Below are 72,089 nucleotides of genomic sequence, written 5' to 3'. Positions count from 1 at the left end.
CTCCCTCCAGATTGCACTTTGAAAGTCTGAGGCAACTCAGTTTGCTGCCAATTCATATTTTAGCTCCAGGGCAACTCTGCTTGCCCCAAGTGGTATTATATTTTCCATGGTCTCGTTACTCATTGTATTTCCCTTTCAGAAGTGCCATTGTATTATTTATGTTGCAAACAACTCTAGTCTCTCACACTAGACTTGCGTTACATTTAAGTGTAAAATTGTTTCAACATTCTCACATTCCACGACCTCTCTATCAATTTTCCTCCAATTGTTTATAACTTGTAGGTGTCAACCCCTCCTTTATCCACTACAGTGTATGGTCCTTACCAAGTTGGACCCAACTTTTCGTTGTTCTCTCTCCTGGTATTAGGAGTCACTCTGGGGAGCATGGAATCTCCAACTTGGAATTACCGCGACTTCACTCTTTTGCTATACTGTCTTTGCACGCAATCTAATACACGCAATGTCTCTTTTCTCTTCTACCAAGTTCAAATCCCTTGATAGTATGCCCCAATTCAAAACCTCCTCCATGACCTTAGTAAGGGTTACAGGGGTGGGTCATTTTCAGCTCTAAATTCTGAAATCAATGAAACTTTAGCCATATCTAGAACATGATAAGTAGAGTCTAAGGATGTGAATAGAAGATGAAAAGAAAGAAGTTTGATATGGAAATGAAGACTCTAGAATGCAAATCACCTTATATGATCAAATTTAATTCAAGGCAAAATCGTGAATAAATTATGCCTGGAGTGCAAAAATGGGGTGTCTACAGCTGCCCCTCTTTGGCGGAGGTTACTTGTAACGGAACGACAAAGCCATGAAGACACACCATTTTTGCCAAGCAGCAATCAAAAGATCTCATGTAATTTTGGAAATTTTTTTTTGAAAAATATGTTTGAAAGAGGGCATTTACCTAGATATTTGAAATCCTCAATTTTTTTTGAAAAGTTGTTTGTGAGTGCATAAAAATGATTGAATGTTGGTGAATGCATCGAACGAACTTATACCACTCAACATGATGACTGGATTATCTGTGGAAGCATTGGACGGACTTACACCACAAGACAAAATATCAATATTAGCGGAAGCATCGGACGGACTTACACCGTGTAATATGATGTTGGTTGATTTGAAAATTATTTTTTTTTTAAATGATGAACAACTTTTTTTTTTGAAATGAAGGGACAATTTTTTTGAAATATGATATTTTCAAGTTCATTTTGGAAAACTGGTGAAATCAAATGGATAGATTAATTCATTCATGATTTTGACTTAGATTAAAGATTCTCATATAATGGTGATAACCAAACAATGATGAAAGACTCATTGGGGAGAGCAAGAAGATCCACTGGGGATAGAATATTCTAAAGATGAAGGAAGAAGACAGAGAAGAACACTGCTGCGGAAGATAAGTGACGTGCTAGAGATGAAAGGTGGATGTTGGGGATGCTGATGTTCAAGTTCAAGTAATCAATCAATTAATTACGTTCCAGTATACTTGGATTAGAAAAGACTGTCACTGTGAGTTTAGGCTGATCCATCCATGAGGTTGTCAAGATAACTGACATTGTTCTCGCGAACAATTTTTATGTTGCACAATTTGGTTACCGGAATGATATAAATGATCAAATGGTTGCTAATAGAGCAGTGAAGAAAACAAAAACTTGATGAATATTTTTTCATACTAGAGGGTAAGAACCACATTGTAGGGGGGATTTCTTGTCACCAACTAAATGACACGTGGGAGGGAAATAACCCAGGACTATAGATGTCCAGAATGAGACGAGAGCCATCGGATCAGTTCTATGAATAAGTGATATCATGTTTATCACGAGTGTTTAGTAAACATGTGCAAAACACGTGACTAACCGCCTCTAAGAATAACAGTTCTCCAAGTCGTTAGGAACTGATATGGACAGTTCCTAAATAGAAGGAAAGTGAAGTGGGCGATCTTTGTTGACAAGGAAGGAATCATAATGGCATATCTTAAGAGTTATCTTTTAGATATAATCTTCCTATATATGATGGGATATTATGATCAACAAGAAAACCTACCTCTATAAAGATATGGTCTAGATTCAGACTTCCATAAGGAGAGGATTCCTAATAGGAAGGCAGAGTCCAAAAATTGAAGGGAACTCTCAAGCGGTGAGATTAACCCTAACCCTAGGACTCTCAAAGCTCTTCCTATATAAACCATAGGGATTCGCTCTTAGGAACTATGCAAAATAGGGTTTGATTCTTCTAAATAAATAAGGAGATATGTAGGTAGCCACCAAGCAATTTAACCCTGAACTCTAAATCATCTCATCCCTTCTCTGTCGAGAAAGAGGTTCTTAATCACAAGGCACAGAGGAAGATCATGGGATACTCAGAAAATCTCCTTCATCTTTTGCCGTCGTCTATGGGGACGATAACATGTAAATATTCATTTCGAATGACTGTTTTAGTTTAAAAACTCTTACTGTTGTAATGGTAGGAGCAAACAAAACAAAGGGTGGTGCTAGCACCCACAACATCGTTGTCAGAGAAGAAGGGCATGAGATGCCTGAGAGCGGGGAGAATGTCGGTCACCATGATGTGAGTTATTCCCTTCAAGGACAAGTAACTAGCACTGATGGGCTAGTTGCTCCCGATGTAGGCCCTGGAAATGTTGCTCAAGGAGAGCGCCAAAATAATGAGAATGTTATTCTTGCCAACCCAGAGTCAGTTTAGGCAAGTCAGGCGGTACAAGCTCTAGAACATCAAAGAAGCAACCTTGAGCGAGAGGTACAGCTGCTGAGGCATTTTTATCAATCTGACACAGGGAAGGAGCCGCTCATCGATCTCAATGGAAACGGCCTTCCAGAGGGCGGTCGAGCTAGGAACCTAAGGCATAAGGATCCAGTTCGGTGCAAACCATTAGAATCAAAGTACAGTAATTCGGATGAGAACTCGGATACGGCAGGAGAATCAGAATTAACTGACCAGGATCATGATGTCAACCTCCGACACCGAAAGAGAATCTAGAATAAGAGACTTACTACCAAAGAAAATGCATGGGAGACTGAGAAAAATGACTTGATCCGTCAGAAGCATACGGTGACCAGTAAAGGAAGAAAAATGCAAGACTCCCTTGTTCAATCCGCTATAATTGGGGAAGGCTGATCTCTTTTCACATCACAAGAAATGAGAAAGCCTTATCCTCGCAGTTATAGACAATCGAAGTTCAGTATCTTCAATGGCAAGTTAGATCCGGTGGATCATGTATTCAAATATTGTATCACGATGGGACAATATGAAAGGTATGACCACGTCATGTGTCAAGAGTTAAAAGCTTCCCTGTCTGGGTCCACTTTCCAGTGGTATCACAGGTTACCTGAGCGGTAGATTAGGTCCTCAGAGGAACTGTTTAGGACCTTCATAGACAGGTACTCATGCAACAAGCACCAACCAAAATGGATCGATGCACTGTTCAACATTAAGAAAAAGGACGGAGAGGCATTGAGGTCCTACATGCAACGGTTTATGGAAATTTCAATCTAGATAGAGTCTTGTGATGAACAGATTGCTATAATAGCTTTCAAACAAGGGTTGGATGAAAATAATCCTTTATTCGGGTCCCTCTCCAAGAAACCACCTCAGGATTTGGAGAAACTCCTAGACAGGGTTGAAACTTATACAGGGTGGGAGGAGGATGTCCTGAACAGACGTCAGGAAGCAAAGAAGATTAATTGGACAGCCCTTGTGGTACCACGAAAGGGGAACGGGAACTCTTCACCTCAGAAGCCAAATAAAGACCGTCATCGTGGTCGCCAAAGGGACGAATGCCCAGAGGGCAGTACCAAAATGTAGCCAGCAAAAAACCACAAAAGAAGCCACGGATGGAAGGAGCTGGAGAAGCTCTTCCCTTGATGGATAGAAACTTCACCCCTCTAAACAAAATGCTACTTGAGGTCCTGGACTCGGTGAAGAATCAAAGCTATCTCAAATGGCCAGCTCCACTCAAGCAAAGATCCCTCGGTACCAGAGACCAAAGGACCTACTGCAAGTTCCACAAGAGTAAGGGTCATAGTACTAGAGGCTATAGGACCTTGAAGAATGAACTACATGACCTGATTGAAAGAGGGTATTTGAAGCAGTTTGTAGCCTACAAGCAGGCGAACGCAGTACAACCTGAAAAGATCAGCACATCAGTTCAGGATTCCCCAGGTATTGGGCCACTCAATGGTGGGGTCCAGATAAACATGATTTCAGGAAAGGCAAGCAAGTGAAGTGGGCAGGCCACAGAGAAGGGTATGCAATAGCAAATGTGCATTGCTAAGCAAATGAGAATCATGAACAGCAAATTGACTACGGATTGTGCTTAAGTCAACACGTTACCTCACAAATATCCACTCATCCTTTTCATTGAAGTTGACTGTCACCGTATCCAGAGTCCACATGAGGACGTACTTGTTCTTACACTTCTTTTTGGAGATTACGATTTGCATCGCATATTGGTTAATCCAGGAAGTTTAGCAGATGTGTTATACTATGACGCATTAAAAAAACTACAGATTCCTAACTCTGAGATGGTTGCCACCAACTCCAACTTGTATGGATTCAGTGGAGATAATGCTCTAACAGTTGGGGAGGTCTAGCTACCTGTAGCTACTAGTCCGGTAACCCCCATCATAAATTTTTTTGTGGTAAAAACTAACACACCCTATCATATGATCTTAGACAGGACCTGGTTGCACAAACTCCGTGTTGTTCCCAACACCTATCACCAATGTCTAAAATTCCCACATAATGGGAAAATCGAGACAATCAGAGGAGATCAGGTGGCTGCCAAAACATTCTATGCTCTAGCTACAAAATAGTCCCCACTCCCTTCTGAACCAATAGAGGTGGGGAAACCCGCCAAATAACAATTATAATTGGATCCCCTCTCCCGGACCTAGTCCCAAGAGAGAGGGAGGATCCCCCCTCACTGGAGCCATTGGAGGAAGTGGAAATTGTGGGAAGGAGCCCGCCCAAAACCACTTTCATCTACACCTTAATGAGTTATGAAGAGCACCAGGCTCTAATACACTTCTTCCGAGAACACAAAGACGTGTTTGCTTGGTCATTCGAAGAAATGCTAGGAATTGACCCCCATGTGGGATGCCATCGGCTCAATGTCTGCAGTGATCCAGTAGTTTTCAAACAGAAACCGAGAAAAATAGGTGCTGACAAATCCAAAGCAGTAAAAGCCGAAGTTGAAAAGCTAGGCAGCTAATTTTGTCAGGGAAATCAATTTCCCCACCTGGATTTAGAATATTGTCCTAGTACATAAGAATAATGGGTCAAGGAGAATCTGTATCGACTTCACAGATCTAAACCACGCGTGCCCAAAAGATAGTTACCCTCTGCCACGGATTGACAAATTGGTGGATACGACGGCTGGGCATGAATCGTTATCTTTCACAGATGGGTTGTCTGGCTACAACCAGATCCCATTGCATGAGGAAGACCACAAGCATGCTAGTTTCACAACCGAGGATGGCCTGTACTGTTATCAGGTCATGCCGTTTGGACTGAAAAATGCGGGAGCCACGTACCAACGTTTGGTAAACAAGATGTTTGAGGGATTGATAGCGGATATTGTGGAGGTATATGTAGACGATCTCTTGATCAAAAGCCTAAGACGTGGAGATCATCTCTCCCACCTGAAACGTGCATTTGACATTTTACGAGAGTATCACATAAAACTTAACCCGGCAAAATGTGCCTTCGCTATCTCATCAGGGAAGTTTTTAGGGTATCTAGTTACTAAGCGAGGAATTGAGGCAACCTTAGATCAGATTCGAGCTCATAGAAATGCCTTCACCTAAAAACATGAAAGAAGTTCAAAAAGTTACAAGCAAGTTAGTAGCTCTGAACAGGTTCATCTCCAAGAGTTTAGAGAAATGCAAACCTTTGTTTCAATCACTGCAAAAAAAAATACCTCATTTGCATGGACGAAAGAATGCCAAAAAGTATTTGATCAACTCAAAACGTACCTGGGAGCATCACCAATCCTTCCAAACCAGTTCAGGGAGAAATGTTTTGTCTTTATCTCTTTTCACCTGACTACGGTATCAGTTCTGTACTGATATGTGTGGATGAAACAAAGGTTGAAAAACTGACCTTGCCTCTTTTTATGTATGTAGATGAGATGGTATATGGATGATATAAATAGATGATGTAGATGGATGATGGTCGTTGAACAAAATATAAGCGTATCAAAACCTAATTATCCCTCAATAAGTAAAGGATGAGTAGGGTATTGTTCCACTTTTAAGTGTATGTTATATGAAGGACAGGACTGGAAAGGGGGTTTAAAGGATTAAAAACTATGATTGTAGAGATTTTAGATTCTAATAATAAACTAAACTAAATTAACTAAACTATTGGGAATTTATAAGAAGGGAATTCAAGAGATTAGAATCCACCAATACTTTTAATCTATGACCTTCTGCTTCATAGTTGTTCTTACAAGTAGAATACAATTAGGCAATCGAGCGAGTGCCGATGCCCTCTTGGACGAAACATCATTAACAATTAATTCTACTTAAGGTTGTTCCTATGTTTATGCTATTAATATCTTCTTTCCTTTTATGTAAGCTCGGGCAGCCATTCAATGTATTACCGAGAGCAACATCTGGAGTACTTCCTAATAGGGCGGCCATTCATTGAATCCGCACTTAAAAGGCAAACACAAAAAATATTTCCCCTAGGCAGCCACTCCCTGAGCTACCCCTTCTAAGGCAACACAAAGAATACTTCCCTAACTCTAAAAAACTATACTACTAGAAGAAAAGTAAAGAACACTAGCATGATATTAATATTGCAAAATATAAACCCTATTCTATACTCCATCCCCTGGTGTGGGCAATGGAACTTATAACTAAAAACATAAAGAACTAACCTGATTGAAGAACACCATGAACTAGAAGAATCATTAAACCTTAAGCATCGGCTTCATCTCCTCCCTTGAAGAAGAAGATTAGCCTTCCATAAAGAAGGAAGAACACAAAGAACGAGAAGAAAAAGTGTCAAAGAACATAAGACTAGAAAGACTAATTTATTAAGACACAGCTAGTTAAAACCGAATCTTTTATTATTAATCTCTCTCTACCTCAAGTTCTAGAGACAAGAGTATAAGTGAATTGGCAAATTACATGAGGCACTTAGGTCCTCTATTTATAGGGGTTACAATGAGTTCTAGAAGCATTCCAAACCGCCATTTGTTTCCTAATACAAATAGACTTCTTTCAGAGTCCAACTTCATCTCCAAAACTGAGAAGGAATTGGTTACAGTGTCATTTCATGCATCTAGACGCACGATCCATGCGTCTCAGAAGTGAGAAATGTGTCTAGACCCGCGATCCATGCATCTCAGACGCGAGCAATGCGTCTGGACGTGCGATCCATGCGTCCCAGAAGCGGAAGTCTATTTTGTCTCTTCTGCTCTATCCTTTTATCCTCTTTTGTGGGCTTTGGTCCAAACAACGAATCCTTTGGCCTTGGGCTTCCAAATAGGCTTCCAAATAGGTCCAAGTCGCATCTTTAATAACTTCAATTCTTGGGAGATTTCCCAATAACATTATTAGAGTATGATATTATCTACATCCCACGAATCTTAGAGAAGGGTCAGGCACTAGCAGAATTCTTGGGAGATTTCCCAATGACCTAGTGATAACCTGTAAAAACTCAACTAGATTACTCTAACTTTATTCTTACGGTATCAATTATTTATTTCCTACCTTTACATGTATATTCATGCAATATATTGAGTACGGAGTCATTCCACTCCTAAACTACCAAAACATAATAGAATTCAATTAATCAAACACAATGAAACAATAGTAAGAGTAATATTTATAGAGGTGAATTTATATTATGAAACTAAATATATGAATTTAACTTATTCTAATTTAACTAAGCAATTGAATATGACTTGAATAAAATATGGATAAGAAATTAGGAGGATTTGATTCCACTTTGATTTATTCCTAATATGCTAGTGTATATTATTGCAATCCTAACCAATTAAGATTAAGTATTTAATCCCTAATTATTCATGGTAATCTCTGCCAACTAATAATTAGCATGTGAGAAAGTTCAACCCATTCTCATGGCGAATCAACTAACCTACTAGAGTTAAACTCCTGACCAAGTAAAAATTCTAACTAACATATCAAGTCTTCATCAAGCTTCATCAAACTCCTATAATAGAAGTTTAGCTAGAAGTCATTGGACTATCATTAATAGTAGAATAAGAAGAAGACATAATGAAGAACAATAACTTGACTTTTATTAATCTAATAGAGGCTACAAACTAAACTAATTAACTAAAACTAAACTAAACTACAGAGAGAGAGAGAGAGAGAGAGAGAGAGAGAGAGAGAACCTTAAATTATATTAAACTAAAGTGGGAGTAGCCAAATTTTGTTTTAGCCTTAACCCCCTTTATATAGGAGAGGGTTAGGTTACAATTTCGTGCATGGGCTTTTGAGCCATGTTTTGGGCCATGAAATTAAGCCCAAAACCTAATTACATATGTCCAGAAAAGGTTTATCTGCATGTAATTATTTCAACACCCTTTTTGACAACCTTAACTACTCTGATTGGGTCAAAACTTAGACCATTAGAAATCTCTTTCCGAGCCGGTCATTTTGACATATAATAGGCTCAATTTCGAGGTATGAGTCCAAAGATACAGCCTACGGAAGTTCTATTTACTTTTCTGCTCTATTTTTGCCCGCGTTAACTTTGACTTTTTTAGCTTTGACCGGACTTTAAAAAGTCCTTGAATCTTGGCCTTTAATCATAGAAATTCTTAGCAACCAACCTTTGTTCCTTTGTCTAGCAAAAGTGACATATTTCTTCACATATTCGACTCCAATGCCTGAAATATATAAACTGCATGTAAACAATACTAACTCATATTTATTATATACATAATTAGTCTAAATGTAATGATATTAAGGGGTTAAAACTACAGTTTTGGGCTTTTATCAAACCACCCCCAAACAGTATTTTGCTTGTCCTCAAGCAAATATGAAAAATTAATATAAGTGACCAAAAATAGTGTTCTAACTAATCTCGTTTCGTTGAGTGCGATTGCATTGACCATATGCAACAAGGCCTTAAACCACTAGGAATTCCCTAGTGGACGAGTTATAACTTCGTGAAAGTTTTCCAGAGAAGGTACTCACAAACTTCATTTATACTACAACAACTAAGAAATAAAATTATTGTCTCCTACTTTATTCTCAGATATCTATACATCTCACTAGCAATGAATACAGAATAATCAAGTTGAAATCTAAGTTAATACGTGCATAATAATTAATCATCTATGGATAAACATATATATATAATGAACTATGCTAAGAAATGAAATAACAGGTTCGTTTATGAAACTTTGGAATAGCTCCCTTAAGTAGATCCTCACATATATGTCAAGACAAAAACCACTTTAATTTTTCCACGGAAGTTTTGCTCACTCCAGTGTGCAATGGGCACACTTTACCTTACAATCTCAATGACACACAAGGAAGCCAAAGTCGATCAAACACATCTGCCACTTACTATCACACTAATCTATTCCTAATTGAGCTAGAGGTCTTTATTAGGTGTTGTGGGGATTAGGTGATGGTTTAAGAAATAAGGAAATAGATATTCAAAAGGACAAGTCTGAGATAATAGAGTCTTCAAAATATGTAACTAGAGAAAAACTTGTTTTACTTTGCTTCAACACTTTGTTTCCACCCTTACCCATTTTTTTCTTTTTTATTTTTGGCTTTTGACTCATTCGATTCTATTTTTGGACTTCAAACTTTTTATTTATTTTTTCTTTTCTTTGGATGAAAAGTTTCTTTTCTTATTTGAAGCTACTAACAAATTCTTGGTTTCATAGGTCTTTCTCTTTCCTATTCTTCATTTCATCTCTATTCTCATACTCATTCAAAAATGGGTAGGCTGATTTTTATTTTTATTTTGTTTTGTAAAAAGGTAAAGGATGTGTGGTTTATGAAAAGCTAAAGAAAGGCTCAGAGGGGCGACTAGTGGAAATAATTTCATATAGGTTTGAATTTCTTGCTATATTGATCCAAAGAGGGCCTAAATTCTCGCTTAGGGTATTGTATAGTGATCAAGTAAGTGGACGAGTGATTTCTCTATTCGTAATTTACTTTTCCCTTGTGTCATTTCTCAAATATTTCACTCATATAAGGCTTTAGGCTATATTCTCACAGGATTTGTAGAATAAGTACTCTAGCCTAAATTTCAGAAACTTACTGTCAAACAATCATAGTTACTCATGCATTATATTTATAGAAAGATGCAATGATTATTACCTACATATTAACCTAAATTTCTAAAAACTATTCTAATATAAGAGCTAATGTGAAATATCTAGACTATTATCATCATAGAGAAAGAAACAATATAAATATTCCTAAGTTTATAGTATAAACTTTTTATTTATATTTTTGAATTTTAGATTTTTTTTTATAAAACAAGTGCATATTATACATGTATTATCCTAATAGGTGCTTTAATTTACGCGTGTTTCTATGCCACCCCCAAACAAGAACATGCTTTGTCCTCAAAATATTAAAAAAAGAAGGGTAGGAAATACAATGGAAACGCGTGAAATTAAAACATACTAATATAGACATACACAACTCTATATGAGTTCCACCAGTTATGGGGATAACAAGAAGTAAATTGCTTGGGACATAAGCAAACACGAACAAAAATAAAAACTTACTTCATATCCTGCATTTACTTGTCATCCTCCTCCTCAATAAAGAATTGAGGTTCCTTGGTATCCTTCCACGCCATGATAATTTGCCAGGACTCACGCCATTTATCATCTACAATTCCTAACCGGTGAAGCGCCACTTGGTCGGATGGGGTGTAAGGGGCAACCCAATTAGGTTGTAGCCTCCACCCCTGCCAAGTTATTGCACGGAATGAGCGAATAATGTAGTTGGTGGATCGCACAATGTCAGACCCAATCCGTGAAACAGGCACAAAAATCTGGAAAGAAACATTGCATTATTCGACAAACTAAGTGGATGCGGAGGTGAAGGGAGCAGGCGTGCTCAACTTTGCCTATGGGAGGGCGCGGGTGCGCTCTTGCCTTTCGAGAGGACCAGTGTTTTTAGGGAACGCGCACTCTGAGTATAGGCAAAATAGAGGGTGTGCGCACTACGTGTATGATAAGTGCTATGAAGTCAAAATAAAAAGTAAAGTGAGAGATGCAAAGTGAGAGGTGTGATGTGAAGTTGAGAGTGAACCCTGTACTTATAAAGGACTAGTTTCTAAGTTCCACAAGTTTCCCAACTAGTTAAGGCAACATGATGGAAAAAGACATTTCTAAATCTAAAATAGAACTAGACAGGAGGCATGCTCCAAAACCAAACTAATAGCTTTTTGGCTGGAATTAAAATAACAATCATCTAATTATGACTCCTTCAGGTTGCACCAAACAACACTTACTAATTCTAGCGACACCAATTTAGCAATATTCTCACATAAATCAATCATTATCAAACAGGCAATAATATTTCGACAAAAATATGTATATATAACTAGAGGCATTGCTAAATAAATAATTCCACCCGAAAACAAGTTGGAAAGGTGGGATTCACGATACAAAACATAGCATATGCCGGAAACTAAAACAACTATAAATTAAAAAAAAAAAAAGAAAACAAGTCTTAACACAACAATAATACAAAATAAACTAGCCACGTTACGAGAATGGAATAAGAATAGGAAGTTGATTGATCAAGAATGGAAAGATCAAACACCCCACCCCCAAACAAATTTTTGAAAAGATGGTTAGAAAATTTATTTAAACACGTGGGTCTTTTAAAGTCAGATTCCCGATACTTGATGTGGGGTCGTTTTAAGTCAGATTCCCTTAGACTTAATGTGGGGTCGTTTTAAGTTAGATTCCCCTAGACTGTGCACACCCCCAAACAAGCAAGAAACTGGGGTGGCACAAAATAGATGATGTGTGGTCAACTATAAACTAATAGTCGAAAGAGTTGGAGATCTAGCCATAAAAACATGATACTAAATGCACCCCCAAACAGAATAAAGTTGTATGATTGGAAATAATCATGTAGTATAGTAAAAGAAAACTTATACAACCCATCAAATAACATATGTAAACCATCATGTTGTAGCTATTTTAAAGAGGTAGAATGACCCAAAAGATGAATTAGTGATATTTTAGGTGAGAAAGGAATGAAGTATGGATCCTGATATCTTTCATGAGGCTCAGATGAGAAAAAATAAGACAAACTAGGTTTCTCACTATACTCGGTCAAAGCTTGGCTCTAAACTACAGGAATGGTGTACTCATGGGATTGTGGGCTAGCCAAACACTCTTCACTATGAGGGTTGAAAAAGTTATAGAGGGTCGCCAAGTGCAAATTCGAGGTTCCTCTTAAATGGTGGGTGAATGGATGGCTTAGTTATGGTAGATGATTGGATTTTAGGAGGTGGTAACTTAGGTGGATGGCGGTCAGTTGGTGGATCCTCACACACTCTTAAGAAATCATAGAAATCTTCATCTAGCTTAGCTGAATCCATAAAGTTGTGGTTCGTGGCTTTATCTTTAAGAAATTCATCTATTTCTTCCATTGTTATTTCCTCAGCTGCCAAACTAAATTTAGATTCACATTGCGCTAAAGAAGTTACATCGTTTAACTTCTACACATTACTTACTTCATACCTTAGATTAGAATTGTTAATCTCTATTTCCTTACCCTCTTCCTCTAAAACACTATAAGTATCCTCCATGACTTCATTTGAATGTGTCGAGGAATCATCCAGCCGAGTGCGGTTAGCAAACATAAAGGTCTAGACATGCTCAACAGGAAGGTCCATATTAAGAGAATGCTAATAGTTATCAAATTCTTCCTCCATCACATCTTTATAAATATCTTCTAATGTGTCATCATTATATTCATCTTCAGATGGATCAGTGGGAGGTTCCTCAGAGGCATCTGTCAAATTTGAGTGGTCATCCAAAACAAGTCCTAAAGAGTCGTCTTCAAGAATTTTCTCATCCAGGTGGGGTGTAGAATCAACATAATGGTTAATGGGAGGGTCATGGGTAGGTAATGGTTCATGAAATCCAGGGTAGGTCTTAACTAGGTCGAATGGTGTGGTTATGGGAATAGGTTGTTCTACTTGTGTGTCGATCTCTGGTAAGGTTGAAAGTTCTTTGTTAGGTGAGCATAACATCTTTAGGTTCTGGTCTAGATCCTAAAGTATTATTGTGTGTTTGGCCAGTATTTCATCGAATGTTGTTAGCGGAGGGGAAGCTTAGTGGTGTGGGTCTGGATGGTATGGTGTTTGATAGTGATAATTATTGGCATTTGAGTGACTCTGGTTGATCTCGTACTGTGATGGGTTAGGTTGAGGCTGAATAAATGTGAGACATGAATGGGTAGTGTGGTCTGGATCTGAACAATTTGTGCACGAAAAAGTGTTTGGTTCGTGGTACACACTCATTCCGGAACTAGAATTAGACGACACTAGTTGACTCCCTGTATGGTTTCAATGATTAGAAAACTCTTGATTGTATGGGTTATTATAAAAATTTGAAAATTGAGTCTCATAATTATTATTATATCCTATAGTATGCTCAAACTCTTGATATGATGGGCAATGAGAAGCCCAATGGTAAGGACTACCACAGCATGAACATGTGAAGGGTTAGCATAATAATCACATGACTGCTCTTGATATGATAGGCAATGAGAAGCTCAATGGTAAGGACTACCACAACATGAATATGGTGAAAGGTTTGCATAAGAATCACATGATTGTTCGTTTACATATTCATATGCCATAATGGTTTTAAAAAAAATATTCTAGGACAATTAATATGCAAACGAAACTCTAACTATAATTTTCTAGGTAGGCATGTGGTATTGCGTTTACAAAAAACAAGCATGATTATACTAGAATTAAAACTCCTCTGACAGAAGAAACGAGGAGTGGAAGAAATAGTACCTGAATGCATCCTAGCTACGCGTATGAATAACGTCTTGTATACGCAATCCCAGTGTATTTTAGAAGATGGAAACACTAAATATATATAAAAATATGAACAAAACGAGAGTGGGTGACTCACCTAGGAAAATTGCGCTTCCTTCGGAAATGGCGCGGGCACGCTCTTGCCTGACTCGATGTCCAGTGTTTTAAGTGTGGGCGCGCTTCAAAAATAGGTTACTTAGAGCATGGGGGCGTTCCAAAAAATTTGAAATTTATACAATAGTTTTTTAAGACATACAATGAGTTGTCTGTAAAATTTCAGATTAATTGGAGTTATGAAAGTTCTTCTACTGCCCTGCAAAGTTTGTAAAATAGTTTTCAGACATAACACAAACAACCAAATGGTTAACCAAGAAAAACAGAGCCAAAAATCACCAAATGTTTACTGGAGACTTCTGACAGATAATGTGGTTTCCTGTAAAAAATTCAGAGCAATTGAAGTTTTACAAACCCTCCTTATTGGCTGTTGTTCCAGAAATTAAGTATTGCAAAACTGCATAAACACACTGAAAACAATCAACTACTCATATGGTCAAAACAAATAAAAAATTCTTCAAACTTTTACTATAAACTTCTGACTTATGATAGATACTACTGTCAAAATCTTAGAATTTTAGGAACTGCCTAAGTAACCTTACTCGTCAGTTTTTCCCGTAACTTACTGTTTAAAAGCTTTGCTGCTGTGTTCTTCACTGTGAATCCGTAGACACAAGGGAGGGAGGGTGCGCTCTTAACAAGGCAAAATGGAGGGCGTGCGCCCCCGTGCCTAAAAAGTGAACAATACTGAAAATGCAAGAAATAAGAAAGAAAAATTAAAAGGGTAGGTGGGTTGAGAATGGGGGATTGCCCCTTGGATTCAACCAATTGATATCCTGTCTTGAATGAGTTTAAGATGGCAGCGACGACATTTGATAACCCGTAAAAACTCAACTAGATTACTCTAAGTTTATTCTTATGATAACAATTATTTATTTCATACTTTTACATGTATATTTATGCAATATATAGAGTATGGAGTGGTTCTACTCCTAAACTACCAAGATATAATAGAATCTAATTAATCAAACACAAAGAAATAATGGTGAGAGTAATATTTATAGAGGTGAATTTATACTATAAAACTAAATATATGAATTTAACTTATACTAATTTAACTAATCAATTAAATATGGCTTGAATAAAATATGGATAAGAAATTAGGGGGATTTGATTCCACTTTGATTTATTCCTAATATGCTAGTGTATTAATGCATACCTAACCAATTAAGATTAAGTATTTGATCCCTAATTATTCATGGCAATCTCTGCCAACTAATAATTAGCATGTGGGAAAGTTCAACCCATTCTCATTGCGAATCAACTAACCTACTAGAGTGAAACTCTTAAACAAGCAATAATTCTAACTAACATATCAAGTCAATTCGGACTCTCTAGGAGCCATAAACATTTTGAAAGGGAGTGAGCGCTGCCCATGGTATTGTTCTAATATGGCTGCCTATATTAGAAGTATTACTCGCACATTTGTTAAATGCTCTTTTAGTCATATCTTTCGAGAAGGAAATCGGGCAGCCGACTACCTTTTAAAAATGTATAGATTGCCAGAAGAAGGTGTTGTTTTATTTTCTCTTCCACTAGATGAAAAGTTACACCATATCATAGAGGAAGATAGAATAGACACTATGTACCCCCGTTTTTCTTCTAATACAGGTTGAGGTCAACCATAACCTCTAGATTATTAAAAAAAAAAAAAAAAAAATCTTCATCAAGCTTCATCAAACTCCTCTAATAGAGGTTTAGCTAGAAGTCATTAGACTATCATTAATAGAAGAATAAGAAGAAGACATAATGAAGAACAATAACTTGACTTTTATTAATCTAATGGAGGCTACAAACTAAACTAATGTATGATCCCCTTTTATATACCCTAATGTTACATCTCTCCAGTCCTTGGTTTCATGATGAAGATTAGAAATCATCGCCATTTGAATTGATCAGCTAAACCCTTTTGGGTTGCCTACGTACCCTCGAGCCCTTCTCAGAGGATCAAGTTGTGTCGTAGTTCTCCTTTCCCTCTCTTTTTTCCTCTCTCCCACTCTCTCTCTCCTCTCCTCTTTATCATTCCTTTTCTCTTTCTAACTTCCTCTATTTTCTAATTCATTCATCTCCCTTTCATCCTGTGTCCACTACCTCTCCATGTGTCGCTTCGGTCTTGCGGCAGTTAAGGTTCCACGGACCTGATATACTGTAGTATGTTCTTTCTTTACTATTTTGCATTCGGTCCACTTGCCACATATAACCTCTCATGTCACGAATATGACCACTATAGATGCCCCCTCTCGGGTCCGTCGATAAAGACTGTAGGCCCGAGAAGACCTTGACCTCTCATGTATTCGTACTTGAATTCCCTAACCTGCACAGTACCATAGGACTTGGTCAAAACTTTTGGTTCAAGTGCAGATTTGAACCCCATTCCCTCATATGGCGGATTGACTAACCAACCACTAGTGCTAGCAGCTTGTTACTGTGGGGACTGAACCCACTACCATTCTGCACAGGCTCATCCCACTACCATTCTGCGATGGGTCTCTTCCCCTTCGCACTTACTTATGGAACTCGATATCACATCCACAAAGGGCCTCATCCCCTTCTCCCCGACTCTTTGTGGTCACCTGTGAAGCTTGAGGGGCAACTTAGTTTACCCCCACTTTGATTCGGACGTATAGTCCGCGAAAGGCTCATCCCTCCCGCTGTCTTTGGTCAGCTGTGAAGCTTGATGGGGCAGCTCAATTTGCCCCCATGTTTAATTCGGACGTATAGTCTGCGAAGGGCTCATCCCTCCCGCTGTCTTTGGTCAGCTGTGAAGCTTGATGAGGCAGCTCAATTTCCCCATGTTTGATTCGGACGTATAGTCTACGAAGGGCTCATCCCCCCGCTGTCTTTGGTGGTCACCGTGAAATGATGGGGCAGCCCAGTTTGCCCCATGTTTAATTCGGACGATAGTCTGAAGGGGCTCATCCCCCGCTGTCTTTGGTCAGTTGTGAAGCTTGATGGGGCAGCTCAATTTCCCCCATGTTTGATTCGGACGTATAGTCTACGAAAGGCTCATCATCCGGCTTTGGTCAGGCCTATGAAGCTTGATAGGGCATCTCAGTTTACCCCCATGTTTGATTCGGACTTATAGTCTACGAAGGGCTCATCCCCCGCTGGCATGGACATGTTGAGGGCATCTCAGTTTGCCCCAAAGTTGAATATGGAGATGTTGGGGGCATCTCAGATTGCCCCAAGGTTGAATATGGAGATGTTGGGGGCAGCTCAGTTTGCCCCCAAGTTGAATTCGGACCTCATCGTCCACGAAGGGCTCATCCCTTCCACTGCCTTAGAGATCTTTCTCTTTCTCTGTAACCTGAAACTTTCATATTTGAGTTTCGCACACATAACACGTGAGTTTTAACAAAGAACATTAATTCAGCATAAGTATTTGCATACAAATATATTGGCGATCATATGCTCCAAACAGTGTCCGTCTTACTCTAAGGTGTTCAACCACGTTTCTCATTCATGGTTCACGACCTCTCAGAGCGAATAGGTTCACGGAAAACCACGCGGTCTGGGGATAATCCCAATCTGTCCCCATATACATCTCTGCCAAGGCAGGGGGCAAGGCTTGCTTGCCCCTAGGTTTGATTTGGACACGAGGGTCCGCGGATGGCTCATCCCACCCGCTCTCAATGGATAGCGCGAAGTGTATCTGGAGACAGCTCTGCCTGCCCCCCAGTCTTAGAACTTAGACAAAGAAAACAAATATGCTTATCCCATCTTGGACAACACAAGGCATTCAACATATGATGAATTTCGCATCCTAGCAGTTAAAAGGTAACATTAACATATACCAAACTACTCATGTTCTCTTCTTGGAAAAATACTAACAGTGACGACTCATAGCATAAAACAATTTGTGGGTCCAAAGATATTAACCAGTAAACTACTAGCTCTTAAACATCCTAGGAAGCTACTAGCTCATGTTCATGGTATATTACAGCAAGAAATACGTACCTTCTCCACGCATATTTCGTCAAACATTTCTTATCCACATATTTTTGTTTTGAAGCTAAGTTGGCAAAGCAGAGTATCAATGCCAATATTGCTCGAATTCATGCAATTGGTTGAAGAGATTGTAGTGCCCAAGTAATAATGGAAAAATATGTGGATAGACCTATTTGTATAATGCGTACAAAACATAGTTAATAATTAGATAACAAATGAACTTAGCTGTATGTAGTTTTCATATCCCGGCTAGCGATGGTAGAATGTTGCCTCTTGTAGCTTTACGTTGCCTCTTGTAGCTTTTGGATTATGGTCTGAAACCTTACCCCAAAAGCGGAAGTACTAATATACTAAACTTACCATTGTCAAACTAAAGAATCTGTTCTAGCTCACAAAAAGAAATGCCTAGGATGGAAATATAACACTAATGACAACACTATAAGTGTGAGTGAGACACGTCTTTCCATTTTACCATCAGTAGGTTCAACAGCAGTAAGGACATGAGTGGGGACAAAATGTTCATTGTAATGCAAACAAGGTTCATGGAAAAACATTCACTGATGTACTCACCACCTTGGACCATAAAGTTCATATCACTGAAGGTGTTATCGAAGTTCTGCTCAAGGAAAATATAGCCTTTGAACTCTTTCGCAAATTTTACACAATCATCGCTTTCTTAATCCACCAATTAACGTACCATGAACACCTATGGCTCTATCATCTTTTACGCTATTAACAACATCCCATGACTTCCTCTTAAACTTAGAAGGCCCCTCTAGCCAGTCCTAACTTGAAATAAAATTTCCACGACTTGAGTTTGTGATTCCAATGTAAAATATTAGTTACAAAGTTTGTACTAAGCTAAAACAATATCTCACAATATCGTCTGTAATGGTTTCGAGTTGCAAAGAAACGGAAACAACAATGAAAGAATTGAACAATCAGAATGTTACCTCGCAAAGGGTTGTATTTCTCTACTTCTTTACTGAAAACATGAAGAACATAACACAAGAAACCTTAAGATATGATCAGCATTAGCCAAATTGCTCCTAGCACCAGATTGACTCCACAATTCTAGTAAAATGGCCATTAGCCCCTATGCTCGCAGAACCAGATTGAGCTTTTCATAGCAAATCACATCTGAAAATGTAGTTCTCGGTTATCACTTCTCTCCCTCGTCAACTGTCTCGACCCTTTCCAATACCTGCAAAGCTTCACTTGAACTAAACAAATCATTATGGTTAAGTAAATAAAGATACAAAAGGACTCCACCAATTACGACAACTATTTCCCCATACCAAAGAGGTGTAGAGTAAAGTTAATAAAAATCCATAAAAAAGCAAAATAGAAACAACATAGTTGGAAAATCTCGGATCTAATGTTATCCATTCGTGTTTCTTGGAACAAAATATGTCGACTATAAAGATTTTCATCTCTTTGCCAAAGTTTTACAAGTAAGAGATGGCCTGGGCTTTGAGAGATTTCCATTAATGGGCGATTTTGAATTGTAGAAAGCATTTTCATTTGATGTTCATTGTCGCAATCTACGACTGGAATTTAAATAACGTGGGATTCTTTCAGTTGTTCCATTGTGAGAAACTAGGAGATTCAAATGAGTAAAGAATAGAAATTGTAAAAGGAATGAAGTGAGCAAGAGAAAGAGAGAGCAATTAACGAGTGGAGTCAATTATTCTTCGTTCCCCATAGACGGTGCCATTATATGATCCCCTTTTATATACACTAATCTTACATCTCTCCACTCCTCAGTTTCATGCTGAAGATGAGAAATCATCGCCATTTGAAATGATCACCTGAACCCTTTTGAGTTGCCTACGTACCCTCGAGCCCTTCTCAGAGGATCAAGTTATGTCGTAGTTCTCCTTTCCCTCTCTATTTTCCTCTCTCCCACTCTCTCTCTCCTCTCCTCTTTATCACTCCTTTTCTCTTTCTAACTTCCTCTCTTTTCTGGTTCGTTCATCTCCCTTTCATCCTATGCCCACTACCTCTCCATGTGTCGCTTCGGTCTTGTGGCAGTTAGGGTTCCGTGGACCTGATATACTGCAGTATATTATTTCTTTACTATTTCGCATCCGGTCCACTTGCCACATATAACCTCTCATGCCACGAATATGACCACTACAATTAATTAACTAAAACTAAACTAAACTACAAAGAGAGAGAGAGAGAAAACCCTAAATTATATTAAACTAAAGTGGGAGTAGCCAAATTTTGTTTTAGCCTAAACCCTCTTTATATAGGAGATGGTTAGATTACAATTTCGTGCATGGGCTTCGGAGCCATGTTTTGGGCCATGAAATCAAGCCCAAAACCTAATTATATATGTCCAAAAAGGGTATCTCTGCATGTAATTATTTCAACACCCTTTTCGACCACCTTTACTACTCTAGATGGGTAAATACATAGACCATTAGAAAGCTCTTTCTGAGCCGGTCATTTTGACATATAATAGGCCAAATTTCAAGGTCTGAGTCCAAAGATACGGCCTCTGGAAGTTATGTTGACTTTTCTGATCTATTTCTACCCGCGTTGACTTTGACTTTTCAGCTTTGACCGAGCTTTAAAAAGGCTTTTTCTCCTTGAATCTTGGCCTTTAATTATAAAACTTCTTACCAGCCAACCTTTGCTCCTTTATCTCGTAAAAGTGACATGTTACTTCACATATTCGACTCCAATGCCTGAAATACATAAATGCACGTAAACATTACTAACTCATATTTATTATACACATATTTGGTCTAAATGTAATGATATTAAGGGGTTAAAACTACAATTTTGGGCTTGTATCACCTACACTGGGTATGACTTAACAATCCCCAGTTCAGATGATAATATCCTAGCTGAATCCCCAGTTCAGATGATAACATCCTAGCTGAATCCCCAAATACCCATCCAGACCCTTGGGAGCCATGCTCCGGATGGCTACTATTTGTGGATGGATCTTCAAATGACAGAGGCACAATAGTTGGAGATATATTAGTTACTCCTAACAACATACGACTAGAGAAATCCATCCAGTTTGGTTGGAATGCCTCTAACAATGAAGTAGAGTATGAGGCAACACTTGCTGGCATCACACCTTACCATTTTTCATGACTCACAACTGGTAGTGTTTCAAGTTGATGGAGGTTACAAGGCTAGGGATGAAAGAATGGCTAAATACCTAGAACTGGTTAAGGGTCTTCAGAACAAGTTTGAGAATATTCAGTTTTATCAGCTGCCTCATTCAGAAAATCGACATGCAGATGCTTTGGCATATGTTACCTTAATGTTGGGCAACAACGAGTCTCGCTCTATACCTATAGAGTTCCAGAACAAACCTAGCATCCAAGCACCCAAGCACCCACTATTATAACAGTTTGTGTTATTCTAGCCACCACACTAAACTAGATGGATCCATACAAGTCTTACCTCAAGGACGGGGCAGTCCCAAAGGATAAGAACTCAGCAAGGCATTTGCTTGCAAAGGTACCAAGATTCACCCTCATTGGAGATGATCTTTGCAAGAATTCCTTCCTGGGACCTCATCTCCGATGTCGCTCCCCAAACTTTGCTGAATAGGTCATGCGAGAAGTTCACCAAGGAATTTGTGGAAACCACGATTGGGGCAGAACACTTGCTCTCAAGATCCTAAGGCAAGGGTACTTTTGGCCTTACATGGAAAAAGATGCACAAGTTTTTGCCCGCAAATGTGAAAAGTGTTAGTGGCATGCTTTACTTATCCACGCTCCAGTGACAGAGCTGCACCCATTAGCTTGCCCATGGCCATTTGTACAGTGAGGAACTGATATTATGGGACCCTTGCCACTCGCTCCCGGTAATGTCAAATTCTTACTAGTCGCGATGGACTACTTCACCAAGTGGATAGAAGCAGTTCTCCTCATCTTCATTCAAGAACAAGACGTCAGAAAGTTCATTTGGAACAACATTGTCTGTAGGTTTGGCATACCCAAAGTCATCATCTCAGATAATGGGCAATAGTTCGCTGGTGGACTGGTCGCTGAACTCTGTGAAGATTTACATATCACCCATCTTTTCTCACTCCAAGGTATCCACAAGGTAATTGTTAGGCTGAGGCCTCCAATAGGGTTATTTTGGATAACATGAAGTGCAAATTAGATAACGCAAAGGGTTTATGGGTCGAGGAACTACCTAAGGTCCTATGGGCATACCGAACTACACCCAGATGATCGACTGGTGAGTCCCCATTTTCACTGACCTACGAAACTGAAGCTGTCATACCTCCCGAACTGATAGCTCCCATTCAGAAGTCGGACGTTGTGTGCACCCTGGACAAAAAGGAATTGTTATGTAGAGAAATTGATCTTCTGGATGAAAAGTGAGAAGGCGCCCCATTGCACTTGGCTGCCAACCAGCAGAGTCAGAAAATATCATACGACAAGAGGGTCCAAATTTGAGTTTTCATATCTAGCGATTTGGTTATGCGTGAGATCCCAGAGCATAATGGCAAGCTTGGGCCCAACTAGGAAGGACTATACATCATCGACAAGGTAGGCCGAATTGGTTTTTACTATTTACTTACTATTGAAGGAGACGTTCTTGTCAAACCAATGGAACGCAAAGCACAGTCGCAAGTACTATCAGTAAATTATTATTTCATGCTTCTTTATTCAGTCTTTATTCTCTAGTTATCTATAAAGTTCCTCACCTTGTAATTGAATTTATTCCTTGTGTCATCTCTTTATTTATTATCCAAAATAGACTAAGCCTTTAGGGAATTATCTTCTCACTATCTGTTCAAGAATATTGTATGCTAATTTACTTTGGAACCAATGATACTAAGTTTGGGGAAGCTAAACTGTATGCCAGTTCCTTTCTCATCCCCATGCAGCCTGAACTGTACGCCAGTTCTTTCAGACTGAGATTATCCTCAATGGGTTAAGCTTTTAGGGAATCTAACCACACTAACTGTTTAGTAAAATGTATGCCAGTTTGACTTGGAACTAGAGATAGTGTTCTTAGGAGCCCGAAATGTATGCCAGTTCCTTGCGCACTCCTATCATCACAAATGGGGGTTGCTGGGAAGATCTAGGTTGGATCCAGATCTTAGCACGCAATCATTGGACTGGAATTATATCGGCATGATTGCGCTGAGGAAACTCCCCCACTGTTGTTCTGGTGATAACCTATTTATTTTTTAAATAGACAGGATCTATCATTATTAAACATAGTGTTGTCCTCAAGGCGGCCAGTTACCTTCGCATACACACATGGCTCCTCTGTGACGCTATTTCTCTATAACGATCAAACTTTCAGTTACGGTTAAACTTGGACGGCTCCCCTGGTATCCTGATCAGATTCTGGTTATGCCTCATTTTAAACTGTTTAGCCTATTAGGGTAACATATTATTGTTCCAAATGAACTTTAGGGGCATCAGGGGTAGAATATGCATAGTAGTTCATGTCATTATATGCTATATAACGTAGAATGTTTTAAATGCATGCATAAACTAGAAGAGTTTAATGTAGAGATCAGTAAGTAAATAGTATATGAGCAACATAACTCAATATTACAGACCCATAGAAAAATTATTTCAAAATAAATGTTTTCTAAATTATACACTGAATAGCTAAGTATTTACTTAGCCTGTTTAGCAGGGGTAGAATTGAACTTCGGTTCAGCAACAATACTTACTGCTGCACCAGCATCAAGAACTCCCAGACCACTTTCAGGAACTGACTGTGTGGTTGGACTGGATGGGATGGTTGAAGGCTGAATAGAACATTCACCTGGAATGAGCACAGGCAAAAAAAAAAGTGAACGGAAGGTATGTCATCATCGGTGTCTTCATCAGAAGATAAGGAGGCATTAGGCATAAGTTTATTCTGAATCACTGAGATAGTGGTATTTAGGTCAAGAAATAATATGAAAAGGTTGGTCACCCGCCCTTAATCATCCACCTGAGAAACATACCCAGTAGGTTCAATTGCCTCCTCAAACTTAACTTGTCTAGCTACAATGAAGGAGCATTCAAAAACATCAATTCAAGTATTCTCAGAGCAAAATGAATAGCATTCTCAGTTGACCTCTTCTTTACCTTTGGAACACCTTGGAATAAAACTCAGAGGTCTCTGCCAAGAGATCACCATCCTTCCTTTCATAATGTAGACGCTTCTCCTTGAGAGCCATCTCATAGTCTGTCAGGACTTCATTTGCATGAGTAATGGCTTAGCCAAGGGTTCTCATCTTAGTATTCCTACGGTGAAGCTCCCCCTAGACTTGGTCATGCTTTGCTTTCAGAGTGGTGAATTGGGAACGCAGTTCCAAGAATTTCACTTTCCAAGAAGCAGCCTCGGCAGCTGCCTTTTGGGCTTTGTCTAGAGAGTTTTGGAGGTTGGCAATCATCTCTCTCATGATCCTGAAACCAGCGTCTGACTTATTCTCTCTGGCCAAAAGTTGGCCTACCTGGGTTTACAGTTTCTCAGCAGCCTATCTTGCCCAGTTCAACTCGGCTATGGCCATGTCATCGACATCTCTACTAGCTGAGGCCACAAAGATTGGTTCTTTCATAGTGAAGAAGTTATTCACTAACTGAAAAAGAATATAGAATATGTAAGTAACACAATGAGAGAAATAGAAGATTGTACAGAGAAAAAATTCTTACCTTGGCAAGATAAATGGCATATCTGTGAACTGACAGATCCAGACTACCAGCCATATTGGCTTTAGCTTTATCAATAGGAAGTTGTGCAGCTTCCAGAACTCCTAGCACGATATCAATATCATTAACTGAGTGTTTGTTGGTAATGGGAAGCTCATCAGTTTGGCCCCAAAGACTCATCTCCACGATCATCTCCCTTTCAGGAGAATCTGGAGATTGCAGCGAGCAGGGAATGTTATTACTCACCCTCTTCCTATCTCCAAATCGAGGAGGGGGGAGAGCAATAGTTATAGCAGTTGTCTCAGCGACGGCTTTCCCCTTCGGTCATCAGGGAAGGAAGGATCAATAGTTAAAGGTACATAGTCACCAGCCTGTTCAGAACCTATGCGAAGGTCTGAGAACTGGTAGGGGTGCAACTACTTTCTCAAAAGACTTACTAGAATGGGGAATAGTCACGGGAACCTTGAAAAGTGTTTCTTCATCTACAGATAGAGGGTAAAATTTCATTCTCTTACCTGGTAGGGCAACATCAGAAGGAAGAGCAGGATCATCTCTCTTCAACTTTGAATGATTGGATGCACGTACTTCCCTCTTAAAATTGCTGATAACCCGTATAAACTCAACTAGATTTCTCTAACCTATTCTTACGTTATCAATTATTTATTTCCTACTATCACATGTATATTCATGCAATAAATAGAGTACGGAATCGTTCCACTCTTAACTCTATAGACATAAACGAATTCAACTAATCAAACACAAGGAAACAATGGTAAGAGCAATATTTATAGATGTGAATTTATACTATGAAAATAAATATATGAATTTAACTTATACTAATTTAATTAAAGCAGTTGAATATGACTTAAATAAAAAATGGAGAAGAATAGAGAAGGAATTAGGGAGATTTGAAATCCACCTTGATTAATCCCTAATATGCTAGTACAGAGTTGTTGCAACCCTAATATTTATATTTTCACATAAAGATTAGGTATTTTTATTCTTAATTATTCATGGCATCTCTACCAACTAATAATTAGCATGTGAGGCAATTGAAACCTATTCTCATGGTGAAATTACTACCTTCTAGAGTGGAATATCTTACTACAACTATTCTATACTAACATATCAAGTCTTTATCAAAGCATTAATGAAACTCCTCTAGTGGAGGTTTAGATATGAATCATGAGACTATCATAAACATAATAATAAGTAGAAGAAGACATAATGAAAAACTACTCTATTAAAGATAACTTGACTTTAAATAATAGCGGCTAGGCTAAAAACGGTTTAAAACTAAAGAAGAAAACTAATTTATTATCTAATGGGAAAGATAAAGAGAGAGAACCCTAATTTATAACTAAACTAAAGAGGGGAGTAGCCAAGTTTTGCTTAGCCTTAACCCTCTTTATATAGGAGAGGGTTAGGTTACAATTTTGTACATGGGCTTTGGAGTTGTGTTTTAGGCAACTAAATCAAGCCCAAAACCTAATTATTTAAGTCCAAAAAGGGCTTCTCTGCGTTAATTTACTACAACACCATTTTCGTTCACTTTTATTGCTTTGATTGGGTAAAGGCTTAGACCATTAGAAATCTCTACTCGAGTCGGTTGTTTTGACATATAATAGGCCCAATTATGAGGTCTGAGTCCAAAGATAGGGCCAACAGAAGTTCTGTTGACTTTTCTGCTCTTTTTCTACCCGCGTTGACTTTGACTTTCAGCTTTGACTAGGCTTTAAAAAGGCTTTTTCTCCTTGAAACTTGGGCTTTAATTATATAACTTCTTAGCAACCAATCTTTGCTCCTTTCTCTTGCAAAAGTGAAATATTTCTTCACATATTTGACTCTATGACCTGGAATACACAAAAGTACATAAATAATATTAACTCTTATTTATTATAAACATAATTGGTCTAAATGTAATATTATTAAGCGGGTTAAAACAACAGTTTTGGGCTCTTATCAAACCACCCCCAAACAACATTTTGCTTTTTTATTACAACCACCCCCAAACTTCATCTATATTACAACGACTAAGAAATAAAAATTACGGTTTCCTTTTTTATTCTTAGATATCTATACATCTCACTAGCAATGAATACAGAATAATCAATTGGAAACCTAAGCTAATAGATGAATAAAAATCAATCATATACGGATAAACATATATATAATGAACTATGCTATGAAATGCAATAACAGGTCTGTTTATGAATCTTTGGAATAGCGTCCTTAAGTAGGTCCTTACATATATGTCAAGACAAAAGCACTCTGATTTGGAGTTTCAATGATCTTTTTTCTCTAATGGGGACACTCTTTAGGGCGACCAGTAGCAATGTTACTTAGGTTGTTAGAGTGATCCAGTGCACCTCTTTATTTCCTAGTTTAGTAAAATTTGATAGGATTAGGTTTCCTACCTGGAACAGCCGCATTTTTCTTTCCTTTCCTGGTTAATCCTCCATTGATCAAAGTGCGAGTTCAAGGAAGCAAACAAACACTATGCGCCTATACAAACTAGAGAATCCCACACCACCAGGTGAGATAATCTTGCACCAACAAACATAGGAAACTCCAACATCTGAAGCAGAGAAAGATGGGAATCCAAGTAACAGAGTTACATTTGCAGATAAGGTGCGTGGAGAACAGCCCCACCAACTTAACACTGCGGACATACCTATCCCTGAAATGAAAGGTAACATTCCCTCTATAAGATTTCCAAAAAAACCATGGAAAGGGGATTGCTTCATTGTAAATTTTGCTTGATAGGAAGAATTGATTTGAAGAAGATAAAGCTTGAAGAGGTGAAAAGAATAGCTCAAGCTCAATGGAAACCGAAAGGAGATTGGAAAATAGTCCCTTTAGGGAAAGGGTTCTTCATGATCCACCTTACATGTGAAGAAGACTTGCGAAATATTTGTGGTGGTGGGCCTTGGAAATTTGGAGATTAGGTCCTCCGACTTTCAAAATGGACACCTGACTTTGATACATTGGTGCAAAAATCTTCAAAAGCGGTGGCCTGGGTTAAAATCCTAAAACTAGGACAACAATAATGGGATTATGAAATTTTAGTGTCTATAGCAAGGGGGCTTGGAAATCCAGTCGGTGTGGACAAGCATACTTTGAGCAGAGAATATGGCTATTTTGCATAGGTTCTAGTGGAAATTGACCTTGTAAGCTCTATCCCGGAAAAAATATGTGTGGAGGAGGATGCAGGCAAATCTTTTCTCTAGGAAGTAGTAGTGGGAAAATTTCCAAAAGTTTGCCCACACTGCAAAATTGTAGGGCATCTTATGGCTGAATGTAAGGTGAGGGGAAAAACTCGAGAAGGAGAAAATACTGACATGAACACTGTGGCTAAACCGACAGAACACACCGGTAAGGCAGTAGAAGACACAATGCCTCTGACAAGACAGCAAAAAAAAGAGAAGAAATAAGAAGACCAACAAAAATGGCCCTCAAGAAACAATTGGAGTAAGTGGAGCCAAGGACACTCAGGGGACTCCTATTGAGGATCAAGAACAGGGAGACATTTTCCACAATTTAACATCTTAACTGGAAGAATCTACCAACCTCACAGACATTATAGAGGCACAAGAACTAATTGTTGCTCCTACAACCTCTATCCAGTATCCTGGGATTCACAGAACAAGAGGGATGACAAGGATTTCTAGGGAGGCAGAAAATACGGTCAATCAAGTGATTGTATATGATCAATCAAAGGAACAAGCTGATGGTATCTCCAATGAAGGAGAGCACGCTGAATGTGAGATCAGGTGGACTAAGGTGAGCCAGAATTTACAGATTATGGTTGTGGCAGTGAATGAGCCCATTGCTTCTTTACAGTCACCAAAGAATACTTTTAGAGTTCTTAATGAAGCTAACTCATTGCTGGAATCCACCAATTGGGCAGATATGGCTGAGGAGGAAGAAGAAATGGGAAAAAATGGGCATGAGGAAGAATGGCAGATTCAAAAAAAGAAGACAAACAAGTTCAAGTGGATGGAGTAGAAGCTCTCACCCCATCCACAAAGGCCAGAATGGCTTCTAAATTGCATCAATGAATATAGGCTTTTGGAATATAAAGGGAGTGAAGAAAGAAAAAGCAATCACTTACCTGAAGAAGATCATAGTTAGTCATAAATTGGACATCTTATGTCTGGCAGAACCATTAACTCTACCACCTATTAGGACCCCAGAGTTTCTTTGTAAGTTGGGCTTCGAAGAGGATATTGTTCATAATAATATTCCCAATAGAACAGGGAATTTATAGGTTTTTTGGAGGAATGGAATAACCATGAATATAGTGAACTTGTCTCATCAACAAATCACTATTAAAACTGGGGGACTGCATATTTCGTCGAATCATGCCAGATCACCATATGTCCAGATAAGAGTACTATGGGAGGAATTGTCACTGCTGGGTTTAACTACTGAAGCTTGGGTTATGGGAGGAGACTTCAATGCAGTGACTTCCACTGCAGAAAGAAAATGGGGCAGGCTTCCTTATCGGACGGCAGGAAATGAATTTGTGAACTTCATAAATGCGAATGCACTTCTGGACTCTACGAATCTTGGCTTCAATTTTTCATGGTCAAATAGAAGACATGGGAATAGTAGAATGTTACAGAAACTAGATAGAATTTTAGTAAATAAAAAATGGTTGGATGCAGCAACAGGGTGGAGGAGTAGGATTTTACAAAGAAGATTTTATGATCACTCCCCCATAATAGGATGGTTCACCTCCATTCCTAAGCCACACAACATCCCTTTCAGATTCAAGACGCACTGGATCAAGCATGAGAGCCTCAAAGTATTAGTGAAAAAGAGTTGGGATGAACCTCTAGAGGATATACCAATTAGAAAAACCATGAAAAAGCTCAAAAGGTTGAAGGAAACTTTGAAAATTTGGAGTTGGGAGACTTTTGGGGATTTAAGAAATAAGAAATAGTGGGTAGCAGAGGAATTGGAACTGATTCAGAAAGAACAGGAAGAGGATCCTTTTAATAATAACTTTCAAGAAAGAGAGCTGAACAAAGAGCAGGAATTGAACAATCTTCTAGATATCGAAGCATCACAATGGAGGCAAAAATCCAGGGCTAGTGACGCCTTCGAGGGAGACAAAAATACAACATATTTTCATGCCCTTTATAAGCTGAGATTGAACAAAGCTTTGATTCTTGAGATTCAGAAAAGCGACGAATTGTTCTTAACCAACAAGAATACATTAAGTAACACATTGTCTCTACTTTCGAAGCTAAGTACATGCCACAAGAAGTCGTCCCTAATGCTGAACTAGTGGAGTTAATCCCCAAGCTTGTGACAGATGTGGACAATGACCAAATCTCATCTATTCCTTCCTTCGAGGAGGTCAAAGAGGCAGTGTTTAACATGGATCCCAGCTGGTCACCAGGTCCGGATGGGTTCCAAGGAATATTTTTCCATACATATTGGGATATTGTGGGATGGAAGGTCAATAGAGCTATTATCTCCTTCTTCAAGGATAATAAACTTATGTAGGGTTTGAACTCTAACTTTCTAGTGCTCCTACCAAAGGTAACACAAGCTAAAATGGTAAATCACTATAGACCTGTTTGTCCTAGTAATTTCTTGTTCAAAATTATAACAAAAATCTTATCTCTTAGGATTAAACTAATGGAAAACAAGTTGATTAGCAGTGAACAACTAGGTTTCATCAAAGGCAGAAACAACTTTACAGGCATCTGTCTAGCATCAAAAATGATGAATGAACTTGATCACAAAAGAAAGGGTGGCAACATAGGGCTTAAGTTGGATATTGCACAAGCTTTTGATACTCTTAGCTGGGAGTTCCTTATACAGGTGATGCAGAGATTTGGTTTCTCCAAAACATGGTGTGATTGGATTGAGACAATTATTCGCAATGCAAAAATCTCGGTTATGATAAATGGGAAATTGTGTGGTTTCTTTCGACAGGAAGGGGGTTGAGACAAAGGGATACCTTGTCGCCATTTCTTTTTGATTTAGCAGAAGATGTGTTAAGCAGAGGAATAAACCACCTGTTCCAAGTAGGTAGTGTGAAGCACATGGTGACTCTCGGTGATACTCCTTGCCCTACGCATCTGTTATTTGCAGACGACCTCTTTCTTTTTGCAAATGGCGACATCAGAGGTCTTTGAAAACTGAAGTTAGGCCTTAACTTCTATCAAAAGGCAGTAGGACAATTTTTTAACACATAAAAAAGTAAGATTTTTCTTAGCAGCATGACTCCTATGAAGAAAAGGAGAGTAGATGAGTTATTTGATATTAAAGAAGGAGAACTACCTGAGCAATATTTTGGGGTACCACTTTTCAATGGAAGAGTGAACAGTAGATCCACGCAATCACTAATGGATAGAATCAAAAGGAAAGCTTCCGGGTGGGCAGGTAGAATGTAGTTCTTTTAGGGGAGAGTAATCATGGCCCAAGCGATCTTATCAAGCATGCCAATCCATAATATGGTGGTGTACAAATGGTCCAAGAAAAGTATCAAAGAAGGAGAGGCTGCTATCCGCAACTTCATTTGGTCAAAAGATCCCACCAAGATAAAATTTGTTACTCTTAAGTGGGAGAATGTATGTAAGCCAAAAGACGAAGGGTGTCTAGGCATTCACAAGTTGGAAGAGATAAACAAAGCACTCTTTCTGAAGCTTGCATGGGTTTTTCTGAGTAGGAATGATGACTGGAGTAGATTTATGAACAGGAAATTATGAAAAAGAGATGGCAGTGTTCTTACATATCACAAGCCCTCATTTGTTTGGCCTGGAATTAGAGGTGCGCTTCATGATACAAAGTCGTACATAGGATGGATAGATCATAGGTCAAGGACACAAAGTAGACCTCTGGAGAGACAACTGGGATGGAAAATCAGTCATGGAACTATTACCACAAGTAAACTGGTATGGGTACAAGGCGACGATAACTGACGTGATTGAAGATAACAAATGGAATTTTCCTGCTTCTGTCTCTGAAATGTTTGGTCATCTAGGAATTAATTTAACTGACATCCCGCAACCTAGTGGGGAAGAAGATTTTAGAATTTGGAAGCCAGAGTCTGATGGGCTTTTCTCAGTCCAGTCAGCTTATGAAACAATCAGGAGAAAGAAGAATAAAATATTATGGAGTAGGAAGATCTGGAAAGCCCACATACACCCCAGAACTGCCTGCATAGCTTGGAAGCTTATACAAAAAGTTGTGCCAACTGATGATCGTGTGAAAAAGGTTGGGGTACAGTTGGCTTCTCGATGCCATTTGTGCCATCAAGAGGAAGAATCCATACAACATCTTCTATGGGATTGCACCAAAGTTCGAGAGGTTTGGACTTGGGCAGCACAAATGTTTGAAGTAACCCTCTCAGAGTTTAGCTTCATGGCACTGCTGAAGGCGACAGAAAATAGCAGCCCCATCATTCAAGAGCTGTGGAATGTAGCTACAGTACACATCATGGTTCAAGTATGGAAGACTAGAAACAGAGAGAACTTCGAGGACAACCCCATTCACATGGGCATCATGAAGTTAGAGATTCTAAGGGGCGTGAAAGTCTCGAGTTTGTTCTCACATGAAAGGAAGCAAAATGACATGAAAGAGTTTTGAATTCTAAAAAGGCTCGATATACAAGCAAAGAGTGCTTCAGCCCAAAAAATACATGAGGTACATTAGGTGGCTCCTCAGGGGAATGTCATAAAGTGCAACACGGATGGTTTAGCCTAAGGAACTCCATGTAGAGGAGGCTGTGATTATTTGCAAAAACAAATAATTAGCAGTAGTGGGAGTTCTTGCAGCAGGACTAGGCCAAGTTACCAGTTTTGAGGCAAAATGCATTGCATTGTATTGGCAGTCGAGAAAGCTGGGGAAATGAATTGGAATAACATTTGGATTGAAGCTGCTATTAAGGCCATCAATAGCAATGCTATACCATGGGTGTTTAGAGCAAGATGGAAGCGAGCGATTACACTTCTACAGCACTGGAAAGTAACCCATACTTGGAGAGAATGTAATTTTAGTGCAGAGGCAGTGGCTAGAAAGGGATCCACACTATTGTATGGAACTTTGATTTAGAGCACTAGTTGAACATATTACGTAACTATGATAGAAATCCCTTAAATGAGCAAAAGTGTATCATGTTCTATCTCTGACATTCTTTTTAATAAAATTTCCTTACTTGTGTGCAAAAAAATAAAAAAAAAATCACTCACTCCAGTGTGCAGTGGGCACACTTTACCTTACAATCTCAATGATGTACAAGAAAGCTGAAGTCGATCAAACATATCTGCCACTTACTATCACACTAACCTATTCCTAATTGAGCTAGAGGTCTTTATTAGGTATTGCAGTGATTAGGTGATGGTTTAAGAAAGAAGGAAATAGATATTCAAAAGGACAAATCTTAGATAATAGAGTCTTCAAAATATGTAACTAGAGAAAAACTTGTTTTACTTTGCTTCTACACTTTGTTTCCATCCTTAGCCATTTTTTCTTTTTCTTTTGGCTTTTGGCTTTTGACTCCTTTGATTCTATTTTTGGAGTTCTAATTTTTTTTTTATTTATTTTTTTCTTTGGATGAAAACTTTCTTTTCTTTTCTTATTTGAAGCAACTAACAAAATCTTGGTTTTCCACAGGTATTTCTGTTTTCTTTTCTTCATTTCATCTCTATTTTCAGACTCATTCAAAAATGGGTAGGTTGATTTTATTTTTATTTTGTTTTTATAAAAGGGTAAAGGATTTGTAGTTCATGAAAAGGTTAAAGAAAAGCTCAGAGGAGTGACTAGCGCAAAATAATTTCATATAGGTTTGAATTTCTGGCTATACTGATCCAAAAAGGGCCTAAATTCTTGTTTAGGATATGGTATTGTAATCAAGCAAGTGGACATGTGATTTCTCTATTTGGAATTTACTTCTCCCTTGTGTCATTACTCAGATATTTCACTCATAAGGTTTTTAGGCTATATTCTCACATGATTTGTAGAATAAGTACTTTAGCCTAGATTTCATAAACTTACTGCCAATACAAACATAGATGCTCATGCAATATATTTATGGAAAGATGCAATGATTATTACCTACATATTAACCTAAGTTTCTAAATAATATTCTAATTTAAGAGCTAAAGTGAAACTTCTATACTACTATCATCACTAAAAAAAAAATACCAATATTCCTAAGTGCAAAATATAAATACTTTTTATTTATATTTTTTTTACTAAAAAGTAAAGTTCATATTATACATATATATCCTACTCGGTGCCTAAATTTTGCAAATGTTTCTATCCCACCCCCAAACAATCGAACACTTTGTCCTCAAAGTGTAAAGAGATAAGGAAATAATTTACCATAGAAACATGGTAAAAATTGGCAATAACTGTAATAGAAATATTATAAAGATAATATGATAAAATGAAGCACAATTAAACTGTTTCATACTAACTAACACAAATTCTACTGGAGTAAACATGACAGGCAAAGGGTGGTGAAAATATTTGAAATGAAATACCAAAATACGCCACCCCCAAACAAAATATGAAAATTCTTTTTAAGTTTGAAAAATTTTGTGGCCTATAATCCATTAAGGTGGTATTTTACAAAAAATTATATGGGTTTTTTAAAGTTAGATTCCCTTAGACTTAATGTGGGGTCATTTTAAGTCAGATTCCCTTAGACTGTGCACACCAACCAAACAAGCAAGAAACTGGGGTGGCACAAAATGGATGATGCGTGGTCAACTATAAACTAATAGTCGAAAGAGTTGGGGGTCTCGCCATAAAAACATGATATTAAATGTACCCCCAAACAGAATGAAGTTGTATAATTGGAAGCAATCTTGTAGAAGAATGAATGAAAACTTATGCAACCCATCAAATAACATATGCAAACCATTATGTTGTAGTTGTTTTAAAGGGTTAGAATAACCCAAAAGATGAATTAGTGAAACTTTAGGTGAGAAAGGAATGAAGTATGGATCCTAATGTTTTTCATGAGGCTCAGATGAGGAAAAATAAGACAAACTAGGTTTCTCACTACACTCGAACAAAGTTTGGCTCTCAACTACAGGAATGGTATACTCATGGGATTGTGTGCTATGCAAACACTCTTCACCGTGAGGGTTGAAAAAATTATAGAGGGTCTCTGAGGCAATTGGCTCAAGTGTAAATCCGAGGTTCCTCTAAAATGGTGGGTGAATGGATGGCTTCGTTGTGGTACATGGTTGGATTTTATGAGGTAGTAACTCAGGTGGATGGTGGTCGGTTGGTTGATCCTCACACGCTCTTAAGAAATCATAGAATTCTTCATCTAGCTTAGCTGAATCCATAAAGTTGTGGTTCATGGCTTTATCTTTAAGAAATTCATCTATTTTTTCCATTGTTATTTCCTCAGCTGCCAAACTAAATTGAGATTCATATCGCTCTAAAGATGTTACTTACTCTTTTTCTTGCACATTAACTTGTTCATGCCTTAGACTAGAATTGTTAATCTCTATTTCCTTACCCTCTTCTTCTAAAACATTATAAGTATCCTCAATGGCATCATTCGAATATGTCGAGGAATCATCCAGCCAAGTGTGATTAGCAAACACAAAGGCCTGGACATGCACAACAGGAGGGTCCATATTAAGAGAATGCCAATAGTTATCGAATTCTTCCTCCGTCACATCTTTATAAATATCTTCTAATGTGTCATCATTATATTCATTTTCAAATGGATTAGTGGGAGGTTCCTCGGAGGCATCTTTCAAATTTGAGTGGTCATCCAAAATAAGTCCTAAAGAGTCATCTTCAAGAATTTCCTCATCCAGGTGGGGTGTGGAGTCAATATTATGGTTAATGGGAGGGTCATGGGAAGGGAATGGCTCAGGAAATTCAGGGTAAGTCTTAACTAGGTCGAATGGTATGGTTATGGGAATAGATTATTCTACTTGTGTGTCGATCTCTGGTAAAGTTGAAAGTTCTTTGTTAGGTGAGGGGATCATGTAAATCATCTGGGCTATATTCTAAAGCATAGTTAGGTTATGAAGCATAGTTTGGGAAATTCAATCTGGGAAGGGTGGCGAACTAGATGGGTGGGTAATTTTTGGTATGGGGGAAATGTCTGGTGTATGTGAGCTTAGCATCTTTAGGTTCTAAAGTATTATTTCATTTTGGGCCATTATTTCATCTAATGTTGTTAATGGAGGGGAAACTTGGTTTTGTTGTTCTGGTTGGTATGGTGTTTGATAGTCATAGTTATTGACAAATGGATATGATATGAGTCCTTTTTGGGATATGGCGTTTGAGTGAATCTGGTTGATCTCGTACTGTGATGGGTTAGGTTGAGGCTGAATAAATATGGGACATGAATGGGCAGTGTGGTATAGATCTGAACAAATTGTGCACGGAAAAGTATTTGGTTCGTTGTACACACTTATTACGGAACTAGAAGTAAAATACACTAGTTGACTCCATGTATAGTTTGGACGACTAGAAATACCTTGATTGTATTGGTTACTATGAAAATTTGAAAATTGAGGCTTATAATTATTATTACATCCTATAGTAGGTCCAAACTCTTGGTTTGATGGACAATGAGAAGCCCAATGGTAAGGACAACCACAACATGAACATGGTGAAGGGTTTGCATAATAACCACATGATTGTTGGTCTATATATTGATATGCCATATTGGTTTTAAAAATATATTCTAGGACAATTAATATGCAAGTAAAACTCTAACTATAAATTTATAGATAGGCATGCGCGTTGACGTTTACGATATATAGCGCTAGATGGTTTTTTCTTACTAGACCTTAATCTCATGTAAGGTTAAGTCCAATATAAAAGAAATATGAACAACAGTGAAACAACCCTGATATACTAGAATTGAAACTCTTCTGACAGAAGAGGCAAGGAGTGGAAGAAGGAGTACTTGAATGCCTCCTTACTATGCGTATGAATATCATCTTTGATATGCAATCTCAGTGTATTGAAGAAGTTCGGAATACTGAATAAAAAATAACTTGAACAAAAAGTGAGCATGTAACTAACCTGTGAATTGGCCTTTCTTCAGACCGGGCATGGGCGCGCTCAAATATAAAGTACACAAAGGGCGCGGGCGTGCTTGGAGTATTGTGTGGTTTTTTTTTTTTTTTTTTTTGGAGCTCTAACAGGAGGGAGGGTGCACTCAGAATATAGGTATATTAGGGTGCAAACGTGCATCAAAAATTTTAAAATTTGTACAATAGTTGTTTAAGTCTTCCATTAAGTCGCTTGTAAAATTTCAGAATAATCGGAGTTATGAAAGTCCTTTTACTGCTTTGCAAAGTTTGTGAAATAGTTTTCGGATACAATACAAACAACCGAATAGTTTACCAATCAAAACAGAGCCAAAAATCTCCAAAATTTTATTGGAGACTCCTGACAGATCGTACGTATTCCTATAAAAACTTTAGAGCAATTGGAGTTATATAAACACTTCTTATTGGCTGTTGTTCTAGAAATTAAGTGTTCCAAAACTGAAAAAACACACTGGAAAAAATACACTAGTTAGGTGGTCAAAACAGATAAAAAACTCTTCAAATATTTACTACAAACTTCTGACATATAATAGATACTCTTGTAAAAGGTTTAGAATTTTTGGAACTGCCTAAGTAACCCTACTCGTCTATTTTTCCAGAACCTATGGTGTGTAAGCTGAAATACAACAATGTAAATATGGTAATTGTTCATTCGGGAAAACCACTAGGAAAAATCTGAAAACATACCAATAAATCAATAACACCTTAAATATTATGCCTAAAAACTTTCAGAATTTTCCAAAATTTAAAAATACCTTTACCACAGTATTCTTCACTGTGAGTCCGTAGTCTTAAAGGAGCTCGGGCGCGCTTTGTGCAAGGCAAAAGGGAGGGCAGGCACGCTCTTAGTTTAAAACAGTGAATTTCAAACTTGAAAAATAATGAAAATATGAGAAACAAGAATGAAAAATTAAAAGGGTGGGTGGGTAGAGATTGGGGGATTGCCCCTTGGATTCAACCAATTTAATTCTTGTCCTGAATGAGTTTAAGATGGTAGCGGCGCCATTTGATCAACCGTAAAAACTTAACTAGATTTCTCTAACCAATTCTTACATTATCAATTATTTATTTCCTACTCTCCCATGTATATTCATGTAATATATAGAGTACGGAATCGTTCAACTCTTAACTCTCTAAACTTAAATGAATTCAACTAATCAAACACAAGGAAACAATGGGGAGAGCAATATTTATAAATGTGAATTTATACTATGAAACTAAATATATGAATTTAACTTATACTAATTTAATTAAAACAATTGAATATGACTTGAATAAAATATGGAGAAGAATAAAGTTGGAATTAGGGAGATTTGAAATCCACCTTGATTAATCCCAAATATGCTAGTACGGAGTTGTTACAACCCTAATCTTTATATTTTCACATAAAGATTAGGTCTTTTTATCCTTAATTATTCATGGCATCTCTACCAATTAATAATTAGCATGGGAGGCAATTGAAACCCATTCTCATGGTGAATTAACTACCTTCTAGAGTGGAATATCTACTACAACTATTCTATACTAACACATCAAGTCTTCATCAAAGTTTTAATCAAACCCATCTAATGGAGGTTTTGCTATGAATCATGAGACTATCATAAACATAATAATAAGTAGAACAAGACATAATGAAGAACTACTTTATTAAAGATAACTTGACTTGAATTAATGGTTGCTAGGCTAATAAAACAATAACTAGGGTTTAAAACTAAAGAAGAAAACTAATTTATAATATAATGGAAAAGATAAAGAGAGAGAACCCTTATTTACAACTAAACTAAAGAGGGGAGTAGCTAAGTTTTGTTTAGCCTTAACCCTCTTTATATAGGAGAGGGTTAGGTTGCAATTTCATGCATGGGCTTTGGAGCTGTGTTTTGGGCCACTAAATCAATCCCAAAAACTAATTACTTAAGTCCAAAAAGGGTTTCTCTAAGTAAATTTATTGCAATACCCTTTTCGCCCACTTTTACTACTCTAATTGGGTCAAGGCTTACACCAGTAGAAATCTCTTTCCAAACTGGTCATTTTGACTTATAATAGTCCCAATTCTGAGGTTTGAGTCCAAAGATACGGCCTGCGGCAGTTCTGTTGACTTTTCTTCTCTTTTTCTACCCGCGTTGACTTTGACTTTTCAGCTTTGACTAGGCTTTAAAAGGCTTTTTCGCCTTGAAACTTGAACTTTAATCATATAACTTCTTAGCAACCAACCTTTACTCCTTTCTCTTGCAAAAGTGACATATATGTTCACATATTTGACTCCAAGACCTGAAATACACAAAAGTACGTAAACAATATTAATTCTTATTTATTATAAACATAATTGGTCTAAATGTAATATTATTAAGGGATTAAAACTACAATTTTGGGCTCTTATCAATTGCTAGCAGCCAGAAGTTCATGAGGTAGTTCAGGGCCTCTCCTGCCAGTGGTCACACACTCACCGATGACATCAGGCTCCTGAACTGAACCCGATGTCGTAACATCACTAGAGGTTGCCATAAAACTCTTCTCTTTGCAGCTTCCTCTCCTTCTAGTACTCAAAGAGGAATCATCCTAAACTGGAGGAGGACAAAGACCAGCATACTTATTCACAGGAAGAGGAAGTATTGTACGCCCAAAATTCACAGTATTTATCCCAAAAGGGGAAAAACCGGGGGCAAGTGCCAGCAGTTCTTCAGGAGACATGTTGAAATATTCAAAGAGATAGGTGGAGTCAGGAACTATCACCCAGGGCATCCTCTGATCCTTGGGCATCTTCTTGATGAAGTCTACTATAGCAGCATCAGTTGCAGTTAATTGGTTCCAAGGGGAAGAGTCATCTAAGGAATAATAGCAAAGAAACTCAGTCGAAAAACTTTTATGATGATTGTAAAATTCATGAGAAAATAGACTTACTGGTCGAAGCATTAATGTGTTTTCTGGGAACATGAATCCCCACTGGTTCACCATCAACATCTGGAGGACAAATGTCCCTCGCATCACTCAACACTTAAAGGTGGTGATATGCCCAAACCTCATCACTCTGCTTCCCCTCGAAAAAGATGATAGGAGAATTCTTGTCTCTGGTCATAAGGTAGTAGTAAGATTGGTCTCGAATACGGTGGACCTCATAAAAATACCCAAACACCCAACGATTCAGAAAGAATCCATGTTTCTTTGCCAGTATGGCAGAGTACATGAAGGTTCTGTAGAATAGGGGTGCTACTTCACCAAGAGCAAGATTGAAGTGGATCAGACATTCTCTTAACAGTGGGTGGAGGGGATGGGTGAGTGATAAGAGCCCAAAACGGTAGTTTTAACTCCTTAACAATCATACTTTTAGACCAATTATGTGAGTAATAAGTAAGAGTTAATACTGATTACGTGTTTTTATGCATTTCAGGCTTCAAAGTCAATTATGTGCAGAAATGTGCCACTTTGATGAGATAAAGGAGCAAGGGTTGGTTGCTAAGAAGTTCTGTGATAAAGGCCAAGATTCAAGGAGACAAAGCCTTTGTAAAGCCTGGTCAAAAGATGAAAAGTCAAAGTCCACGCGCGGCAAAAAGATTACACAAAGTCAACAGAACTTCCGAAGACCATATCTTTAGACTCAGGACCCTCGAATTGGGCCTACCTTATATCAAAACGACCGGCTCGGAAAGAGCTTTCCAATGGTTCAAGCCTTGACCCAATCAGAGGAGCAGAAGTGGACGAAACATCTGTCGAAGCCAACTGCAGCTGAAGAGCCCATTTTGGACTAAAGAAATTGGGTTTTGGGCCCGATTTTCCGGCCCAAAACATGGCTCCAAGCCCATGCACGATTTTTGGATCTAGAAGTATAAAAAAAAAGCTTAGCTCTTTGTTAATGGTAGATAGTTAGGTTAGAAAATAAATTAGGTTAGGATAAGAAAAGTAGCCATTAAACCTTAGTTCTAGATCTAGTTTTAGATTAATTAATTAGTTTTTATTCTTTCTTTAAATTCAGTATTAAATTATTGTTATTGATTTCATTAGATAAATAAATTAGTGTTCTTGATAATCTTGTTCATTTCCTTTACTTAAATTAGTTTAATTCTTAGATTCAATAGTTGTCTTTATTAGATTGAAATAATTCTTGCATGAGTAATTGCTATTAAGGTTTAAATTTAGCAAGTTTCAATCTTTATATTATGTTTAGTTTAGATTCAATGGAAAATGTTAGTTTGATGACTCAAGGCTAAAACCTCCATTAGAGGGGTTGATGAAGCCTTGATGAAAACTTAGTGGTTAGTATAGAATTGGTTGTAGATTCTATTCCACTCTAGAAGGTCGTGTTTTTACCATGAGAATGGGTGGGCGACCTCACATGCTAGTTAGTATTAGGTAGAAATGCTACTTAACACTAGGGATTAGAACTTCGAAATTCTCGTAAAAGAACGTGAGAATTGAGATACAACATCTTTACGCTAGGTTGTTAAGTTGGATTCGAGGTGGAATCAATCCCCTAATTCCTTATCATAGAGTTCAGGTTAGTATTTCTCAGTAGTTGAATTATTGTATCTTGTTATTATAAATTGAATCCGTAGTATAATCATAGAATAGATATTTCATATAACACATTACTCTCACCATTGTTCTTTGTGTTTGTTCAATTGAATTTGTTTAAGTCTTGAGAGTTAAGAGTGGAACGATTCCGTACTCTATATATTACATGAATATACATGTGAGAGTAGGAAATAAATTATTGATACCGTAAGAATAAGGTTAGAGTAATCTAATTGAGTCTTTACCATTATCAAATGGCGCCGCTGCCATCTTAATCTCGTTCATGACAAAAATTCAATTGCTTGAATCCAAGGGCAATCCCCCATTCTCTACCCACCCACCCTTTTAATTTTTCATTCTTGTTTCTTGAATTTTCGGACCATTCAATTTGTTCCAGGCATAGAGGGGCTGGATTCACAGAGAAAAACACTGCGGTGAAGGTATTTCTAAATTTTCGAAAATTCTGAAAATTTTCATACATATTACTTAATGTGTTGTTGATTTACTGGAATATTTTTAGAATTTTCAAAGTTGGTTTACCTTGTGAAAAAAATACGATCTTTACAGTGCTGCATTTCAGTTTTCACACCGTATGTTCTTGAAAAACAGACGAATAAGGTTACTTAGGGAGTTCTAAAAATTCTATAATTTTTACATGAGTATCTATCCTAAGTCAGAAGTTTGTAGTAAAAATTTGATGAGTTTTTGATTTGTTTTGACCTCCTAAATAGTAGAGTGTTTCCAGTGTGTTTCTGCAGTGTTGCAAACACTTAATATCTGGAACACCATCCAATAAGGAGAGGTTGTAGAACTCCAATTGCTCTAAACTTTTTACAGGAACAACTAGAATCTCTCAGGAGTCTCCAGTAAAAATTTGGAAATTTTTGGATTTGTTTTGATGGGTTAACCATTCGGTTGTTTGTATTGTGTCCGAAAACCGTTACGCAAACTTTGAAGGGCTGTAGAGGGACTTTCACAGCTCCGATTGATCTGAAATTTTACAGGCTACTTGATAGACGTCTTAGAAAATTACTGTAAAAATTTCAGATTTTTTGGAGTACGATAAAAGGCCTAAAACTTGAAAACCCTGGAGCGCGACCCGCGCCAAACCGAAGCGCGACCCGCGCCCAAAACACCGGGACATTCGACAAAATAGAGGGCACTCGCGCCCAACTCGCGCCCACTCGCGCCCTCAAGGGAAAATTCAGTGTGAACAGCCCAATTTTCACAGAAAAATGCAAATTTTTATTCCTTAAAGTTATTTAGTGTTTCTAACTTGTTAAATACATCAAATCGCCAGATACAAGACGCTTATTCAAACGCGTGCAAGGAGGCATTCAGTAAATCCTTCTTCCACTCCTCGCCTCTTTCTTACGAGGGAGTTTTAATTCTAGTATAATCAGGCTTGTTTTTCATAGAAATAAATACAACACGCCTATCTAGAATTTCACACACTACACTTGCATCAATGGCTAAAGAACAAGAGACTCCACTCTCGATTTTTATAAAGCCCTAAACGATGGCCCTAAGTCGCAAGCATCGTTCTTTACAGACCTAGTGGGGGATTTTCGAATCCCCTAATATATTTAACTTGTTACCGGTTTTCATGGTTTAGACCACGAGAAGCCTTACCAAAGATATGGGATAGACCAAGTTCTCACTACATTCCATCATCCTAGCGTAAGTCCGGATCAAGTTAAACTTAGGGTGTTTCCTTTCACCCAGCCGACAAGGGAGGCGTTTGGTTAACTGCCCAAACGCCAAACTCTGTGGACTCATGGGCTCAACTTGTTCAATTGTTCATGGAACAATTTTACCCACCATCAAGACGGATGAAATGCTTCACAAGATTCATTTCTTCACCCGGAATCCTCATGAATCCTTTTCGTGAGGCCGGAATCGTTCACCGATCTTCTCATTGAATGCCCAAGATCATAATCTTAAAAGACACACTTGTTCGTGCTTTCTTCAAGGGGCTTTCACATTATCATAAGGAGGTTCTAGATATCATGTCCGGGGTAGTTTTCTTAGTAAAGGAGCCTTGGAGGCTTATACATTCTTAGAAGATCAATCTAAGAGGAACAACAATTGGGGAGGTAACGATTCCTCCCGGGCCTCCTCTTCTTCTCGAGGTTAAACATGATCCCGAGCTTAAAACTCTTATCGATGCCCTCACTAAAAAGGTAGATGCCATCTCTATTCAACAACAACCCACTCCAGTCCATGAACATTAACTCTACTCGTTGTAATGTCTCATTGTAGTCTTGAGCATTCCTACTTCTATTGTCCTCTTGTCTATGCACAACCACCACCACAACCACCACACTTCAACCAGCTTAACTCAACATCAAGGACAAGGGAACTTAGAGGACCAGAATAGAGGTTTAGTACCCATAACCCGGAACTATCAACATCAAGACATGAACGCCAACAAGCTTTAATTCCAATACAACCATCTACGACAAAGTAGTAGTGACCTTGTTGGAGAAACAAAATCAAATTATGCAACAAAACTCCAACTTGATGAAAGATCGGCATGATCAAAACTCTAATATGATGAAACAAACGATGCAAATGATGCTGCTTTTGTGCCAAAAGGTTATTGACATGTCTTCTAACCAAAATAATAACCAAAACCGGCGTGTTTCCAAGTCAAGCAAAGGCCTAATCCTAAGTCAACAAACACCGCTTTTGAAATAAAAGCGATATTTACGGTAATGGTAATATAAACCAAGGGGACCTATCTATACTACCCTTCGCTCAGTATGGTAGTTGATAACCAAGTGACTATGCCTAAAGATTACCCATGAAACTAAAAATGATACCATACCAAATACTATAATAGAAACTCCAAGACCCTACAACCGTAGAAGTACCGCTTAAACCACAACCAAAAGGGAAAACATTACAAGACCCAATAATAGAAAGTGAAGACCCTACACCTATAGAGGTTCCAATATGGACACCTAGTTGGAAAATGGCTAGAGATAAAGCAAAGACTAATAAAACTTTTATCCCTTCTGCTAAAAATAGCGATAAAGCACCATATCCCCAAAGACTAGTTGTGTTTAAAAAGGACGAGAATTTTGATGAGATTAGGAAAGTGTTTAAAAATTTGACTATAAACCTACCTTTTCTAGAAGCTATAAAAAGTCTACCTGGACACACTAAGTTTCTAAAAGAGTTGTGCACCAAGAAGAGGAAAACCAACATACCCCAAGCAAGCATTCTTAACTCAACAATATCCTCTTTATCCTCGACATAACGGAATTGTTAAGTACAAGGACTCTGGTCGCCCTATCAGATTAATGCACCTTAGGTGATACCTTCATAACAACTGCTTTATTAGGACTGGGGCGAAAGTTAACTTACTCCCTTTTTATTTATATAAACAATTAGGTCTAACAAAACTTCAACCAACCAAAATGACTTTGCAAATTTAACGATCGCTCTATTAAGTATCCCAAGGGTGTAGTTGAAAATATTCTCGCTAAAGTTCAGGATTTTACTATCCAAATTTACTTTGTTATTCTTGACACGAAGTTGCTCATGATTCCATTCCCATCATCTTAGGGCGCCCTTTCTTGGCAACCGCCAATGCCCAAATCAATTGTCGGATGGCTCAATGACTCTTTCTTTTGGAAATCTTTCCTAGAAGTTAACATGTTTAGACAAAAACAGGGACAACTAGGTTTGCCTATAGGAGAAAGTGAAGTCCATTGAGAGTTTTGTACCTCACATTAGTGCGGTGACACTTTAGTCCCCACACTAGTAGATACCCCCTCTTATGGAAGAAGACAAGGATCACAATTTCTACTCCCTGTGACGTAGATAACATCAAGGAGGATTTCCTTCGACTCTTTTGCAACCCTTCTTTGCCTTCCAGAAGTTCTCTCCTATTGACATCCATTCATCTCTTGACGCCATGACGGAAGAAGAATTTTTCGCCTCTATCCCAGTGATTCTTCTTACCCACCTATTGAGGAATGTCTTGCATATCTCAAGGCCTCCTCATGATATAGACCTAAGAACACTAGTTGAACACCATTCACCCACCTCACATCCTCATGTCACTCATTCACCTTCCATCACGAATGTTCTTCGCCTCTACCTTTCAAAGAACCATTGAGTTTGTACTTGACCTTGGTGTTTCTCCTATGCTTCATAACTATCTAAAACCAACTAGTGAATAAGTAACACCCAAGGACAAGCCACCGACACTTTTTTTCATTTTTTCCATTTTTCCCTTCTCAAAATTATCCACATCCTACGATCTTCCACAACCATCAATTTTCTCATGTTCATTTACTTGGCATTCCCTTCGTAGGAGGACAAAGAAGAAACCCGTATGCTCGATTAGGTTTTAGATCTATAAGGCTTTTACTCTCATTCCACTAAGCTACATCATAGGAAATCTTGGTGCTTAATTCGCTTTGATGGTGCATTCCATGTTAATTATTTGTGGAAAGACCCACAAACTTTTTAGATTATTGATATATGGAAACCGTGATGTAAATACATATATATCACTTTTAAGTCAAGGAATCGACTTTTAAAAGACCATTTTTAAAAAACAAATTTTACAAACCTGTTTTCAAAAATTTGTTTGGTGGTGCGGTGTTTGGTTTTTCCATTCTTGATCACTCAAATTCCTATTCTTACCCCCACCTACCTCCCCTTTTGTAAAAAAAAAAACAAAAAAAAAAAAGCGTTTCCACTCCAAGTTTTACCTTCTTTTGCTCTAAACTCCGGTTTCAGCCATCGAGGCCATCAGAGCCAAGCCTTTCACATTTTTGAAAATTTTATTCAGAGCGCGACCAATTACCATAATCGAAAGCGACCATACTCATCCATCGACCTAGAACTGCTTTTATGAGCCGACTGGCCTCGCCAAACACCGGAATTCTAAATACCGCAGAACTCAAGTTGAGAGCCCCGACGGTAGTTTCCGGATCATTCACAGCTATTCCAGAGCGTAATTTTGAGATGACATCTCCTACATTGATACGGAACAATCTTCAAGATTTGTTTCAAAGCACTACTTATGGTGCTTGGTTTTGCGAGGTGATCACACACGTTCCGGGATCGCTTATGGTTCTTGCAAGCATTTGTTCTTGGACTTGCCATGCCCGCTGAAATACAAGACCCATGATGCTATTGGGTAGATAATATGCATGTCTACACTTATGACTTTTGCATGAGGCTTATGGGTCCGCATTTTCCGTGTAGAAGACCAAGGACATATAACGTAGCCCTTGGTAGCTTTTCCCTTTAATGTGATACGGTAATGTTCTTTATCATGCTAAACATATTAGGGGAGGGCATTTTTCTTCTCGCGAATGATGCCACTTGCGATGTTTTCCTTGCTTTTAAAACGCTGCTATATGACCTTCCTAAGACCTTAATGTCTAGTTTAGCACGAGCCCATAGCATGAGGCATAAGTATCTTCTTATGCCCATATTAGTTTCCGTATTATGCTATGTTTCTTTCCTGTTTTTTGTGCCCGCTTCACGGATTGGGTTGGGTCGACATTTGTGAGACCCACCAATTATATTATCGATCTTTCCGTGTAATGACTTGGCAAGGATGGAGGATACAACCTCATCAGGTTGCACCTTACACCCCATCCCACCAAGTGGCTTTAATGTTAGTTAGCATCCGTAGATGATAAATGGCGCAAGCTTGGCAAATTATAATGGCATGGCAGGACGCTGGAACCTCACTTCTTTATAGAAAGAGGAGGATGACGAAAAAACCGGAGTGGAGGGTAAGTTTTTAGTTTCAGCTTAGTGTCCGCTTATGTCCCAAGCAATTTAATTCTGTTAACCCCATAATGGGTGGAACTCTTATAGAGTTGCGTCGGTTTTTTTCTATATTAGTATGTTATAACCTTGTTTTGCGATGTTCCAAATTCACGCGTGTTTCCATGGTATTTTTCCTACCCTCTCTATTTAAATACTTTGAGGACAAAGCATGTTTCTTGTTTGGGGGCATAGAAACACGGTAATTAAGGCATCCGTTAGGATATAGATATGTATAATATGCATTTGTTTTCAAGTTAAAAATTTCAAAAATATAAATAAATAAGTTTATGCTATACACTTAGGAATATTGGTATTGTTTTCTTTCTCTATGCTCTTAACAATCTAGAAGTCTCACGAGCTTTTTGCATCGAGAATAATTGTTAGAAACTTAGGTTAATATGTAGGTAATAATCTTTGCATCTATCTATAAATATATTACATGAGTATCTATGATTGTTAGTAGTAAGTTTCAAATCTAGGCTAGAGTACTTATTCTACAAATCCTGTGAGAATATAGCCTAAAAGCCTTATATGAGCCAAACATTTGAGAAATGACACAAGAGAAGTAAAATCGGATAGAGAAATCACACGTCCACTTGCTTGATCACTATGCCATATCCTAAACCGAAATTTAGGCCCTCTTTGGATCGATATAGCCAAAAATTCAAACCTATGAATTATTTTCTGCTAGTAGTCCCTTTTCGAGCCTTTCTTTAGCCTTCCATAAACCACAATTCCTTTACCCCCCTACAAAAACAAAACAAAATAAAAAATTCAACTTACCCAATCTAGAATAAGTCCGAATAGAATAGAAAGTGAAGAAAGAAGAAGAGAAAACCTGGTAAACAAAAATTAGTTAGTTGCTTCAGAAAAAAAAAAGAAGTTTCCATTAAAAATAAATAAATAAATAAATAAAATAAAAAAAATATATAGAAATAAATAAAAACTCCAAAAAATAGAATAAAAGGAGTCAAAAGCCAAAGAAAAGAAAAAGAAAAAATATGGCTAAGGATGGAAACAAAGTATAGAAGCAAAAGAAAATAACAAGGTTTTCTAAGTTACATAATATGAAGACTCTATTATCTCGACTTGTCCTTTGAATATCCATTTCCTTCCTTCTTAAACCATCTCCTAATCCCCCAAACACCTAATAAAGACCTCTAGCTCAATTAGGAATAGGTTAGTGTGATAGTAAGTGGCAGATGTGTTTGATCGACCGGCTTCCTTGTGTGTCATTGAGATTGTAAGGTAAAGTGTGCCCACCGCATTAATCGAGTAATGAACTTGAGCGAAAAATCGAGTGATTTTTGTCTTGACTTTTATGTGAGGACCTACTTAAGGACGCTTATTCCGAAGTTTTCATAAACGGACCTGCTAAGCATTTCATAGCATTACTCATTGTATATATGTTATTCAGATGATTGATTATTATGCATATATTAGCTTAGGTTTCGGCATGACTATTCTCAGATTCATTGCCGCCGAGATGTATAGATAATTGAGACATAAATAAGGAAACAATAGTTTTATTTCTTAGTCGCTGTAGTATAGATGAAGTTTGTGAGTACCTTCATCGAAAAACTCTCACGCGAGGCTATAACTCATTCCACTTAGGGAATTCCTAGTGGTTTAAGGCCTTATCAGATATGGTAAATGCAATCGCACTTCAAAGCGAACGAGTAGTTAGAACTCCATTTTGGTCACTTATTCTAATTTCTCATATTTGCTTGAGGACAAGTAAAATGCTGTTTGGGGTGGTTTGATAAGAGCCCAAAACTGTAGTTTTAACTCCTTAACAATCATACTTTTAGACCAATTATGTGAGTAATAAGTAAGAGTTAATACCGACATTCGTTTTTATGCATTTCGTGCTTCAAAGTCAATTATGTGCAGAAATGTGCCACTTTGATGAGATAAAGGAGCAAGGTTTGGTTGCTAAGAAGTTCTGTGATAAAGGCCAAGATTCAAGGAGACAAAGCCTTTGTAAAGCCTGGTCAAAAGATGAAAAGTCAAAGTCCACGCAGGCAGAAACAGTGCACAAAGTCAACAGAACTTCCGAAGACCATATCTTTAGACTCAGACCTCGGAATTGGGCCTACCTTATGTCAAAACGACCGGCTCGGAAAGAGCTTTCCAATGGTCCAAGCCTTGACCCAATCAGAGGAGCAGAAGTGGACGAAACATCTGTCGAAGCCAACTGCAGCTGAAGAGCCCATTTTGGACTAAAGAAATTGGGTTTTGGGGTCCGATTTTCCGCCCAAAACATGGCTCCAAGCCCATGCACGATTTTTGGATCTAGAAGTATAAAAACAAAAGCTTGACTCTTTGTTAATGGCAGTTAGGTTAGGAAGCTAATGTTAATGGAGTTTAGGGTTAGAAAAAGATAGATCTAGATTAGTTTTTAGATCTAGATCTAGTTTTGAATCTCCATTTTTATTAGTTTTCATTTCCCTTGTTTTAATTTAAAGTATTAAAATATTGTTATTGCTTCATTAGATAAATCAAGTAGTTTATTATTGATCAAATTCGATTTTGTCATTTATCTATTAAGGTAGATCTAATTTCATTTCTTGGTTGTTAGTCATTTCAGAAGTTATTGATGTTAGATTTTAATTATTGTTTGTTAAATTTCATAAAGTTAGAATCTTTAGATTTAGTTGTCTTAAATTTATAATTAGTTTTAGTTTAAACACCAAACACATCACTCTCACTGTTCCTTGTGTTTGAATAATTGAATTCTATTTAAGTCTTGAAGGTTTAAGAGTGGAACGAAATCCTTACTCGTTGTATTGCATGATTATGTTTTGAGAGTAAGAAGAATTGATTTAAACGTAAGAACGGTAGGATTACGTATTAGTGTTCTTGTAGCATTAATATTTAGGATTTTACTGTTTTTTCGGGTTATCAGTGAGTCCGGCACTAAGTTGACCGATTATGATGAGCACTACTTCTTTGTAGGCCAACTCATCAAACAATCTCCCCCACTCAAGAACAATATCAGCAGGGATGTGAAATTTCTCTCGGATCAGTTCCGGGGAAGAGAGATCCCCAAAGTTTATAAGTGACCAGTTGGGATTCATGATCAGAAAAAGAAAAAAGTTCGAGTTTTGGTTAAACTTTAACAGGAGATCAAGGGGTTTAGTATACAGGGAAAACATAGAGGAAGAGATAATGTAGGTTCTCTAACCAAATCCTTTATATATAGATAAAATGGATGGTTACGATTAACCCAAGCATTACGTCTTTCCGAGATAGAACTGCAATCATTACCTTTTTTGGAAAATGGCGTGCCTGTTTGAGCCGTCTTTTCAAAAGCCTTAATTAATTGAGCCCATAAGTAGTTCTAACAATTATTTAAGAAAAAGATTCTTGCACCAAAAGCAGTGTCGCTTCAAGTGCCCACATGCTAGATGGCACGAGAGGGGGCATCTATAGGGGGGATTTCCCATCACTAACTAAATGACACGTGGGAGGGAAATGACCTAGTACTATAGATGTCAAGAAAGAGAGGAGAGCCATTGGATCAGTTCTATGAATAAGTGATCTCGTGTTTATCACGAATGTTTAGTAAACAAGTGCCGGCACGTGACTAACCGCCTCTACGCATAACAGTTATCCAAGTCGTTAGGAACTGATATGGACAATTCTTGAACAGAAGGAAACTGAAGAGGGTGATCTTTGATGATAATGAAGGAATTGTAATAACATATCTTAAGAGTTATCTGTTAGATATAATCTTCCCATATACGATAGGATATTATGATCAACAAGGAAACCTACCTCTAAGAAGATATGGTCTAGATTCCGACTTCCATAAGGATAGGATTCATAATAGGAAGGTAGAGTCTAAAAATGGAAGAAAACTCGCAAGCGGTGAGATTAACCTTAACCCTAGGACTCTAAAAGCTCTTCCTATATAGACCATAGGGATTCGCTCTTAGGAAATACGCAGAATAGGGTTTGATTCTTCTAAATAAACAAGGAGATACGTAGGCAGCCACCAGGCGGTTCCACCCTAAACTCTAAATCATCTCATCCCTTCTCTGTCAAGAAAGAGGTTCCTAATCATATGGCACATAGGAAGGTCAGTGGATACTCAGAAAAATCCCCTACACCCATGATACTAGTATTCATCATTTTTTTTTTTTGAAAATTTGTTTTTTGAATTTTTTTTTTGCCTCTAGTACTTCTCAACTAGGAGATATAGTGGGCTTATAGATCAAGAGTGGACTTTCATAGGACTATAATGTAGGCTTAGGTGATGGGTTCAAAAGAAGGGATAAGATAAAAAAATTTAAATTTGGAGTATAACTTGTCATATAAAAAGGGGATAAACAATGATGAGATGATATAGATCCTTAATCTTAAAAGAAACTTCCCCTTGTTTAGGTTTTCCATATTGGATCGATGTTCTTATTTTGTGCAACTCTAAGCATTTTGAGTTTTGACAGGTGATAAACATAAAATTGAATAGTTTACCTACGAAATGAACGATGAACTCAAAACGTAAGTAAACTAAAACTTTCAACGTGTCTATATTTATCAAAGTTTCTACTTTCAATTCTATTGAAATAGAGTGGAGTAACAAATTCGTTCCACTCCTAGTTCTCTAGCATAGAATGTTTCCTAGTCTAATTAATCGGTCTTAAGTCTAATGAGAGTTTTACGAGGGGGAATTATACTACGATGCAACTACCCACAAGATACAACTATAATTGATTCAACTACGAAAATACTACGTTGATTCTATAATAAGGAATTAGGGGATTGATTCCACCTTAACTCAACTTAACTCACTAACGACGAATCGTCAGTAATCCGAATTGAATCGCCACGCTAATAACAATTGGTTCTTCCTAATCCCTAATTACACATGACATTTCTACCAATTCATAACTAGCATGTGAATGATTAAACCCATTCTCATGGCAAATTAATCGCTTTCTAGAGTGGAATAGAAATTACTTAATTTACTCTACGATAATCGAATCAAGCTTTCATCAAGGCTTCTCAACCCCTCTAATGGAGGTTTAGCCGAGAATCATTCCAATCATTTCCATATGAATCTAAACTAAACATAATATCAAGATTCAAATTTATTAATCTAAATTAAACAATAATTAAAATCTAATTAACAACTAAGAAATGGTAACCAACAATAATTAAAACTAGATCTAATAGATTGAAATAACAAAAATCGAAATGACAAGAATAATAACTATTTTATTTATCTAATGAATGATATTCAATGATTCAAGAAATTAATCTAAAACAAGAAATGAAATTCTAAAACTAAGTTCTAAAACTCATTAATGGAGGCTAACTAATCTAATTCTAATCTAGGTCTAACTATCTACCATTAACAAAGAGCTAAGCTTTTGTTTTTATACTTTTAGATCCAAAAATTGCGCATGGGCTTGGAGCCATGTTTTGGGCCAGAGAATCAGGCCTAAAACCCAATTTCTTTAGTCCAAAATGGGCTCTTCAGCTGCAGTTGGCTTCGACAGATGTTTCTTCCACTTCTGCTCCTCTGATTGGGTCAAGGCTTAGACCATTGTAAAGATTTTTCCGAGCCGGTCGTTTTGACATAAGGTAGGCCCAATTCCGAGGTCTGAGTCCAAAGATATGGTCTTCGGAAGTTCTACTGACTTTGTGTGTTGTTTCTGCCCGCGTTGACTTTGACTTTTCAGCTTTGACTGGGCTTTAGAAAGGCTTTGTCTTCTTGAATATTGGCCTTTAATCACAGAACTCCTTAGCAACCAACCATTGCTCCTTTATCTAGTTAAAGTGGCACATTTCTGCACATAATGGACTTTAAAGCCTGAAATGCATAAAAACACGTAATCAGTATTAACTCTTACTTATTATTCACATAATTGGTCTAAAAGTATGATTATTAAGGGGTTAAAACTATAGTTTTGGGCTCTTATCAAACCACCCCCAAACAGCATTTTGCTTGTCCTCAAGCAAAGATGAGAAATTAGAATAAATGACAAAAAATGGAGTCCTATCTACTCTCGTTTCGCTAAGTGCGATTACATTGATCATATGAAACAAGGCCTTAAACCACTAGGAATTTCCTAGTGGACGAGTTATAGTCTCGTGAGAGTTTTCTAGTGAAGGTACTCACAAACTTCATCTATACTACAACGACTAAGAAATAAAACTATTGTTTCCTTATTTAGGTCTTAATTATCTATCCATCTCATAGCAATGAATACAGAATAATCATGTCGAAACTTAAGCTAATATATGCATAATAATCAATCATCTACTTAATAAACATATATACAATGAGTAATGCTATGAAATGCAGTAATGGTCCGCTTTCTGAAACTTTGGAATAACGCCCTTAAGTAGGTTCTCACATAAAGTCAAGACAAAAATCACTCTGATTTTTCCACTCAAGTTTTGCTACTCCAAAGGTGCAAGGCATATACTTTTACCTTACAATCTCAATGACACACAAGGAAGCCGAAGTTGATCAAACACATCTGCCACTTACTATCCCACTAACCTATTCCTAATTAAGATAGAGGTCTTTATTAGGTGTTGCGGGGATTAGGAGATGGTTTAAGAAGGAAGGAAATGGATATTCAAAAGGGACAAGTCTGAGATAATAGAGTCTTCATATTATGTAACTAGAGAAAACCTTGTTATTTACTTTTGCTTCTACACTTTGTTTCCATCCTTAGCCATATTTTGTTTTCCTTTTTCTTTGGCTTTTGACTCATATTATTCTATTTTTTTGGAGTTTTTATTTTATTTCTATTTTTATTTTTCTTTTCTTTGGATGGAAACTTCTTTTCTTTATTTTTTTTGAAGCAATTAACTAACTTTTGTTTACTCAGGTTTTTCTCTTCTTCTTTCTTCCTTATTCTATTCTCAGACTTATCTAAATTGGGTAGGTTGAATTTTTTTTATTTTGTTCTGTTTTGTAACAGGGTAAAGGATTTGTGGTTTATGAAAGGCTCAGTGGGCCGACTAGCGAAAAATATACTTAGGTCGGAATTTCTAGCTATATCGATCCAAAAAGGGCCTAAATTCTCTCTTAGGACATGGTATAGTGGTCAAGCAAGTGGACGTGTGATTTCTCTATTCGGAATATACTTCTCCCTTATGTCATTTCTCAATTGTTTCACTCATATAGGGCTTTAGGCTATATTCTCACAGGATTTGTAGAATAAGTACTCTAGCCTAGATTTCAGAAACTTACTGCCAAACAATCATAGATACTCGATCATGTAATATATTTATAGATAGATGCAAAGATTATTACCTACATATTAACATAAGTTTCTAAAAACTATTCTAATGCAAAAGCTACGTGAGACTTCTAGATTATTAAGAGCATAGAGAAAGAAACAATACCAATATTCCTAAGTGTAAAGCATAAACTTTTTATTTTTATTTTTATTATTTTTAAGACAAATAATAATGTAATATACAACCTAATATGTTCTTAACATTTACATCGTGTTTTCTATACCACCCCCAAACAATTTGGGAGAAGGGGGTTCATGAAACAATTCAATAGCACAATTAAATTATGTAACTAACTAATTTTTATAATTTTTAACATTTTATAAATAAAAGTCGTAATTTACATCCTAAAAGTGTCTAATTTTTGCAAATGTTTCTATCCCACCCCCAAACAATCAAACGCTTTGTCTTCAAAGTGTAAAGAGATAAGGAAAGAATTTACCATAGAAACGTGGCAAAAATTGGCGCACCTGTAACAACAATATTGTAAAGATGATATGATAATATGAAGCAAAATTAAACCGGTATGCATTTCTAACTAACACAAACTCTACTGGAGTAAACATGACAGGGCTTAGGGTGGCAACATGATTTGAAATGAATACCAAAATATGCCACCACCAAACAAAATTGGAAAACTCTTTTAAGTTTGAAAATTTTGTTTGGCCTATACTCCGAAAGTTGGTATTGTATTTAAAACTTGGGTCTTTTAAAGTCAAATTCCTAGACTTATCTAAACATATGTATGAATATGCAGTTTATCATATATCAACAACCTAAATAGTTGTGGATTGTTCCATAAATAAATATCACGAAAAACATATCCAAACACAATCAAGCACCAAGATTTCCTACGCCGCAGCCTAGTGGAATGAAAGCCGGTCGGATAGACCTATAACATAACCGAGCATGCACCTTATGTTTCATCTTTGAATGAGAGGGTGTCCTAGTGAATAAGTGTGGAAAAGTGAATGGTTGTGGAAAATATGGTGGATTGGGATAAGTTTTAGAGGGAAAGCATGGAAAAAATGAGGATGTGGGTTTAGCACAAAACTCATTCATGGTGTAGTTAAGGACTGTCTCAAGTCTTAAAATGAAGGTGTCAAGTGGTTTATCCTTGGGAAGTATTTGTTTACTAGGTGGATTTAAAAAATCATGAAGCACAGTAGAAACTAAAGGATCGAGTGCAAACTCGAGGTTCCTTTGAAAAGGTGGAGGGTGGGGAATATTGGTGATGGAAGGTGAATGATTCTCAGCTAGAGCTCTCAAGTCCATATCATCAGAAATCTTGATATATGCAAGACATTCCTAAATAGGTGGGTCAAAAGGATCACTGGGATAGAGATTGAAAAATTCATCTTCCGTCATAGCATCAAGGGATGAATGGTTGTTGGCAAAAGGGGACTCGCGAAGTGGTAAAGAAGCGGTGCAAAAGAGTTGCAGGAATTCTTCTTCGATTTCGTCTACTAACAGGGAGTCATTGTTAAAGTCGGAATTTCCAAAGGAAAGGAATTTGTTAATATGTTTCTCCGAAAACATGTTTTTGAAGTAATCTTGAGCTAAGCTCTCGATCATGCTAACCTCTCCATTTGTAGATGAATCGGGATATTGTGTCCTCGTTTTGAAAACATTTACCTCAACAGAAAGATGGCCAAAAGACAAGGACATCGAACCATCGCAGCGGCTTTATGAGCGCCGTTGGCGAGTCAAGAAGGGGACACCCTAAAATGATAGGTACAGAGTTGTTAGTGACTTCGTGTTGAGGATAACGGTCGGGCCGGTAGTAAAAAAATTTTGGACTTTAACCAAAGACGCTTTCAACCACACCCTTAGGATACTTAATAGACCGATCGCTAATTGCAATATCATTTTAGTAGGTTGCATCTCGTCTAGACCTATTTGTTTATAAAAATAAAATGGGAGTAAGTTAACACTAGCCCCCGTGTCTAGTAGCTGGCCGTCGTCGTGAGAATCTCCTAAGGTGCATTGTACAAAGGGGCGACCCGGTCCTCTTGTACTTAACAATTCCATTATTTTCGGATAAAGTTGGGAACCGCTTCAGTTAGAAAGGCATCTTTAGGTATGTTGGTCTTACGCCTAGCAAAGGCACAACTCCTTAAGAAACTTAGCGTGGTTAGGTAGCTTTTGATAGCTTCGAGAAAAGGAAGGTTTATCGTTAGATTTTTGAAAACGCTTCCTAATCTCCTCTCAAAGTTAGTATCCCCGGTTAGCATGGCCAATTTCGAGGGAACGGTGGTTTCGCTTCTATATTTAGCGTATGGCTTGACTTGATGTGTAACCTTGGCTTTCGTTTCTTAGGTTGTGGTTTTAACCGGGTACCTCTATAGTGGTAGGTTCTTCAGTTTCTATTTCGCATCTAGTTCGATATCCGGTGTAGGAGTATCGATGGGGTAACTATAGGCATAGTTACTTTGTTATCAACCACTCTTCCGAGACGGAGAGTGGTGATGGCATTTAGCTCACTTACGGTTGTAGTTTCCGCACTAGTATTACCGCTTACCTCAAAAGGCGTGTTCTTTGTCGCTCTAGGGTTGGGTATCGCTTGGCCTGGAAACACTTTTTGGTTGGGCTTTCTCTTGGGCTAACTATTGGTTTAAATTATTAACGGATTGCATAATGTGTTGGTTAGATTGAGCCATGGTTTGGAAAAGTTGTTGGCTCACTTGTATGAAGGTGTCAAGACGATCCGGTCGTGTGGGTGCAGTAGTCACGGGTGGTGTGACTGGAACTATCTCGCATTGATTATTTATGGGCAGATTGTGATAGTTATTATTTACCGGAACGATACCTCTATTAGCATTATAATTATTATAACTACATTGACCTTGTGCTTGACATTGTCAAGGTTGCGCTTGGTTGTTATAATTATTATAATTACCCTGATCCTGTCCTTGTTGTGGTGGAGCTTGGTTATAACTGTGCGTTGGCCTAACATATTGATTATTGTACCCTGTAGGTGTGACTTGTTGGTTATTTCTCCAACCGAAGTTAGGACTATAATGTATACTTAGGTGATGGGTTCAAAAGAAGGGATAAGATCAAAAAATTTATTTTTGGAGTAGAACTTGTCATATAAAAAGGGGATAAACAATGACGAGATGATATAGATCCTTAATCTTAAAAGAAACTTCCCCTTGTTTAGGTTTTCCATATTGGACCGATGTTATTATTTTGTGCAACTCTAAGCATTTTAAGTTTTGACAGGTGATAAACATAAAATTGAATAGTTTACCTACGAAATGAACGATGAACTCAAAATGTAAGTAAACTAAAACTTTCAACGTGTCTATATTTATCAAAGTTTCTACTCTCAATTCTATCGAAATAGAGTGGAGTAACAAATTCGTTCCACTCCTAGTTCTCTAGCATGGAATGTTTCCTAGTCTAATTAATCGGTCTTAAGTCTACTGAGAGTTTTACGAGGGGGAATTATACTACGATGCAACTACCCACAAGATACAGCAATAATTGATTCAACTACAGAAATACTACGTTGATTCTATAATAAGGAATTAGGGGGGATTGATTCCACCTTAACTCAACTTAACTCACTAACGGCATTTAATCGTCAGAATCGAATTGAACTGCTACGAGAAAAATTGGTTCTTCCTAATCCCTAATTACACATGACATTTCTACCAATTCATAACTAGCATGTGAACGATTAAACCCATTCTCATGGCTTAATTAATCGCTTCTAGAGTGGAATAGAAATTACGGCGACTACGATAATCGAATCAAGCATTCATCAAGGTTTCTCAACCCCTCTAATGGAGGTTTAGCCGAGAATCATTCTGCAATCATTTCCATATGAATCTAAACTAAACATAATATCAAGATTCGAAATTTATTAATCTAAATTAAACAATAATTAAAATCTAATTAACAACTAAGAAATGGTAACCAACAATAATTAAAACTAGATCTAATAGATTGAAATAACAAAAATCGAAATGACAAGAATAATAACTATTTTATTTATCTAATGAATGATATTCAATGATTCAAGAAATTAATCTAAAACAAGAAATGAAATTCTAAAACTAAGTTCTAAAACTCATTAATGGAGGCTAACTAATCTAATTCTAATCTAGGTCTAACTATCTACCATTAACAAAGAGCTAAACTTTTGTTTTTATACTTTCAGATCCAAAAATCGTGCATGGGCTTGGAGCCATGTTTTGGGCCAGAGAATCAGGCCCAAAACCCAATTTCTTTAGTCCAAAATGGGCTCTTCAACTGCAGTTGGCTTCGACAGATGTTTCATCCACTTTTGCTTCTCTGATTGGGTCAAGGCTTAGACCATTGGAAAGATCTTTCCGAGCCGGTCATTTTGACATAAGGTAGGCCCAATTCCGAGGTCTGAGTCCAAAGATATGGTCTTTGGAAGTTCTGCTGACTTTGTGTGCTGTTTCTGCCCACGTTGACTTTGACTTTTCAGCTTTGACCGGGCTTTAGAAAGGCTTTGTCTTCTTGAATCTTGGCCTTTAATCACAGAACTCCTTAGCAACCAACCATTGCTCCTTTATCTAGCTAAAGTGGTACATTTCTACACATAATGGACTTTGAAGCCCTAAATGCATAAAACACGAATCAAGATTAACTCTTACTTATTATTCACATAATTGGTCTAAAAGTATGATTATTAAGGGGTTAAAACTACAGTTTTGGGCTATTATCAACAGGGTTTTTATTTTGATTTTGATTTTGATTTTTTATTTTATTTTGACTTTGATTTTTTTATTTTAATTTTTTTCCCCCTTGCACTAGGATTTTTATTTATTTAATTTTTTGGACACTTTCTTGGGATAAATAACATGGGGTGTCCGTGATAAAAAATGGATGGAATGATTCCCCTAGACTATGACAAGTTCTGTAAGAGTGGGTATGGGTAATCTATGGGTAGGCTAAGGATTTAATGTGCTTCCTAAAGGAAATGGGCTTGTATTGTGGGAAACAAAAGAATAGGTTAAGGCTCAAATGGGCTTCTAATGGAAACATATAACATTAGGTGGGCTAATCGGGCTAAAAGAAATGAGCAAAGATGGCCTGTTCCATCGTCTCTTTAAGATTTCCATTATACTCTTCATCTCGAAATAAACAAAGTTGGGTAAAAGTAGTACCGCTTTAATTGGTCGGCATTGGTAGGATTTTCCATGTAGAATCTTCATAGTGAATGGACATTCATTGTTGGGTTTGAACTTTTTGGTTCATTGATTCCACTCTATTCTGGATCCACTTGCCCTACTTTACTTGTGATAGTTTCAAGTTTCACTAGAAAATCAATGTCCTCCTTCATATCTCGACTATTAGGAATGTTGATCATAAATAAATTCCTCTTAGCATTCTACTCTTTGATGTTGTCAAATTTGAGTAAGTTGACTTCTTTGATAGATAGCTCTCATGTCTTCGATCGATGCAAATGGATGCTAATGATGCAATATAAAGTTTGCCCTCTCCACGGTAGGGTAGCTGATTGGAATATTGGCTAAGTAGCCATTGATTGATGGATTCTAGAGTTTGCCCTTCTTCAACAAGGTAGTTGATCAAATGATGTTGTGGAGCTTTGCCATCTCCACAAGGGTAAATGCATAATGTTGAATGATGATGCTGATGTTGGGTGATCTTATACATTTGAAAAATCTTCTCAAACATAACCGCTGAACTTGCTTCCTCATCAATCTTTTTTTCTCAGTGTGATTCCTTCATCTTCGACCAATGGAAATCATATGCCATCTTACGAAAATTTGGTTGTCGTTGCTTTAAACACTTCCTACTCTAATGGATTCATTCAGTAACTCGTTTAGGCTTCTACACTCAGAGGAGATCAAGGTTATACCAATTTGCACATAGTGTGGTTCATCTATGGTGCCAAGGTTGATTGTCTTTGTCTCCATAATGACTTGCATCTGTCTATCCTCAGATTTCTCATGACAAAGAACGGACTCAGCAGCTTCATTGTCTATTTCTTCATCATTGTCGGGGGAGAGGGGATCATAATAACTTGAACAAGTCATTCAATCATCTTGCACTAAGGCAAGTGGGTAAATCATATTTTGTGGGATTTTGAAAACTTTTTTGATTTTTTTTTTGAAAATTTTTAATCTTTTTGGGTTTTTAAAATATCTGGATTTTTTTGGATTTTTGAAATATTTGATTTTTTTGTTATTTTTTGGAATATATATATTTGTGTGTGTGTGTGTTTTTTTTAAATATAATTATTTTCAAAAAGAGTTAGAACATAAAGTCTCACAGTCTTTGAACCCTATCAGATTTATCGAGTGACTCAACTGAAGCAATATGATGGTAGGGGATTGGATCAATAATTACTTGTGTTCCCCAATCATCATATTCTCCATCAATGAATGGATCCTCATCAGAATCTAAAGTCTCTAAAAACCTTTCCCAAATATCATATTGCATCTGGGAGTCAGAAAGTGGCATGTTCTCAACATCCACTGGAACTGGGTCAACAATAGATTCCATATTCAACAAATAATCCAACTCAAGCATGATCTAAGGGTCCAACTAGACGTGATAAGGTGTGATAGTCTCTCCTATTTGGTCAGATTCTAACCCTGGGGAAGTAGCCAAAGTAAAAGATAGAGTAGTCTATACCTGATGAGGAGGATGTCGATCCAACCTCTTTTATCCAACTAAACTGCCTAGCCTCCTGATCCAACCTAAGCTGGTGATATCCTTAATAGGAATTAATATCTAGCTCTGAAGTAGTAATTTCTTAGTTTGGATCTGGGTCATCGTCTTCACCCCAAAATATGTTGGAATCAATAATATCATCAATCTATGCCCCTAAAGCAGGTAAAGCCAATCCGAGACAGTTCACCATGGCACTAGAATCGATAAGCAATTCTGACAGTCCTTCCATAATCTTGTCAGTATAGCCTAACCCTTTTCGATCATCTTAACTAGGAATTTGCAGCGGTTCTAAGATGCCGCCTTAGTTCTTCTCCAATCCAAGTCCTCGCAAATAGTTTTGCTCATGGAATAACTGAGTGGTCTTAGGATTTCCATTACAAAATGGGTTAGGGAGCTTCTCCTTGTCAGGTGTTCTAAACTCCACAATCCCTAGTGGTTCATCATTGTAATTAGAATTTCCTTCAATCATTGGTATTACCTTATGTTCTTCTGAAGAGTTCAGATCTTCTGAATCACCAGTGATGCAAATAATCTTCCCTTGCCACAAGAACTTAAGCTTTTTGTGAAGTGTAGATGCAAATCGTTCGGTTGGATAGAAGTTGGAACATGAGCTTGGTTAAAGGCTTGAAGAACTGCTTGCCTATGTTGGGGTGATGCCATGAGTAAACCCCATATGGAAATGTTGGGCTTGGTCTTCTACAGTTGTTGGATTACTTCATTACCATCTTGGTTATCCGGTTTAGTAGAAGTGGGCAGATCAGGCTGTTGGGCCAAAACTTGATCTTTTTGTAAGTGTGGTGGCTTGTATATCCTTCCTCCTCTTGTTAACCCGTGAGTTTCAACACATTCCTCTGTCAAACTAGGTTCTAACTACTTCAACTGATATAGAGAGATAACTGAGTTATCCTTATTCTTCTCGGGCTCAATTAACTTCTCCTCTAGAACCTCCTCTGTATTGTGACTTTTGGATGGCATGAACTGGAATTTGGGGATTGTGATTCGATTTAGGATTACCTATTGCTGAGTTAGATTATGGCAAATTAAAGGTCCTTAAGGTTCTGACCCAACTTGTGATGTTGCGGATTAGGATGCATTTAAAGGATCTACCCATTTTGTAATGGGCCTCTGCATCATAAAGGATTTAAAATGCTCTCTAGTCAACTTAAACGGCTTTTGAATATGTGGAGAATGTAGAAATGGTGCCACCACCTCATTTTGTTGGATACCTCTAAGCTTTGTTAGCTCTATGCATTCTCTAATTGCATCTTGAAGATTGATTGGCCTTGTGGTGCTAACATTGGACATCTGTCTGATAAGAACGATGAATGATGCCGGATTTTTCTTGACAGCTTCTAAAGCATTAACTCTGCCATTATAAGCTGGTAACGTATTTGTCGATAGATTGGGAGTGCTGAGACTTAACACATTTATCTTACCCTCATCAATTAAGTTTTGGATAAGATACTTAAGGAGCATGCACCTTTCCATTGTGTGACCTGGATCTTGATGGAAGTCATAACGTTTCGAAGCGTCGTACCGAAATGGCAGTGGATTTGGAGGAGGCCTCAGTTGCGTCAACATAATTAGGCTTTGTTGGATTAAAACCTTCATAACAACTTGTAATGGGCAGCCTAATTCTGTGAACTACCTCTATTGCCTGGGAAAACCCCTTTCTTGCTGTCTTGGTGGGAAAATGACTTGATTGGAAGAAGGATGAGTTGTCACCTCTGCTTGGATCTATATGTGTGGCTGAGACTGTACTTGTGTGGCAACGGTGTGTGTGTCCTTCTGTTTGTTGACAGTAACTAAAGGTTGCTTCTTCTTTTGAGCATCGTTTGAACCTGAAGATACAATTGAGGCCATAGTTCCACAAGCTAAAGCATCTTCAATTTGAGTCCCTGCTGAAACCAAAGCCTGAAAAGATGGAAGATAGTTGAGACCCAATCCATTTACATATTCGTAGTTCAAACTTTTTACCACCATTCAAATATGTTCTGTCTCTGATGGCCTGTCTAGAATTTGAGCTGCCTTGGTCCTCCACCTGGTTACATACTCAGTTAATGTCTCAGTTAGACCTTGCTTGAGTGCCTCCAATTGTCTTCGACCTATCTGGATGTCTGTATTGTATGAAAAATGGGTCACAAAAGTTGTTGCAAGTTCAGCCCATGTCCTCATCTTCTGAGCCTTCGTGTTCATCCACCAAGTTAGTGCCGCACCCTTTAAACTCCTCTGGAATAGTTGGACCAATAGTTCTGGCCCGATCCACACAGGCTGCAAGTAGCTAGCGTACATCTTCAAGTGGGCTTTAGGACACCCAATTCCTTCATATCTCTCCATCTTAGGAAACTCAAAACCATGTGGAACCATAATTTGTGGATATGGACAAAGACTATCAAATCGAACTCTTCTGCTTTAATCTTAGTTAATGCCTCCTCAAGCTTCTTCAATCTGTCTGCTACTGGGCCTTGGTATTGATCTTGGCCTATATTAATTTGATTTTGGGTGTTCATGTAGGTGGTAGGTTGTGGTGTCTGTGTGATGTATGGAGGAGGGAACATGAATGATGTGGAGCTCATGGGTTGGGATAGATTTGGGGTGAACATGGGTGTGGATGTATATTGGTTTGGGTTATAGTATGAATGGTGAACGGTAGGTTAAGCCATGTAGGTAGGGTTAATATAAGAGATGGGTTGGCTTGGAGTCTGAGTTTGTATAGGTAGTTGTAGTTGGGTGGATTGATGTATGACATCCTAGTAGGTAGTTAGGTTTGTAGAACGGGTAGGTTAAGATCAAACCATGGTGGTAGTGGAGTGGATGGCGTTTGAGACAGTTGTCCTTGCCCCTAGTTCATGTATTTGGCAGCATTTCTTGAAGCATTCTCTCCATTGGTTATCTCATTAGTTCCTCCAATCCGGATGGAAGTGATATTGTATTTTGACTACTTCCATGGGGAGATTGTCCATTGCTAGACAGTGATTGTTCATCTTGAAAGATAAGAGGGGAACTAACCATTGGCAAAGATCTTAGCGGCATAGATCCTTGAGAAGAACTAGCTGGTAGATTCTCCATTCGAATGAGCGAGTTAATGGTTGTACGAGATAACATTAACCCTAGCCTTTTGTTCCAACTAGCTTTTGGATAAGCCTTCTTCTTTCCTATCTTAATAACTAAAACACCTCAAAAGAAAATGTAAGTCTGACTTTTTAGGGATATCCCCAGCAGAGTCGCCAAAAAATATGTATGCACAAAAATGGCTACCTAGGTCTATGCAATTGATTTTAGAGTCGCCACTAACTTTAGTAAGGAAAAGTTAAGTAAAACCTTTGTGATGGACTAGTCCCTCGAACTAGATGGTTATTGGGTTCGGGAGTCAAGGTACGATGTGCGAAGGTGTTAGGCACCCACACTCGCCTAGTAAAACTAGCCTTACTTCTATTGAGGTGTAATGTTTTGAGATAGGTGAATGAAGAAATCTTGAAATTTTATTACCATGTTGGATGATCTTCGCTAAATTATTTAAAAGCTAATAACTATATGTTATAATAAGATTGAAAAATAATCCTAATATTCAATGCTAAATGAAGAAAAAAGAAAGATGTCACCTTGTTTGGAATGTTGCCTCATACTTGATTTTAGATTGATTGATTGATTGTTGATGAATGATGATGATGAACTTTATCATGAATTGACAACTTTGATGATTAAAATAGGTGATTTGGGAGAAGAAACAACTTTTGGTGAAATGGAGCTTCTACTCAGGATTGAACTAGGAGAAAAGATGGCTAAAATAAAGAACACTGAAGAAAAGAAGACTAGCTGAAGATTATTAGCTCTGAATAACTAGCTAAAGAAGTTTTTTTTGTGGGTGAATGAGACCCCTATTTATAGTGTTTAGGCATGGATTCCAATATAGTAATGATTTTGATCTAATGGCTGAGTATTGATTAAGAAAAATCCAATGGCTTGTTATCTTTTTGGATGCACCTCTTAAATCTGACCATTGATTCAAAAGGTGGGATAAGGGGTACAATCTTGGCCCTTGATTTTTAGATATTTTAGATGGATTAGGGAAAAAAATCAAACCCTAGATGTCCTAAATATGCCCACAATCTATGGTTTCCAAACATGGCTCCAAAATGACATATTCTCTAGAATATTTTGGTTTTAAGAATCAAATCAAACAATTAAGGAAGGTTATCTAGGGTTTTGGAGGATTGAGAATAGTCTAGAAATCCTAATAAAGAGGTTCAACACGAGCTGGATCCACAGCCCACGAGCACGGGTCCAAAATCCACAAAAAGGTCTATTTTGACCATTTTCTTAACATTGCAAATTCCTTTTGACCAGGTCAAAATTAAGCAAACCCTTCTTCACAAAAGTTGGTCATTAATCCATTAGGAAGGCCCATGAACTCGTAAAAATACCCTTGGTTCAAAATCTTACTCCAAAAATGTATTGCACTGAATAGCGCACACAACAGATTGAAACAGGATAGGACAATATTACGGTTTCTAAAATCCAAAAGGAACCAAGAAAATCTTGTCTCTAGAAAATCAAGTTCTGGAGACAAGAGTATAAGTAAATTGGTAAATTACATGAGGCACTTAGGTCCTTTATTTATAGAGGTTACAATGAGCTCTAGAAGCATTCCAAACTGTCATTTGTTTCCTAATACAAATAGACTTCTTTCAGAGTCCAACTTCGTCTCCAATAGAAGGAATTGGCTATAGTGTCGATTCATGCGTCTGGACGCACTATTCATGCATCTCAGACAATGCGCGTCTGGACGCTCGATCCATGAGTCCCAGACGTGTTAGCTGATTTTGTCTCTTCTACTCTATCCTTCTATCCTCTTTTGCAGGATTTGGTCCAAGCAACGAATCCTTTGTCCTTGGGCTTCCAAATAGGCTTTAAAATAGGTCCAAGTCGCATCTTTAATAGCTCTAATTCCTTGGCCTTCTACATGATTGTCCACGGGCTTCCCATGTGATCCTTAATGCTCCGAATTACTCCGTTTTACCCCATTTTCTCTAATATTCCACAAAGCTCTCTCTTTGACTTGTAGAATCATAAAACATAGCTTACAAACACTATTAGTCCACTAAGATGGCTAAACAAGAGGCATAATCGAGGGTTAAATAGCACTTTTTGAGCACTTATCATAACTCCCAACTAGCATTTTGCTAGTCTCTTAGCAAATAAGATAAAAAATAAATAAGTGATCAAAATCACATTCTAATAACAAAAATAAAATCCTAACTCACTTTCGCAGGCATCGCGATTGCATTTACCATATGCAACAAGGCTTTAAACCTTTAAGTTCCCCAAAAAGGGCGAGTTATAGTCTCGTGAGGGTTTTCAGGTGATATACCCACAAAATTAATCAATAGCATGTTCAAGAATGATAGTATTTTTTAGAGAGAGAAATTCCTTACCGACTTAGTGCTTACTCCAATAGACAGTTTCCATTGCTAACTACATTGCTGCAAAGACTCATAGATTATGATGGGAGATAGTAAAAATTGACAAAATTCTCAATCAAGGCTTATGTGTGTACTTAGTCAATCTCCTATACTCTTATATCCAAGAAATGAAATCCCTAGTTTACCATAGGTAGATAATCTCAACTTTCAATCCTCACCGGTCATACTCTCAGAAAAGAATCTCTCAGAAGATGGTCTACTATTTTACCTCATGTATGTGGGGAAAAGAATAATGCATATGAACATCCCACATACTACCTTGAAAAACAGACTTCTGAATAAAAGTAGTCTCCTGGAAAGAATGTCAATCACATATGAAGTGTCGGGTCCTTCACTTTAGCATCCTCTCACCTATTCTAGACTTTGTACCATACTGTAGTGATAAGTTATGGGTTGTAACTTAGCTTGGGTATTGGTTTATGAAGGAAAGGTAAAAAGGATTCTAAGCTTGTTTCTGAAAAACACTAAGAGCTTTGCTTCATTATTTGGAAGATTTCTTCAAATTCTGTATTGCAGAGAAAAGTATTCCTTTGTCTTAGCTTTTCTATCCATTCTGTTTAACTTTTTTTTTTTTTTTAGTCAGTGGTATATCCTTGATTAGTACTAGATATGCTTGTTTTCCACTAGCTTCTTTCACTTAGAACAAAATGATGGTCTTCATTGTATCTCTCTTGTATTTCCTTGTAATCTTCCTTTTGTGCTATTTCTTCCTCTTTGTGCCCCTCGTATTCTCAGAAACATATGGGTATGGCTGATAAATATTTTGGCTATACTCCTTGTCTGGAGTTGGGTAAAGGGTAAAGAGTTTTATGAAAGAAAATGGCTTATTGTAAGGCTAAAAAGGGTTTAACATGATGGTCCTACTAGGTGGGATAAAGGCTAAATGGGTTCACTACTTGACTAATCAGTATGATACTCTGTTTCGAATATACTACAAGACCTAATGGCTATCTCCCCAGTTGATGTCACTTCGTGATTAACCAAATCAACAAATAATAAGACTATATTACAACGACATAAAGAACTGAAAGATGTTGAGTCACTAAGACTCCGATTTTTCGTAAGAACTCTCCAAAGAATGGGTATAAAGCTCAAGTCTCACAGGCTAAGTCTAAAAATTCTACTTCCAGTTTACTAGGGGTTTAAATCTCTCTTCTAGCAAAAGTACACAAAACTGACCAAGTATTATGGTGGTGGTGCCTTAATAAAGAATTCTATCAACAAGAACTATGTTCGAGCATAATAAATAGTCTAAGTGGTAATGAAATCAATAATATCAACTATCTATCAAACTCAACACTAAGCAGTATAGAATATATCCCAAACTCATCATTAAAATTTATTTTTCTCATGCTACTGATATAGAAACAAAAATATTTTTGTTTTTGAAAACTAATTTTTGAAATTCATTTCTCAAGTACACCCTCCCCCAACTTAACATATGAATTGTCCTTAATGTATAGAAATTAAATAAATGAAATGAATGAGAAAAAGGGAAGATGTTACTATTGATGCTGAATATCAAAATTAATCCCAAAAATAAGAACATTTCCTTTTACCAAGATTTGTTTTTTTTTTGTTAGGTCTTTTTAAGTCAGATCCCTAAGACTATATATCATGCATTATCAATTTGGAGTGAGGAGATCAGATTTTCTTACCCAAATCTGACGAATGTTTGGAGGACGAGGAGGTCTCACCTTGTGGTTTGTCAAAAATACTCCTAGATATGCTGGAAAGATTGTTGGTGAAGTTGCTTCTCTACCTTGAACTATTTCAGGTCTGATGATTGTGTGATAGGTCTTGTGGTTCCTTTTGTAGAAGATTGACGAAAATCTTTCTTTCTAACAGGACAATAGTATCTGATGTGCCCTTTACCACCCCAACAATGATAATGGATGTCTGGTTGACTGCACTCAGGGTGGGCGGTAGACTGGTTTACATACTTCTCTCGTTCAGACAATGATGGTGTAGAAGAGGCTTCAACAGTGCAATGCTTCTTATCAATATGGTCCACTTTCTGCTTCAGAAGACTCATTTCAGTTTCTAGATTATGTTGTTTTTCCAAAACTTCTTTAAGCTGATTCTGTAATAACTGATTTTTTTTGGGCAGAAGTCTGTTGTTCATCCTGAAATGTAGAGTTCATCTTCTCAAGGTATGATACTCTCTCTGCCAATTTTCCATTATGCTCACTTAAATCTTGAATTTTCTAGAGAGATTCCAAGAACAAGGCTACCAACGCCTCTGTGGTGGGGTTCTTAGGTTCATCACAGTTTTCTGTAGATTAAGCACTCTCAATTGTATCTTCGAATGGGAAGGATTCTTGTATCATGCTATCAAGGAAGTACACCTCTCCACCTTCAGCATCATCACAATCCTTATGCAACAAGTGAAAGATATTTATGTCCATGGATGTCCTTACCAAAGTTGATCTTCATTTCACCGTTGTAACAATTTATCAAAGCCTTTGCGGTAGCGAGGAAAGGTCGGCCTAGAATAATTAGAATTTTATCAAAGGCGTCCTAGGTGTCTATCACAATGAAATTCACTGGATAGTAGAAGTCGGCTACTTGAACAAGAACATCCTCAACTATGCCTCTGGGAATCTTGGTAGAACGGTCAGCTAACTTCAATTTGACTTTTGTAGGCTTCAGGTTCTCCAGGCCCAACTCTTGGTACACATGATATGGCAAGAGATTAACACTAGCACCTAGGTCTAAAAGAGCATTACCCATGAATTTTTCTCCTATCTTGTATGATATTGTAGGACTTCCTAGATCTTTGTGCTTGACTGGAGCTTGCTGATGGATAATAGATGTTGTTTGTCCAGCTAGAAACGCTCGCTTTGGAACATTGGTACTTCTCTTTATGTTGCATGCATCCTTCAAGAATTTGGCATATGATGGCAACTGCTTGATCGCTTTGAGAAAGGGGATATTGATGTTATCTTTCTCAAATGCCTCCTTCATCTCTAAAAATTGCTTGTCCTTTTTGCTTTGAGCATAAAACGTAGGAAAAGGTGACTTTGGTACAAACACATCAGCATGTGTCAGCTCTTCTTTCTCTTTGGCATTCTGCATATCTTGTCTTTTTCATCTTGACAATTAAGACTGGAAAAGATTTCCCCTACTTCCTTTTGAAATTTATTTGAAATCTTGATTGATTGCTCTGTAGCAATGTCATCATGAGAAAGTAAGTCAACTTTGTTGTCTATCTTCAATCCGGATCTGAGAGTAGTAACTGAGTTGACATGATCATGGAGTTGATTAGTACTAGAAGTTGTCCCAATGTGGCATACATCTTCACTCTTCAATATTGGTTCCAATAACCTAGGTTTAATGGCTTGTGTCTTTACAGACAAGGCAATAGTGAGTTGGTCGACCTTAGCCTCTAGAGGCTCAATTCTAGAACATTGACTTGCCTGAGATTGCTGCAGATTGAGCTGAGACTGTGCAAGAAGCTCTAGAACACTTTCAAACTTCTGATTTTTTTGTGATAGCAAAGTAATAGCATTCTCCAGGTTGGCAGGTGATAAGTGCTCAAAAGTAATGATTTATAACCCCAATAATGTGTATGTTAGTCTCAATTTTATATTTAAATATTCTAATATGATGCAATTTGAGTTTTTGTAGGTCAAAGAACCTAAATATGAAATATGGAGGGAAAAGAAGTCAAACAAGTCAAAAAGGAGTCACTGGGAAATTACATCTAAAGGCCTAGGGCAAAATGTCATATTTGTCTCCATAAGTGCCAAGCCTAATGGGACTCTAAAAGAGGATAATAATTGAGTTAGAAGAGTCTTCAATCTGATCTCAAAGCCTTAATTTCGACTTCAAAGGAAGATGAGATCAACATGGAAAAGAAGTCAGAGTTTCACAAGAATTAGGAAACTGAAAGCTGTCAGAAACTGCAACATGGGAAATAGCCGGCAGGGAAAACGTGGGCCACGTCCAACTTTGGTCCAACCGAATTTAACTTTTCCAGGATTGCTTCTAGAAAGATTATAGAGAGTTTGACACTAAATAAACATAGGATTCGGATCTCTATCCAGACGAGCATGTAAGCCAATATATAAGGCACAAAAACCTCAGTTTACATCATCTAGGAAATTGATTGTTTGCATCTTAGATCTAGAATTAAGAGAGAAGAAAGTTCAGACCTTTTCACCATTAATAGCTATAAAGATTATTCCTTTTTATATTGTGTTCATAGCATAGTATGAGGGGCTAATCTCCCTTCTCTTGGTAGGGGAGATGAAGCTTTTTTCGTATGTTTTAGTTTAGTTTTTCTTCTATCATGTTTTAGTTTAAATCCCTCATTGAGTTTCTTCTTATTCGTTCATTGATCTAACGCTCCTGTGGAGGTTAGGAGGTCTTAGGGTTATTTAAGATTGTGTAGAGCCAAATACCACAAACCCTAGATTCTTTTCTTCTAGTTTTTAGTGTTCTAGTGTGATGATTGGATTCTTTATGACACCTCAATTAGTTGTATGGTTAATGCCACATGTGGATTTTCCATGGCACCTAGAGTTGTATATTGAATGCCACTTAAAGCACAATTTGGTTAGATAGAAGATATCATTGGAGATTGAAGAAGTATTTGATGGAAAGATAGAAAGCACGTTGAAAGCCACATATTATCATCATGGTTATGAGCATAAGGTTTGTAGATATGGTGAGTTTCTATTGGTGATTTATATTAAGCATGATAGATAGATCTATTAGACTAATTCTATGATTTTGGTGGATTCATCTCTCCCAAGATATTCTTTCTCTTGATTCATATTCATATATTTAATTTAGTTTAGTTTATGCATAGTTTAAATCTCAAATCAAATCAACCATATATTAATTATTACTTAGCCACATCTTTTACTTGCATCCATTAGAGTAATTTAGATTAGGAAATTCTATCATCATCACTTAATTATTTAGAGTAGGATTGATACCTTGCTAGCCACTATACTAATCAATATATATTAGGCTAAGTAAGATTTGCAAAAGATACGTAATACAAACAACGACACAAATAATTACGTGTTGCATGCTTTTTCAATGGCGCCGCTGCCCGCTCTAAAGTGATTAGGTGATATAATATTTAATTTAGTTTACTTTAATTTAGGAATTCATATAGTATAAATTGCATATTTAGCGTAATTAGATTAATTTAGTTTAATTCAATTAGATTTGCATAGTAGAAAGTATTTGCATAAAGTTTAGTGTTTGTTTAACAGAAAAGAATAGTACAGAAAAAATATTTATAAATTTCAAAAAATTCTGAAATTTTATAGAGTTGATCTTTACAGTATCGGTAATTTATTGAAATTTTTTGGAATTTTTAGTACTTGTCTTACCTGAGTAACTAACATCGTCTTTGCAGTACCTCATTTTTAGTTTTTAGGACACAAGCTTCTGTAAAAACAGTCGAGCAGAGTTATTTGCACATTATCAAAAATTCTAAATTTTTTACAGGAGTAACCTCGACACGTCAGGAGCTTCCAATAAAAATTTGAGTACTTTTTGACCTGTTTTGACCACTT

The 72,089-nt window shown here is 37.5% G+C and overlaps 1 protein-coding gene across 1 annotated transcript; it reads left to right on the top strand.

The window, feature by feature from the left end:
• The first annotated feature begins 31,646 nt into the window (after positions 1 to 31,646).
• On the top strand, positions 31,647 to 32,366 carry LOC147524610 (uncharacterized). The gene has a single exon (XM_086575472.1). The coding sequence runs from the start codon at positions 31,647 to 31,649 to the stop codon at positions 32,364 to 32,366; it is 720 nt and encodes a 239-aa protein (XP_086431598.1).
• Positions 32,367 to 72,089: the final 39,723 nt, after the last annotated feature.

Source organism: Coptis chinensis, chromosome 1 (genome assembly GCF_015680905.1).
Source record: "Coptis chinensis isolate HL-2020 chromosome 1, ASM1568090v1, whole genome shotgun sequence".
Taxonomy (NCBI): domain Eukaryota; kingdom Viridiplantae; phylum Streptophyta; class Magnoliopsida; order Ranunculales; family Ranunculaceae; genus Coptis; species Coptis chinensis.
The sequence above is the reverse complement of the archived record's forward strand: the minus strand, read 5'-3'. Positions and strand labels throughout refer to the sequence as shown.

Excerpts from the sequence above, each read along its gene's own strand:
- LOC147524610 (XM_086575472.1), top strand. The coding sequence starts at position 31,647 with ATGGAACTATTACCACAAGTAAACTGGTATGGGTACAAGGCGACGATA.